The 72089-nt window shown below is 41.1% G+C and overlaps 1 protein-coding gene across 1 annotated transcript; it reads right to left on the bottom strand.

The window, feature by feature from the left end:
* Positions 1-47786: 47786 nt before the first annotated feature.
* Positions 47787-52638, bottom strand: LOC120528492 (gastrula zinc finger protein XlCGF49.1-like). Its single transcript, XM_039752671.1, has 2 exons — positions 52622-52638; positions 47787-49079 (listed from the first exon to the last, which is right to left on the bottom strand). The coding sequence occupies exon 2, from the start codon at positions 49006-49008 to the stop codon at positions 48361-48363; it is 648 nt and encodes a 215-aa protein (XP_039608605.1). The 5' UTR covers positions 49009-49079; positions 52622-52638; the 3' UTR covers positions 47787-48360.
* Between the last annotated feature and the right edge of the window lie 19451 nt (positions 52639-72089).

Raw genomic sequence — 72089 nt, 5'->3', positions numbered from 1 at the left:
ATATAAAATCCTTTTACAATCCCTTCCTTTCAAAGATCCAAGAGGACACTGGGAAAATGACCTCTCAATTAATATATCAGAAAAGGAGTGGAAAGTAGCAATGCAGAGAATTCACTCAAGCTCCATATGCAAAGCATACAATTATACAACTCAAAATTATATATCGAGCACATCTGTCTCACTAAAACTCTCCAAAATGTTTCCAGGGCATGATCCAACCTGCGAACGTTGCAACCAAGCCCCAGCCTCACTAGGTCACATGTTCTGGGCCTGCTCCAAATTAACATTATTCTGGACAAAAATTTTAATTACCTCTCAGACAGTCTTGGACTCACAATCCCTCCTAACCCATTAACAGCTGTGTTTGGGGTTCTTCCAGAGGGTCTTAAAGTGGAGAAAGACAAACAAACTGTGATTGCATTCACTACACTGTTGGCACGCAGACTTATTCTGATAAACTGGAAGAACCCAAACTCTCCTCTTTAAGTCAGTGGGAAACTGATGTGTTATATTATTTAAAATTGGAAAAATCAAATACTCAGTTAGAGGATCTGTGCAGACTTTTTCAAAACATGGCAGGATCTAATCAGTAATATTTTGAAATGATTTTATAAAGCACAGAGAATTTGTTGATTTAGGTATTTTTAAAAGCCTTAAATTTTACACCGTTTGGCTTGCTCTCTCTCTCAAGGGTGGGGATCGATCTGTTCTTAGCATAATTCTTTTTTTTGTAAAACTTGATTGCTATGTATTGATTGTAATAAAATTAATAAATAAATAAATAAATAAATAAAAAAAAAAAGAAAAGTCCCACAAACAGCCCCACCTCAAGGGGATTTTTCCTGATTACTTCCAATTTTGCCCCCATGGCGTTCACAGCATCCAGTGTGTCCAGAATTTGCCCTGTGATGGTTCAGCTTTACTAATTGGTTTCGTCAGTCCTTGTGCTTTGTTTGAATGCCCCAGAAGACCACAGAAGGTACAACACACAGGCTACTCCTGACTTTTCCAGCAGCTTGCTGCACACATCAAAAGATCTGAGTCCGCTCAGGAAGTCCAGACTGCTTCGACCCTTCTTGTACAGCACCACTGTGAGGTCAGACCAGTCCAGTTTGTTGCTTATCTGGACCAGGTACTTGTGCTCTGCACCACATGCACGTCCTTCCTTTGAACAGCGAGTGGTCTCAGAGTATCTTTGGCCTGCCAGAAGACCACCACCAACTCTTTGTTGTGCTGATATTCGATCAGCAGGTTGTTCTCCCTGCACCACAAGCCAAAGTCCTTCACAAGCCTCCTGTACTTCGACTCGTCTCCATTATTAATGCAGCCAATGATGTAGGAGTATTCCAAGAATTTCTGCTGGTGGCAAATTCTGGGATTGTACTGGAAGTCTGTTGTGTAGAGAGTGAACAAAAAGAGTGGCAGAACATTTGCAAAAGGTGCTCCAGTATTACACACCACCAGTTCAGAGACACAGCCCTTGAACCTCACAAACACTCGTCTGTTGTTCACGTAGTCCAGGAGACTGAGGGGGGTATCATGATGCATAGCCTTGAGCCTATTCAGTATTCGATAAGGCTGAATGGTGAAAAAGACCATGGAGATACCCAAGAACATGATCCTGACTGTGGTGCCAGCTTTGTCCAAGTGAGAGTATGACTGAGGAGCAGACAGATGACAACATCCTCAACACTGATATTTGTGTCTGATTGGCACACTGCAGACCATCCAGATGTGCTGAAACGAGAGGCCATAGCTGTTTTAGGACCAGCCACTCAAAGGTCTTCATGAAGTATGAAGTAAGAGCAACTGGTCTGAAGGAATGCATTTTCTTTTGCACTGGGACCACACAGGAAATTTTCCACAGCTAGGGAAATTTCTGGAAATTCAGGGAAAGTGAGAGAAAGTGTTAAGTGCTACAGAAATGTCTCTCTTACTTCGATCCTGTCACCAGTCTGCAGTGTGGTGTATTGACATGGTGGTCTCATTAATTGGAAAAATGAAGGATTCACAGGTCTTAGAATAAACACATACAACCTCAAATCAGAACAAAACAGTTGGGAAGGTATGGGAAATGCATATAAATATGGTCCAGACAGACAGCATTTACATGCACACATTGTGTTGGCTCTTCTTCTCAGGTAAAGTCTGATAGTGTGACTCCTGTGGAGCTTTGGAAAAGATACTGGTTTTGATGGAGTTGTGGAGAGTGAGCACTGATGGTGTCACCTCTGGTTCCAAATGAATGATGTGATGCAAAACTGTTGTCATGGGTGTGTGTACAGGCAGTGTGTGAGGAACATGAAAGTTTATGGAGACACATGGAAGGAGACATGGAAAATTGGGGTAACAGCATTAGCATAGTGAGTGATCAAGGAAGCAGATATTAGAATAACCTTTAGAAACCATTATTCATTGTTTTTAGACTCATTTTCCTTTCTACCTGTGGCAATAAAACTGTATAATTCTTCCACATTCTGTAGGTGATCCTTCCCATCATCACAAGCTGCTATCTCATTTATTTATAGTATAAACAATAGTCACTTTTCCATACCACTTGCACTAATAATCTGTAGTTCTATTATATCTGTTATAGTTGTTTGTTGCTTTGCACAAATTAGTTATAGTTATAGTTTAGTTGATACTTTGTTTAGAGTTATTTTGTTATTCCGTTTGTTTAGTTATTCTGTTTGCACTATTATTACTGATCTTTTTAACTCTTTATTACTTTATCTTTATTTCTCTTGTTGCACTGAGCATGTATATGACAAAAGAATTTCCCTCGGGATAAATAAAGTTCTTATCTAATCGAATCTAATCTAATACAACACTGACCACCCCTACCAAAGAAAATAAAAAGCATATTAAACAGTTTATTTTATTTTACAATTGTGAAATTGCATGCAAAACAAATTTTAGAATGAAAATCAGTTTGTAAAACAAAACTCTGCCTTTTCATTCCTTACTAGTGAGCAGTCAGCAGGGGTTTAGATGGGGATTTTAGTTTCCATTAATATGTAGCAATTCAATGAGGGAGCAACAAAAGCAGACAAGCATAAAATCAGTAAACCAGTGGGGAGGCCATTAGGTCAGGATGGCTCTCCCTTAGTCACTTGTCCTTACTCAACTGTTACGCCTGTCATGTCACCAGTGTCTTCATTGGACCGTTCAGTGTTGAGTGACATGTTGTGTTCTGCCCAATTTCTTTGAACTGAAGATGCACCCCAGTGGTCTGGACTTGATGTCTTTAGTACTTTAGTACATTAGGTGGCACTAAACTATGGAGGAATATTTCGGACAAAATTAAATACATAAATAAATGCATAAATAAATAAAAGTACTGTGAACTGTGACCATAAATAACTAAATGTGTCATGACATGAGAGCATAAATATGTCATGAAATGAGAGCATAAATAAATTAATGTGCCACGAAATATGTTTTTTGTTATTTATTTATTTCATTTTGTCCTTAACATTCCTGCAAACCGTCATGAAATACAACTTGAAATAAAACCGTCGCTTTCACTCGTCAAAGTTGAGAGGGTGGGCTCTAACACGCCCTCTAGTTACTGATTGGTGAATCGATAGCACAAGAATTAATTAGAAAAATGTTTACTACTGCCGATGAAATGGATTCTGCCGAAGATATTACGTATTTCAGAGAGAGAATTGAAGATTTATCGGAGGAAATTACAATGTTGGCGGCCCTTTTAGACTCCGATATAGATGAAACTGTTTTTGAAATTATCGAAGAACAGGTGGAACGGTATGGAGGAATATTTCGGACAAAATTAAATAAATAAATAAATGCATAAATAAATAAATGTATCATGAAATGAAGCCTTAATAAATAAATGTATCATGAAATGAGAGCATAAATAAATAAATGTGTCACGAAATATGTTTTTCTTTGCTTATTTATTTATTTCATTTTGTCCGTAACATTCCTGCAAACCGTCATGAAATACGACTTGAAATAAAACTGTCACTTTCACTCGTCAAAGTTGAGAAGGTGGGCTCTAACACGCCCTCTAGTTACTGATTGGTGAATCGATAGCACAAGAATTAATTAGAAAAATGCTTACTACTGCTGATGAAATGGATTCTGCCGAAGATATTACGTATTTCAGAGAGAGAATTGAAGATTTATCGGAAGAAATTACAATGTTGGCGGTCCTTTTAGACTCCGATATAGATGAAACTATTTTTGAAATTATCGAAGAACAGGTGGAACGGACTCGACTACACTCCAGTTCAGGTGACGCAGTACCCTGCTCTGGACGTTCATCCTTTGACAGTGCAGCTGAGTCAATAGAACACCTTCTGTTATGCGGTTTAAAAGTACGACAGATTACAGATCTATATGGTGTATCGGAGAAGACGATCACAAGGCGAATGAGCCAGTTTCAATCAATCAATCAACATTTATTTATATAGCACATTTTCATACAAAAAAATGTAGCTCAAAGTGCTTTACAAAATGAATAGAAAAATAAAAGACACAATAAGAAAACAAAATAAGTCAACATTAGTTAACATAGAATAACAGTAAGGTGGTCTGATGGTCAGGGTGGACAGAAAAAACAAAAAAAAAAAAAACTCCAAAAGTTGGAGAAAAAAAATAAAATCTGTAGGGATTCCAGACCACGAGACCGCCCAGTCCCCTCTGGGCAATCTACCTAACATAAGTCAAACAGTCCTCTTTGTATTTAGGGTTTTCATGGAAGGACCTGATGATGATGGTCACGTAGACTTCTGGCTTTCAGTCCATCAATGTTGGTGCATCAGGATGCTTTGAATAGGTGGTGGTGGCGCAGGCTGCCACCACAAAGAAACCAGAAAAAGAAACAGAAGAGAGAGAAGGTGTCAGTACGGATTTTGGAGCCACTGTGAATAGTTATTATGATGAATTGAACATACAGAGTATCAGTATTAAGTTAAACTGAAGTTAGGAGAAGGCCATGTTACAGTAAAGTGTTTTCAGCAGTGTTTTAAAGTGCTCTACTGTATCAGCCTGGTGAATTCCTATTGGCAGGCTATTCCAGATTTTAGGTGCATAACAGCAGAAGGGCCGCCTCACCACTTCTTTTAAGTTTAGCTTTTGGAATTCTAAGGAGACACTCATTTGAAGATCTAAGGTTATGATTTGGAATATAACGTGTCAGGCATTCCGATATATAAGATGGAGCAGATTATTTAAGGCTTTATAAACCATAAGCAGAATTTTAAAGTCAATCCTGAATGACACAGGCAACCAGTGTAGTGACATCAAAACTGGAGAAATGTGTTCGGATTTTCTTTTCCCAGTTAGGATTCTAGCAGCTGCATTCTGCACTCGTTGCAAACGATTTATATCTTTTTTGGGTAGTCCTGAGAGGAGTGCGTTACAGTAATCTAGTCGACTGAAAACAAACGCGTGAACTAATTTCTCAGCATCTTTCAGTGATATAAGAGGTCTAACTTTTGCTATGTTTCTTAAGTGAAAAAATGTTGTCCTAATGATCTGATTAATATGCGATTTAAAATTCAGCTTACAGTCAACAGTTACCCCTAAATTTTTTACTTCCATCTTAACTTTTAATTCTAATGCATCAAGTTTATTTCTGATAACCTCATTGAATCCATTATTGCCAATTACTAAAATTTCAGTTTTTTCTTTATTTAGTTTGAGAAAATTACTATTCATCCATTCTGAGATACAAGTCAGACATTGTGTTAGTGAATCGAGAGAGTCGGAGTCATCAGGTGCTATTGATAAGTACAGCTGTGTGTCATCAGCATAGCTGTGGTAGCTCACGTTGTGCCCTGAGATAATCTGACCTAACGGAAGCATGTAGATTGAGAATAACAGCGGACCAGGATAGAGCCTTGTGAACCACCATATTGGATATCAGGGGTCTTTGAGTTGTAATTACCACAACTCACAAAGAATTTTCTACCAGCCAGGTAGGATTCAAACCAATTTAAGACCCTGCCAGAGAGGCCCACCCATTGACTAAGGCGATTTCTAAGAATGTTGTGATCAATGGTGTCAAATGCAGCACTCAGATCTAAGAGGATGAGAACAGATAAATGGCCTCTGTCTGCATTCACCCGCAAGTCATTTACTACTTTAACGAGTGCAGTTTCTGTGCTGTGATTTGTTCTGAAACCCGACTGAAATTTATCAAGAATAGCAGGTTTATTGAGGTGGTCATTTAATTGCAAAATGACTGCCTTCTCCAGAATTTTACTTCAGAAAGGCAGGTTAGAGATGGGTCTAAAATTTTATTAGTATTAGTTATTAGTTGGAGCTGCTTCTCCGATACACCATATAGATCTGTAATCTGTCGTACTTTTAAACGGCATAACAGAAGGTGTTCTATTGACTCAGCTGCACTGTCAAAGGATGAACGTCCAGAGCAGGGTACTGCGTCACCTGAACTGGAGTGTAGTCGAGTCCATTCCACCTGTTCTTCGATAATTTCAAAAATAGTTTCATCTATATCGGAGTCTAAAAGGACCGCCAACATTGTAATTTCTTCCGATAAATCTTCAATTCTCTCTCTGAAATACGTAATATCTTCGGCAGAATCCATTTCATCGGCAGTAGTAAGCATTTTTCTAATTAATTCTTGTGCTATCGATTCACCAATCAGTAACTAGAGGGCGTGTTAGAGCCCACCTTCTCAACTTTGACGAGTGAAAGTGACAGTTTTATTTCAAGTCGTATTTCATGACGGTTTGCAGGAATGTTACGGACAAAATGAAATAAATAAATAAATAAGCAACAAAAACATATTTCGTGACACATTTATTTATTTATGCTCTCATTTCACAGTACTTTTATTTATTTACACATTTATTTATTTATGTATGTATTTATTTAATTTTGTCCGAAATATTCCTCCATATTTTCCGACGCGCTTGCATTTCAATCCGACTGCTCGTCTCTCTGTGGCTCTGTGTACCTGGACTGTACCACTACACTCGCTGTCTTCGGAGCATTTGCCCGCCTTCCTCCTTTCAAATAATGGTATGATCCTAGTCGGTCTTTGCTTGTGATTGGCGGCATGGTGTGCCCATCAAAGTAAAGTCCCGCTCCTGCCTTCATCGATTCTTTGCGGTTGAAAATTCGGCTCTTCTCGTTCACTACAAAGAATCGGCTCTTAGCGGCGGCTCGTACGCGAACGACACATCACGACACGCGGTCATTTAAACGAATACCACAGAGCCGATAGTCCACATGGTGAGTGTGATTTTACTGCCATATTCAGTTGTAATAAATGAGTTTGTTTTAATAGATTGCTTCTTCTTCAGTTTAAATTCGCCCTCACAGGTTGATAACACTGGCCTAGACTATACATAGCAAAAGTTAGACCTCTTATATCTTTGAAAGATGCTGAGAAATTAGTTCACGCGTTTGTTTTCAGTAGACTAGATTACTGTAACGCACTCCTTTCAGGACTACCCAAAAAAGACATAAATCAGTCACCATTAGTGCAGAATGCAGCTGCTAGAATCCTAACTAGGAAAAGAAAATCCCAACACATTTCTTCAGTTTTGATGTCACTACACTGGTTACCTGTGTCATTCAGGATTGACTTTAAAATTCTGCTTATGGTTTATAAAGCTTTAAATAATCTCGCCCCATCTTATATATCAGAATGTCTGACACCTTATATTCCAAATCGTAACCTCAGAACTTCAAATGAGTGTCTCCTTATAATTCCAAAAGCTAAACGTAAAAGAAGTGGTGAGGCAGGCGGCCTTCTGCTGTTATGCACCTAAAATCTGGAATAGCCTGCCAATAGGAATTCACCAGGCTGATACAGTAGAGCACTTTAAAACACTGCTGAAAACACATTACTTTAACATGGCCTTTTTATAACTTCAATTTAACTTCATTTAACTTAATACTGATACTCTGTATGTTCAATTCATCATAACAACTATTCATGGTGGCTCTAAAATCAGTACTGACCCCTACTCTCTCTTCTGTTTCTTTTTCCAGTTTCTTTGTGATGGAGGCCTGCGCCACCTCCACCTACTCAAAACATCATGATGCTCCAACAATGATGGATGGATTAAAAGGCAGAAGTCTACGTGACCATCATCATCATCATCAAGCCCTTCCGTGAGAATCCTAAATCCAAAGAAGACTGTTTCATTTATGTCAGGTAGAATGCCCAGAGGGGACTGAGGGGTCTCGTGGTCTGGAATCCCTACAGATTTTATTTTTTTCTCCAGCCGTCTGGAGTTTTTTTTTTTTGTTTGTTTTTTCTGTCCCCCCTGGCCTTTGGACCTTACTCTTATTCGATGTTAATTAATGTTGATTTATTTTGTTTTATTATTGTGTCTTTCATTTTTCAATTCTTTATTATGTAAAGCACTCTGAGCTACTGTTTGTATGAAAATGTGCTATAGAAATAAATGTTGTTGTTGTTGTTATTATGCATGATTGTATTATACCAAGAGAATCCTTAAATTATGAATAAGATTGAAGTATTTGGTTGGGTTCAATGAGCTGTTCAATAAAAAATTGTTCTAACACTGAATAATTATGTAATGAAAGAAATATATTACTTTTCTTTTACATTATTCAAGATCCACTTTAAGAAAGCTTTGATTAGGCCCTAGGTATTTTAGTGCATTTCCTTAAACTAATTCAAAATATTGTAGAAAGTGTCATGTTTGCAGTATGTACATTTGACGACAGTGTGTTCTGGTTTGCTGTAAAGTGTTTGGGGTTAGTGGTTGAGTTTCTGGCGACATTAGTGGTTCAGAAATAAACGCCTTTCTGAGACAAACTGCACCTGTACACTCTCGTATTGTATGCGACATTTTGGTGACAAGGACAGCTGCATTTTCACTTCCACCACCTTCTCCCTTCCCTTCCCTGCCTGGAGATCCTCCAGTGCTTTGGTCCTGTTGGATGGCGTCTTTTGAAACTTACCTCCTGGCTATTGATTTGTAAAATGTAAGGGATGTGCACAAGAAAGATTTGCTCCTACACTGCCTGGTAACGGAGGGACAGCACATGTTTAAGACTTTGAGGATCTCGGCCACATACTCCGCTACATGCTGTGACTCTCCTGGTGACGCACTTCTCCTGCTCTGAAAGTGTTATCCTCCGCCGAATCCTATTTCGTAAACGGCAACTGCAGGCAGGCGAATCGGTTCAGCAATACATGGCCAACTTAAGGGGCTTAGCCTGTTTATGCAGGTTCGGAGACATGCAAGATGAATTGATTAGGGATCAATTGGCTGAGCACACTAACAATCCAAAAGTCCGTGACAAGCTCTTGCTAGAATCTGATGATTTAAGTCTATCACGGCAATCCACATTGCATTTCAGATCGAGATCTCCTGCTCTATCATTTCTCTTTCACATCTCCTTCTTCCTCAGCAGTGACAGGAGACGAGGCTCAAGCGCTGCAGTGCACAGAAGACTCGGACAACTGCAACGAGAATCCCAGCGTGCAGCTTACACGACAGCTTCCTTCAAGACCCCAACGTTTTTGCAGAAATTGTGTCTCAAAATCACAACCTACGAGAGCGCAGAGCTGCCCTGCCAGGTGTCAGATATGCCAGCGATGCAATAAAGCCAATCACTTAATGAAAGTTTGCCATTCCGCTCCAACATCATCAAAGCCTGTGACAATTCATAATGTGACATCTAGGCTTACATCTTTTAAAACCTGCACAGTAGAACTAGAGAACATTTGTCTTCCTCTTTATAGATACTGGGGCAACAGTGTCTCTAAAGACTAAGAAGCAGTTTTTCCCAGATCTCCAGCTATCTGCTCATCACCACTCTCTGTGGCTATGCCAGCTCTAAGATTGGCATTGTGGGTTCAGTTGAGCTGTCGGTACGTTATGGTTCTAAGTTTCTTCCTCAATTCACATTCCACGTCTCTCGCCGTGGTGCCAACCTCTTGAATCTGTGTCGATCTAAGGGCAGTAAACAAGGCAGTCATTCCTGTCAAATACCCTCTGCCAACATCAGAGGAGCTAACTGCATAATTTGAAGGATCTCCTTTCTTTACGAAGTTAGATCTCCGTCAAGGATATCTGCAGGTGCTACTCCACCGCAGCAGTCGAGACCTGACAGCCTTTGGCACTCATGTTGGGGTTTTTCGATATACTAGAATGCTATTTGGTCTCAGTTCAGGCCCGAGCTGTTTTCAGAAGATAATGTCAACCATCTTGGCAGGAATTCCAGGGGTTGTCATTTATCTTGATGATATAGTTGTGGATGGTCTCATAACCTCTACCCATGATGAGTGTAAAAAGGACTTGTGTGTCTTTAAGGCGCTGAAGTATGGTCACGTGAAAACCGGGGAGTGTGCAGCCATGTGCGTTTGTGAGATGTAGGCCTACCTCGTGAAAGCCGGAACTACTGGAGCCGCTAGAGAAAGTTTACGTTTGTGCGTTTGTTGACCAAATGTAAGTTCTTAATTACATATTTAAAAGTTAAGTGTTCAAAGTTAGAGAGAAAACTGTTCTGAATTAGTAGTTAGGTTAATATTTTACGTTTATTATCATTACCGTAGATCCCATTAATACTATTCAGTAATGTAGAGGATGTACTTTGTTTAATATAGATTCAGCCTGTGAATTGTTGGGATATTGCATTGTGTATTAATATGGATATAAACCTGTTAAGTTACCACATTGAAATTGTAATTGCAATTGCAAACACCTTACGTTGAAAGAGTGAAGCTATAGTGCCACCTATTGGACATTCGTGTATAGCATAGTGAGATAACGTATATACTGTATGTAATAAATGTCTTATTTTGTTGTTTGCCTGTTAGAAGCACACATACACCTACCTACCTACCTACCTGTACAGTTGTTCTACTTCATGTGAATTTCTGGCATTTCAACATTAAAGCGATGTTCCTGAAATGGTTGGATTAGTTCCTGTGTTCTATCTGACACACCAAAGCGACTACAGCGTATTGCAAGTCTGCCTTCCTAAAATATTCTTCACAGTAATGACCGTCTCAAAAGAGTGTTTTCAGCACTGGCCCGGCATGATCTCACTCTTAATGGTGATAAATGTGTATTTTCTGCACCTTCAATTGAATTTGTGGGTTTCCGACTATCATCAGATGGTTTAGCCCCACTCCAGGCTAACACGGAGGCAATTCAGAGAATTCCAGAGCCCACATCAGTAGCACAGGTTGCTTCATTTTGGGTGTGACTGCATACTAACTACATTTTCTGCCACAATACTCCTCCACTACTGCACCCTTACGTCAGCTTTTGATAAAGATGCTCCCTGGGCATGGACTCCAGCCTGTACAGAGGCGTTTCAGTTACTAAAGGCTCACCACCTGTGCTGGCACACTTTGACCTCAATAGTCCCACCTTAGTCACTTGTGATGCATCTGGAGCTGCTCTTGGGGCTGTACGGTCTCAGATTCAGGAGGGGGCTGAGAAAATTGTGACATTTGCTTCTAGAGCTCTTAGCCCAGGTGAACAGAAATACTCAGTCAGTGAGCGAGAGGCACTGGCATGTATCTGGGCTTGTGAAAGGTGGCACATGAATCTGTATGGCCGTGCGTTTACACTTAGAACTGATCACCAAGCTCTCACTGCACTGCTTTCTATAACTGGTTCTGGCCACAGGCCACTAAGACTGCACCGCAGGTCAGAGCGTCTCCAGCAGTACAATTTTAAACTCCAATACACTCCCGGGCATCACAATGTGGTGGCTGACCTACCATCTCAGTTCCCAGCTCCTCCAGCCATGACTCCCTGCCCTGATTCTGCTGAGCCTGAACTTGTGCAGCTTCTTCACACACCTCTAGAGGCCACGGTATCACTCCAGGAGCTGCAGCAGGCCTCAGAGCAAGACCCTGTGCTCACTCAGCTTCGTACTCATCTTATCAAGCAGGGGTGGCCTACTCAAGCACCGGCTGAGGTGACACCATTCCATCGTGTTAAGGATGAACTCACTTGCTGGAATGAAAGCTGTGTTGCTCGTGGTCTCTGCACAGTAGTTCCAAGGTCTTTCCAAGCATGTGTCCTGGCACATGAGGGCCATTTGGGTATTCTCCGTGTTAAGCAATGATGTCGCAACCTTGTGTGGTCGCCAGGGATTGATGCTGATATTGAAGCTCTGGTCAAGGAATGCAGTAAAATGCAGCCAGTTCAATGGCCTGTTAAGCCTTGGGAACACATACAGGTAGTCATATGTAGCGAGTTAGGTGGCGTTCCACATCATCAGCGTTTTCTTATTGTGGCCTACGACCTTCATTCTAAGTTGCCAGACGTAGCCTCAGTTGGATCAGTTACAACCAGAGCTCGGATCGAGTTTTTGGAGTCCATTTTTGCTCGCTGGGTGTTGCCAGTGGCTGTTTCAACAGATAATGGTCCACAATTTACTTCCATATATATGGGGGTATAGACTGTTTAAATAAAACTTTATAAAATGGCATCAGAGCACATTTGGCAGATGGATGCACATTTCACTCTGGACTTCTCCAGACACGTCTTCACTACAGAGCTACACAACACTCAACTACAGTCAGTTCACCTGCAGCTCTTATGATGGGTCATGAACTTCAGCTTCCATTGGATCGTCTGTGTGCCCAACCAGCTTTACCCACTGCAATGCATACACACAACAGGGTGTCCAAGAGCCAGAATAAAAAAAGGTCACACTGGGTGAAAATGCCAGACATAACTGTATCAGACTGGGTCAGGGTCTGGAGGCCACAGCAAGAACATAAGTTGAAGTCTATTTGGTCTTCTCCTTTCAAAGTAATAAGCCAACTAGGACCTGCCACAGTTTGTCTGGTTGTTGGTTCCCGATGGCATGCAAGCCGCCTCTGCAGGGTACCTGCACCCCCCGTGCCAAGCTGTGACTCTTCAGGATTTACAGCCGAGTGGCTCGATTCAACTGCAGGATCATCAGTCCCTAAGCAGACTGAGGACCCTGAGGTGTTGCAACCTGTGACTGAAACCATCTCCAGACCTGAACGCGTCAGAACTCGGCCAGCCAGGTTCAAAGATTTCCTTACTGATTTTAACAGTTAAGCAGACTTTAGAATGACCTTTGGGTTTAGGAAGAAGCACACAAAAGAGAAAAAGAAAAGATTAAACCTTATGTTTCTCTAGGAGTCGCTGTATTTGGTGCAGGAGGGGAAATGTTATGTTTGCAATAAGTACATTTGACGAGAGTGTGTTCTGGTTTGGTATAAAGTGTTTGGAGTGAGAGGGTGATTTTCTGGTGGGATTAGGGATTCAGAAATAAACGTCATTCTGACACAAACTGTACCTGTACGCTCTCGTATTGTATGTGACGGAAATCATCTGCATTTGTAAATGTGTTTAAAACCAAAGGTAATAAAACTATTAAAATAACCCGACTAAGTGTAAAGAGACAACCTCTAGATAAGATCATCAGTCGGGATTCAATGAAGAACTGGCTGTTATATTTATTACACACACACACACACACACACAGACGGAGTGTCAGCAGTGACATGTCGCTCATCACTCAGACATGCAAGCAAGAATTCAACTGTACATGACAATCAATACCATAATATGTGATAAAGTCTCACTACTGCTGTGTGGTCTTTAAGAATACTGTAGGTGGGAGAAACATAAATCACCTCACATATTCAAATCTGCAAACATTTTATTAGAAACAATCTTTTACATTTTTTTTTTCACTTAAATGAAGACAATATTAAAGTGTTTCAGGAGAGCAGACACGTACTTCTTTGACTGCGGTCTTAAATCTTTCTTTCAGTAACTTTTTATGTCCTCTATAAGAAAGTAATGTTGTGTTAAACGGTAGCCAATGAAAACTTGAATGTTGGTGTCTTTACCACAGAAGCAGATTCACCATCAGATATTCCGTCTTCATCTTCTGTGACTTTGTTTGGCTGATTTCTTTTTCCTATGAAGAGAATTGATGACAATTATTTCTGTATTAAAGTGTCAAGTAATTTTCCAAAGACTGAATTAAAACAAATGTGATTGAAAACAGAAACAAATCAATCAATCAATCAATCAATCAATAAATGAATAAATACATAAATAAAGCTATAGAAGGTTTTCAATCACTAAACAAAGTCTTTGCTGTTGCTACCACAGTTACAATTTTTACAAATCTTTTGGTTAAAATGAAATTAAAATAAAAGTCTAACCAGTTTCTATTACTTTTGTTCCAGATTTGACTCTCTTCAGCTCTTCTCTTATTCACAGTATCATATATTGATCTCTTACTATCGTCATAAAGAGATGTCCTTAGATATGTAACAATAAATCAGATAACCCCCCATAACATCCATACACTGCTTGTCAAGATTGTTTTAAACGTGGGAGACCCTTAAGTTGGCCCACAGTAGTCCTCTACCCTCGAGGGTCTTCATAACCCGTCATATTTGACCAACACACACAGATTGCTCTCCTCAGAGTAACAGAATTCAGTCACCCAACATGTCCCTCTAAATCCGTTTGACCTTATAAGTCCCATCCTGTCACTCTGCCTTCAACATGAACTTCAACTGTAATGTCAGCCATCAAACATCCAAACTAACAACTCTCTCTCCATGACACTGTAACAGAGTGTGCCAGTAATCCCACCTCACACCGAGACCCCTCAAGTCCTGTCTGCTCAGCAGGGTCTCCTTTTCTTGCTGATCTGCAGCTCGGAGTTTGCACTGCTGGCTTCTCGAGAGTTGATGGCTCAATGACAGAGTCCCCTGACCGTCGGTACTCGATGTTCCTGTAAAAAGACAATCAAACCACGAGGGAGAATCCTTAAGGAGTCGTTCCATGTTCTTATTCAGTGATCAGCTCCTTAGCCTGCTTGAGGTGGTCCTGAGTGGTCCAGGAGATGTTATGTGACATGAAACCACAGGCCACTGGCGTAGAGAAACAGAATATGTGAGAGCTGCAGGTTCACACTGGCATAGTGAGAAATGCTGGCAGAGAGGCTTTACAGTTTGAAACACAAAGGAAAGTTTGGACTAAAAACAACAACCACATCTTTATGAACAGAAGGCCCAGTGAAGAAATATTCAGAGATGTAGTCCTGAAAATCAAAGAGTGAACAAGTTTAATAAACTGTACTCATGTTCACAGAGTTGTGAGGATTTAACTCAGGCAACACCTCAATAATGTGATTTATTGTGAGAATAAGACAAACTAAATACGTGTGTAAGTGAAATGATATCAAATATCTACAGTAACAGATAAGCCAAGTGGGGTCTGAAAGGAGTGAAATGGTTGGAAGCCAATAAACCTTCACTTCTAATCACGTGTCTACAGTCCAGAGCTGCAGGTCACAAGTTAAGTCGAAATATCAAAACTTCATATCCACTCAAGTTCAGGTTTACACGACTGATCTTAAAAACACAATACATCGTGTAAAATACAAGGCTTCACCCTTTAATTAAAGTGAATAAAATATCTTTTAGGTCACCAACAATGCAACTATGTGCCGTTATCCAAAAAAACAAAACAGTCACTTTAGATATTTAAATAAACTTTTAGGAACATAATTTTAAACACTGACTCATGTTTAGTAAAGCGTTGTCCAATATGTTAAATGATAAATTCTCGACTTTCACAGTAAATGTAATTTAGTTTCTTTGTCACAATAATTCAAATCTCCCCGTTCAGCAGGTCTGATCATTAAAGTCAGGCTCTCAGCATTAAGGCACTGTGATGGTTTGTTAGTAGAATTCACCTGCAGAAATAATGAAACACTCGTGAAAATGTCTGTCTGTCTGTCTGTTAAAATGAATTCCTAGTTTCTTCAAATCTCTGAGGTTCTCCCCAAGTTTCAGTTGTGCTTCTGCCTCCTAGTAATACGAGTTATATTTAAAAATCATTCACAAGAGCAGCAGACAAACTCCCTCCGCTGTGCTACTGCATGTCCAGCACGACGGGCTCACCGTGTCCTTCTTTATGGTGTGTGTGTCACCAAGGAAGAGCTCATCCTCCAGAGCCACCAGTCATGTCTTCATTTCGATAAATGGCTCTTAAAGCAAAGAAAGATGAGGTGTGTCATTTACTACAAAAAAGGAGAGGAAAAGAAACGCGCTCTTTGTTTATCTGGTGACGTCAATCAAGTACATTTTCTGTACATCCCAGTACAACCACAGTAACCATCGACCTACCAGTAAGACCTCCATTTGTATGTGAGTTCAGTACTCTGATGGGGAGGAAAGAAGAGGATTTGGTTTTCTAGTGTTTCTTGGTTCAGAAGTTAAACTCTGTATTCTGTAACAAAGTTACCCCTCAGAATTAATGATTTAGCAAATACGCCAAGAGCTGAAAAAGAACGAGAAATAAACAAATGATATGCACTGTAAAATAAACCACTAGGACTGTGTCGAATAATTACAACTGTGTAGAATAATAAATAGCCTTACCTTTTACTTTGTCACTGAACTTGGCTTCAACGTGCAGGTCTGTCATTTTGAGCGCAGATACAGTGGTGTGAAAAACTATTTGCTCCCTTCCTGATTTCTTATTCTTTTGCATGTTTGTCACACAAAATGTTTCTGATCATCAAACACATTTAACCATTAGTCAAATATAACACAAGTAAACACAAAATGCAGTTTTAAATGATGGTTTTATTATTTAGGAGAAAAAAACCCAAACCTACATGGCCCTGTGTGAAAAAGTAATTGCCCCCTGAACCTAATAACTGGTTGGGCCACCCTTAGCAGCAATAACTGCAATCAAGCGTTTGCGATAACTTGCAATGAGTCTCTTACTGCGCTCTGGAGGAATTTTGGCCCACTCATCTTTGCAGAATTGTTGTAATTCAGCTTTATTTGAGGGTTTTCTAGCATCAACCGCCTTTTTAAGGTCATGCCATAGCATCTCAATTGGATTCAGGTCAGGACTTTGACTAGGCCACTCCAAAGTCTTCATTTTGTTTTTCTTCAGCCATTCAGAGGTGGATTTGCTGGTGTGTTTTGGGTCATTGTCCTGTTGCAGCACCCAAGATCACTTCAGCTTGAGTTGACGAACAGATGGCCGGACATTCTCCTTCAGGATTTTTTGGTAGACAGTAGAATTCATGGTTCCATCTATCACAGCAAGCCTTCCAGGTCCTGAAGCAGCAAAACAACCCCAGACCATCACACTACCACCACCATATTTTACTGTTGGTATGATGTTCTTTTTCTGAAATGCTGTGTTCCTTTTACGCCAGATGTAACGGGACATTTGCCTTCCAAAAAGTTCAACTTTTGTCTCATCAGTCTACAAGGTATTTTCCCAAAAGTCTTGGCAATCATTGAGATGTTTCTTAGCCAAATTGAGACGAGCCCTAATGTTCTTTTTACTTAACAGTGGTTTGCGTCTTGGAAATCTGCCATGCAGGCCGTTTTTGCCCAGTCTCTTTCTTATGGTGGAGTCGTGAACACGGACCTTAATTGAGGCAAGTGAGGCCTGCAGTTCTTTAGACGTTGTCCTGGGGTCTTTTGTGACCTCTCAGATGAGTCGTCTCTGCGCTTTTGGAGTAATTTTGGTCGGCCGGCCACTCCTGGGAAGGTTCACCACTGTTCCATGTTTTTGCCATTTGTGGATAATGGCTCTCACTGTGGTTCACTGGAGTCCCAAAGCTTTAGAAATGGCTTTATAACCTTTACCAGACTGATAGATCTCAATGACTTCTGTTCTCATTTTTTCCTGAATTTCTTTGGATCTTGGCATGATGTCTAGCTTTTGAGGTGCTTTTGGTCTACTTCTCTGTGTCAGGCAGCTCCTAGTTAAGTGATTTCTTGATTGAAACAGGTGTGGCAGTAATCAGGCCTAGGGGTGGCTACGGAAATTGAACTCAGGTGTGATACACCACAGTTAGGTGATTTTTGAAGAAGGGGGCAATTACTTTTTCACACAGGGCCATGTAGGTTTGGATTTTTTTTCTCCCTAAATAATAAAAACCATCATTTAAAAACTGCATTTTGTGTTTACTTGTGTTATATTTGACTAATGGTTAAATGTGTTTGATGATCAGAAACATTTTGTGTGACAAACATGCAAAAGAATAAGAAATCAGGAAGGGGGCAAATAGTTTGTCACACCACTGTATACTGCAGCGTCGGCGCCGAGCACCGCAATGGACGGAGTCTCTGCTCTTCACGGGGATCTCTGAAGGGCTGCTTGGCTTTTACTGCACGAAACACCTGCGGGCGGAAGGGTATTAGTGCCACGGAGAAGATAAAAAGAAAAAGAAAAACAAATAAATACGGACAGAGTGAAGAAAAGAAACAAGTGTATGTCGAGATTAGAGTCAACATGTCCACTATTCTGAACAGCGATTGCCACACAGAATCCATTCACTTTATGATATTCCTGCTATCTGAATATTTAGAATGCTAAGATAAATACTTGATATCATTTAATGATGAAATGCGTTAAGGTGTGTATTAAACATGGGCAGGAGGGTCACGGTGGTGTGGCGGTAGTGCTGCTCCCTCGGAGGTCTCCAGGTGTACGATCAGCGTAGAGACCCTTAATGGCGGGTGTGACGAGGCACCACAAAGCTGGGCGTATGACTGGGTATCACACTGGTTTAACTGGAGTATGTTGTAAATGTTGGGTTCGTGAGCTGGTGGTCGGAGACACGAACACAGAATTCAATGGATGTTCTTCTCAGTGAGATTTCTTTATTGCAGGAGTGCTGTCTCTATCTGACGTACCAAACCCCCAGTTCTTATCTTTCCTTTTTCTTTCTCCATATAACTAATCACCACACCATAAACGTCTTTGTGAAAGTAAAACTCGCTAAAAACTTTAGACACGGAGTGTTCTGGAATTTGGGAAATCCTCGTTATTCATGTTTAATTATGCCATCCATTCAGTGCTGCGCCCACCCCAGCAAGCATCGCGCGCGAGGCAGGAACAATGGGGCGCCAGCTCTTCGCAGGGTGAACACGAGCAACAAATTTACACCAGGGGGCTATTCAGCAGAACAAACCCCACATCCTACATGACTTTGAAAGGAAACTGAAGCACGCCGAGCAAACCCACCAGAAAAGCTCATAAAACTCAAGGTAGGGCACACCCATTGTTGCGAGACAGCAGAGCAATCTGCACGCCACCGTGCCCCCACATATTTAATACACACTTTAATCCATTTCATCATATAAATGATATCAAGTATTCATCTTAGCACTCTAAATGTTCAGAGATCAGGAATATCATGAAGTGAATGTGTTCTGTGTGCTGATCGCTACCTGCGCCTCCTCTCAGTGCAGAGGAAATCGAAGCTCGTAGCGATTAACAACTGGCTCGGTGAACACTTCATACAAAACATCTGTAGTGCCGTGCGAGGAAAGAAAACACGCCAGACAACGTCTTCATAAAACAGGCGAAAACTACTGACTGTTAACTGAACGGCCTGAAATTTTATAGAACGGTCACCTCTACACTCATTGTTAAGGGGTATGCTGCCACCTAGTGGCGGACACTATATAAACAGACTGTGAGTCCTGTTGGCAGTTGACTGTAACGCACAGTTAGAATAAAGCAGACAGAGTTCGCTTGTGGAAAACGACTCAACGTGGTCTCTACACACAAACATGGTGTCAGAATTGTGAACCGTAACCGCGCCGATTTTACGACAAATCAACCACATATCCAGCTGAAAAGCTACGAACTGAGAGATCTTTACAGCGGAATTTCAGGACTTTATGTTATCCATCGGACTGCATGAGAAACCCGCAGATGTACAAGCAGCCACCCTCAGACGAGTAATGGGTAGTGAGTACCAACATGTCTACTGACACAATTTGCACTTGACGGAGGAACAGCAAAAGGACTCCACCACCATCTTGACTGCCCTGGAGAGGCATTTCAAGCCGACAAAGAATGTCATATTCGAGCGCTTTGTCTTCGGATCCCTTTATGCAAGAGGAAGGTGAGACATTAGACGTATTTTTATCTAAACAAAGCCAGAAAGCTGTAACGTGTGATTATGGACAGCTGAAAGACAAACTGATAAGGGGCAGGCTGCTGTTAGGTATTGCTGATGAAAGCACACGACACTGCTTGCTAAGAGAACGGGAACTTACTTTGGCATCCTTTATCAACATCTGCCGAGCTGAGGAGCAAACAGATTTGCGAATGAAGGCGCTAACGCAGGCTAAAGTGGATGACATAATTAACACCGTGGACATTCGAAAGCCACCACAACAAGGTACACTCAAGTCCACCAAGTCATGACTTCCGAGTAACCCCGGGAGCGCTGACAAGTTCAAGTACTGTGGCAGCACACACAACCAGGGGAGAGCCACGTGCCCAGCTTTTTAAGGTTTGCCGACTGTGCGGGACTCTCAACCACTTCACAATGGTGTGCCTTAAAGTGAAACGAGACAATCGTCAGCTGCATATGGTAGTCACCCAAAGCCGAGCTTGAATAGGAGGAGGACGACGACGTTGACTGACACATATACACCGCCAGTACGACGGGGTCACCCAGCTCCAGAGGGAAAAAGAGGTTTGCCAACCTACAGCTCCATGGCACCTGACAATGTTGCCAGCTGGACTCAGGAGTAACGTGCAATGTCACGAGTCTAATGGATAAACGTAAGCTAGCACCCAGTGTTAAGCTAATTCTTAGCCAGACGAGACTGAAACTGTATTCAGGGGAGGTGATGAAGTCAGTGGGCCTTTGCCGTACCTAATGTCTGATAAAGGGACATAGTCACAAGCTAGAAATTGAAATAGTTGAAGCAAATCAAAATCCGCTGCTATCAGGTTCAACATTTGAGTGTTTGAGACTGATGAACATCACAATACCGGAAGAACTTCATAATTTAGAAGGCCATATCACAGAGACGCTGACCGAACAAGAACTTACCACCAGATACCAGGACGTTTTCAGGAATTCCATCGAATCTCTCCCTGGGGAAGTACACTTTGACCTGGTTCGGACTGTCACACCAGTACAATGCTCACCGCACAATGTTCCAGTTGCCCTCAGGACAGATGTCAAAGCCCAAATGGACAAAAACATATGTGATGGCCATCCAGCCCCAGTGACTGACCCCACGGAATGGATAAGCAACATGGTCATAGTAAAAATAGATGGGAAAATCTGAATCTGCATTGATCCAAAGGCATTGAACAAAGCTCTAAAAAGGTCCCATTATATAATGCGACACTCAAAGATGTCCTTTATAAGCTGCCCAAGTGGACGCCTTCCTACAAATTAAATTAGACAACCATAGCAGCCTCCTTACAACATTCTGGACACCATAGGGGTGAATGCGTTGGCTCAAGCTACCCTTTGGCGTGTCAGTAGCTCCTGAGGTGTACCAAAGTAAACAACATGAGTTATTAACTGGCCTGCGTGTTGTCGAGTCGATTGCAGATAATATACTTATAGTGGATTGTGGAGACTCTCTGGAGGAAGCCACTCGCGACCACAACGCCAATATAATTACACTAATGGACCGCTGCAGGAAAGTGAATCTGAGACTGAACATCAACAAGCTGCAGTTTAAACTGAACGAAGTTCGTTTTCATGGACACATACTCTCAGCTGAGAGATGCAAGCCAGAACCAGAGAAGGTAAGGGCTATAAAAGACATGCTTGCTCCCACAGATTCAAAGGGTGTACAAAGGTTCATCAGATTCGTTACATACCTGTCAAAATTCATGCCACACATCTCAGAGGTGTGCAAGCCTTTGCGCAGGCTCCTGGATAAAGACACGCAGTGGCACTGCAGGCTGTTGAAGCACCAGAGGGCTGTGGATGAAGTCAAGCATCTTATCGATGAGGCGCCAGTACTAAGATATTACAATGTTAACAAGCCCATAACAGTACAGAGTGACTCCAGTCAGAATGGCCTCGGCTGCTGCCTACTACAGGAAGGACAGCCTGTAGCATTTGCTTCCAGAACTCTCACCATAACCGAGCAGAATTACGCTCAGATCGAGAAGGAATCTGTAAGCATTGTGTTTGCCTGTCACCGCTTTCATAGCTGTCTGTATGGTGTGAGGAGATCACTGTTGAAACTGACCACAAACTGCTAGTCTCAATCTTTAAGAAACATCTGCTTAGCACCCCAAAATTACGTCAAATTATGCTACACTCACTCCAAAACTACACTCTGGAAGTAACCTCTAAACCGGGCCTGATTATGTATGTGAGCGACACACTGAGCAGAAACACGATACGCTCTCACGGAACACACACATCACATGTCCAGCATTCAGTGTGCAGCATGTACAATGAACAGAACGATATGAGGACATAAACCAGGCTGACTATTTGAATGTCACGCGCCAGCGTCTGTCACATATCAAAGAGTCCACCAAGAGCGACGAACACCTCCAAATCCTCAAGTCAGTAGTGCTGAACGGATGGCCTGACACAAAAGTGGAAACACCCGTGGCCATTAGGGAGTATTGGACTTACCATGACGAAATCAGTCTACAGGACGGGGTACTTTATAAAGGCCAGCATGTAATTATTACAAAGTAACTACATACAGAGATGCTATGGCGCATACATTGGAGCCACACAGGTGGAGAAGCCTGCCTTAGACAGGCACGTGAGACACTGTTTTGGCCAAATATGCACAGGGAGATTAAAGACTATGTAGGACAGTGCACCATGTGCAACGAATACACACATGAACAGCTGAAAAAGACCATGATATCACATCCACTCCCCACACGTCCATGGCAAATTCTGAGTATTGACATATTTAACTACACAGGAAAGGACTTTCTGATGATCGTTGATAACTACTCAGACTTCTGGGAAGTTGAACTTTTGCCTGACCTATCAGCAGACACCAACATTAAGAGATGTAAGGCTCAATTGGCCAGATACAGCCAGCCCGACCAAGTCATTACTGACACAGGTCTGCAAATTGCTTGCACTTGTTCTCAAAATTCGCTCCGGAGTAGGGTGTCAAGCACGTTACTTTGTTCCCAAAGTACCCTAAAGCTAATGGCAAAGCAGAATCAGCAGTGAAAATTGTTAAAACCCTTTGCAGACATCCGAAACATCCAGGTAACGACCCATGGAAAGTGATTTTGTTCTGGAGGAACACGCCGACTATGGGCAGGGACACCAGCTTCGCACAGAGGCTGATGGCCCGCAGGCTGTGAAAACACCCCACCCGGTGACTGACACACTGCTGTAACCATGTGTAGTTACGGATGTCCCTGATAAGCTGCATTTTAAAAGGCAAGTCGCAAAACAATCATTTGATAAAACGGCCAGAGACCTTCCCGAGCTGAACATGTGACAAAGCATAAGACTGAAGCCTCTTCCAGGAGGCAGAACTGGCATATGGAGACGGGGAGCTTGCCTCCAACAGGTAGCACCACGCTCCTATCTGGTAGATGTGGACGGAGCTCTGTACCGGCGAAACCGAGTGGACCTCAGGCCTGCCGAGTCTACGCTCTCAGAAAAGTTTCAGGCTAACACAGAGCCCAGCGAGGCACAGCGCCAAGATGTGCCAACCGAGACCAAAGCGGAGGACCAGCCAGAGCATCCACCTGAAACTGACAGCGCACCCATCTCAGACAGGGAAGAAGATGCAAACTGAGAATGCATCTGACATCTCGAACTACACACGCAGCAGTAGACGGATTCAGCCACTGAAAACACTCGACCTCTGAATATTTACTTGATGTGGTTATGTTTGTTCACTTTCTTGAAATGTTCGAGTTAAAAAAAAGAGCAACAGTTTTTCTGTGTAAATAAATAATAACTAACACCAGAATAAATGTGCTGGACTAGAAAGTGGGAAGAAGGGGGTGTTAAGGGGTTATGCTGCCACCTATTGGCAGACACTATATAAACAGATTGGGAGTCCTGTTGGCAGTTGACTGTAATACAGTTAGAATAAAGCAGACGGAGTTCACTTGTGGAAAACAGCTCTGCGTGGTCTAAACACAAAACGTGTGCCCACCTCAGACTGTCTGGCTGTGCAGTGTGGAGGCGGCCAAGATGAGGGTCGGCAGAAAGGAGTTTGTGTTGCAGAGTCTCAGGAGTGATGGATGAGCCGAGGAGACAGAAGGAGGTGGGCTGAGATTGTGCGACGAGAGACCCTGCATTTGTAACCTCTGTTTAAATGGATTTATTTATTATGGATTTTATACCCACCTTTCACTGGTTTTAACAATTTATTTCTGAATTTTTTTTTTGAGAAAAATGCACATGTTCATCTTCATTGCACATGTTCACATGACACTTTTGATTTTACTTTTGACTGTTTTTCAATAAAAGAACTCGAGCACTTTCCACCATCCCCTGATTTCAATGAGATTTGTCCGCTCATAACTATCGATAGTGTTGGTTCAACAGACTCCTATGTGGGAAGAGGGAGTCTGGAGGGGCCGGCGTTGTCACATATTACATACTGAAGTCCACATCAGAGTCCATGTTAGTCCTCTTTATTAGTCAAATTGCCCATTCCATAATAAGTTCTCGTTTCCTGCTTATCAGAGTTGTGTGAATGTTGTTTGTGAGAAGAATTGACTGACTGATGTTAATCCACTGAAATAATGAATATTTGTTTATTTATCAGATTATTCAGTAAAGACCCCACCTGTTACACTCTTTTAAGGTAACTGAAGACCACTCAGTCTAAGAAACAGAATCATAGGATTCATTAATAAACACAAGGATTTTAGAAATATGAAAACTTTTTAAAAATTAATAAGAGACAGGACACAAGACAGACAGACATACAGACAGACACGTAACACACAACAGGCGTTCGCCACTCTCGACTCCTTCACAGTTTTTTAGATTTTCTTGGTTATTCAAGTTGTTTTATCTCAGGATTTGTGAGACTTAATCAAGTCTGTTGAACAGGCTTGTCTACTCCTGCACCCTATGATTAACACACACAGATCCTAGTCACACAATTGGGTATAAGTGATGCCCTGATGCCAGCCCCGCTGTAATAGCCCACCTCAGACTCATTCCACTTAAGTACATAAGAGTGACCCCTCCAGCCTGTCACTTCTCAGTGTCCCACACTGGGACTCGCTGTCACCAGCACTAACAAACGTACAGATGTTTCTGAGACACATGAAGGCTCGTATAACATTTGGTTTTATGCCAGTTCCCAACCAAGGGGGTCTTACTTCTGCTGCTCTTCCTCTTCTGTAGCCAGCAGACACACCACATGCAATTCAGATCGGGTCATCTACCTCAACCTAAGCATATTCAGGCCTGGCCAGTACTTGGATTGGAGACCATCTAGGAAAAGCTTGGATGTCTGCTGGAAGAGGTGGTAGTGAGGCCAATAGGGGGCTTACCCGGTGGTCTGAATGTGGATTCCAATGCCCCTGTTCAGTGATGAGGACACTGTGCTGTATAAATGGTGCTGTCCTTCAGATGAGGCGTAAAACTGAAGTCCTGACTCTCTGTGGTTATTAAAGATCCCTGTGTAACCTCCATGAAGATGTCTTGGCTAAACTGCCCTCCATGGCCTTGTCATTGTGTCCCCCCAAATCGTCCCCTCTCTCTCATTAGCTGTTTCTCTCACCACTTCACTATCTAATAGCTCATGTGTGGTGAGCATACTGGCACAAAAATGGCTGACGTCACATCATCAGGTGGATGCTGCACATTAGTGGTGGTTGAAGTTGCTCCCCTCTCACTTTGTAGAAGAGCTTTGAGTAGTGAGAAAAGCACAATATAAATGTAAAGAATTATTATTATTATTCAAGTGCAACCTCTCAGTATTGATAACACCCTGGGCAAGAAAGCAGCAACTTCCAACATCTGTTGCCTTGATATTTGCTTCAGTCACTCAAGAAAAAAAGTCAAAGTATAGAAATGTCAAAGGAATATGGCATTTAATAATCTGGGATGAAATATGAGTGATCAACGTGGACCTCAGCGTTATCATCTGCAGTGCACCACCTATTGGATTGTACTTCATGTATTAATAAAATGCTGATCTTTGTGATGACATTACAGTTTCAGAACATGCTAACCGATAAATAACAGACTTATTCAGTGCATGGTCACAGATTTGAAATCAGAAACACATGAACTTTGAAGTCTGAATGCCACGGCTGTCCTCAACAGTCCACTCAGGAGTGACTGACAGTTCTTCCCACCAATCAGCTTTCTTCTTTTGTTTTCAGTTGCTACCTGCCTTTACTATGCTGACCTTTATGATTTTGTCCACGTCACCTCTGCAGCTGAGCGTATTTCATCGATGTCACCTCTTCATTTTGTTGTTTCCACTTTTTATATTTTTCTGCCTTCTTGCATTTCATGGTCAATGTGCCTTTTTTAAAGAAGTCCTTCTAAGAGTCAAGCTATACTCACACATTTGAGAACATCAATAAAATGAAATTTAAAAAGAGTGTGGCCAAAAAATGAAACATAAACTTACAAAATACAGAAAGTCCAAGCAGAGTGAACCAACGCTGAGTAGTGAGGGGGTCAAACTTGACCTTCAGTGGTGGGGGTACAGAAGGGGCCACTTCTGCTTTTTGGAGTTTTCTGTCAAGTAAATGAAGCCGAAGCTTTGTGTAGCTGACACTCTCTCAGAGCAGAGCTTTCTAATCGTCCATCGTGCTGTTGGAGTTTATTGAGCACCTGTGGCCTCCAGCTTGTAGTCTTAACATGAAGAAACGTTGCCTTGGGTATCGATATGAAGAAGGTGCTGAACTCAAACTGAAACCTGAACCAACACATTCAGAGTATAGAGCGTCCTTCACACACCACGTGTGTGAGTGAAATGATATCAAATATCTACAGTAACAGATAAGCCAAGTGGGGTCTGAAAGGAGTGAAATGGTTGGAAGCCAATAAACCTTCACTTCTAATCACGTGTCTACAGTCCAGAGCTGCAGGTCACAAGTTAAGTCGAAATATCAAACCTTCATATCCACTCAAGTTCAGGTTTACACGACTGATCTTAAAAACACAATACATCTTGTAAAATGAAAGGCTTCACCCTTTAATTAAAGTGAATAAAATATCTTTTAGGCCACCAACAATTTAATTATGTACCGTTATCCAAAAAAAACAAAACAGTCACTTCAGATATTTAAATAAAGTTTTAGGAACATCATTTTAAACACTGACTCATGTTTAGTAAAGCGTTTTTCAATATATTAAATGTTAAATTCTCGACTTTCACAGTAAATGTAATTTAGTTTCTTTGTCACAATAATTCAAATCTCCCCGTTCAGCAGGTCTGATCATTAAAGTCAGGCTCTCAGCATTAAGGTACTGCGATGGTTTGTTAGTAGAATTCACCTGCAGAAATAATGAAACACTCGTGACAATGTCTGTCTGTCTGTCTGTCTCTCTGAGGTTCTCCCCAAGTTTCAGTTGTGCCTCTGCCTCCTAGTAATACGAGTTATATTTAAAAATCATTCACAAGAGCAGCAGACAAACTCCCTCCGCTGTGCTACTGCATGTCCAGCACGACGGGCTCACCGTGTCCTTCTTTATGGTGTGTGTGTCACCAAGGAAGAGCTCATCCTCCAGGCATCAGCGTGAGGAGGTGCCTTGTCTCCCGTTACGTGAGCTCGTCTGCCTCCCCTCACTTACACTGGCACGTGTTACACTGGGGGCAAATGCAATGGAGAATCCTGACAATGTACACCTTCAGAAGTGCAATAAATCGACTGTACACTGAAGCATTCCACTGTAAACGTAAAATAAAAAGGAGAACATTTTCAGAAAAAACGCTGAGTTTTGTTAATTATAAACAATGCACCCTAACTAACACAGTGGAACTTCGGGTCACATGTAAATATTATAAATAATATGTAAATATTTTTTTAAAGATTTTTAAGCACAACAATAGTTAATTATAACACAGAATGCACAGTGTAATAGTAAACTAAATGTAAAAACATTAAATAACACTGAGAAAACCTTGAACAGAGAAAACTAACATCGCAAGAGTTCACACTACAGCCTTATGAACCGCTCGCTGTAAACACTTTTTTTTTAATAAGTTTTAAGCACAGGGAAAGTAATAAAAATTTGAAAAATCCTTAATCCATACAGTACCAAAACAACCAAGAAAACTAATCTTGCATGAGTCGAGTGAGGAGGAAGCTGGGTGGAGAGGAGGTTACAGTTTTGAGGGACAGTCCCCTCTGCGTGATGCATGTCTGACCGAGAACAGTGTACAGTACAGGGAGAGACTGAACACGTGCGGAAATCATCGGCGCGTATGAACTGGAAGGGAAACTGGCTTGTTCGTCACCCGAGTGTGTGGTTGTATACAGATGCAAAAGTTTGGCAAACTTTTTGGTCGTAACCCGATTTGTACGTGTTCAAAGACGTTCGTGAACCGAGTTTCCACTGTATATGTGTTGTTACTCTTTTATTTATTCTCAGCAAACATTACATAGGGTGGCATGGTGGCGCAGTGGTAGCGCTGCTGCCTCGCAGTTAGGGGACCTGGGTTTGCTTCCCGGGTCCTCCCTGCATGGAGTTTGCATGTTCTCCCGTGTCTGCGTGGGTTTCCTCCGGGCGCTCCGGTTTTCTCCCACAATCCAAAGACATGCAGGTTAGATGGATTGGCGATTCTTAATTGGCCCGTGTGTGTGTTTGGTGTGTGGGTGTGTTTGTGTGTGTCCTGTGGTGGGTTGGCACCCTGCCCAGGATTGGTTCCTGCCTTGTGCCCTGTGTTGGCTGGGATTGGCTCCAGCAGACCCCCGTGACCCTATTCAGATTCAGCGGGTTAGAAAATGGATGGATGGAAACGTTACATATCTACATGGAAAATGAATACGGATAATATGTTTACAATAATTCTGATTAAAATACACTGTCAAAATAGATTAATGAACAAACTGAGACAGGTTGGCCTTTTATCACAAAGCATGTGCGCTGTCATTTAGGACACAATGCATTGTTAACATGACGCACTCTCTACTGACGCGATGTCACGAAAACAAAGGAACAGCACAGTCCATGAAACTCACATCCTCCTTGATTTCTGACCTCATGATTAGTTGTCAATATCATATAAATAAAGTCATTTTAAGAAGATGACAAGTCTGCTATAGTCAGTATAATAAACGTTGTTTGCAAATACAAGATATAAAACAGAATCTCAATGAAGCGAGACTCGTGAGTTTTAATGCATAATATGTGACACTGAGAAATAATAATTTATATTAACAGGAACAAGTCAAAACTACGACTTCCTAAAACGGACACTGTAAACGATAGGCATTTCAATATCGATTTAAGAGCTAGCACTTACAGAACTGATCAGTAAAGTTAGAAAACCCATGGGAATGACAGGATTGTCGCACCTGTGCCATCCTTGTGTCTTCTGGAACGGTAGGCCAAACCGTGTGCAGCCTTTGCAATACCTAGAAAGGAGCTTTTGGAAGAAAAGAATGTTTAGTTAATGGATGGATGTAAATCCTTTCGGATCTTTATCTAATCCCTCTCTCTGCCACGTCTTTATCTCCTTTACCGTTGCTACAGTTTGTAGAGATAAAACTGCATCCTCGGGTGACTCTTGTTCCTCCTCCTATTATCTATATACATAATTCACTAAGGGCATGCAAGACACTGAGCGTAAACAAGACAGAGAGCCTCTCCCGTCAACTCTAACTCTCCTCCCGCGTCATGGGATACGCACGTCAGAGCCCCGGCCACCAACTGTAGCCCTTCTCCTGCTTCCACTGTCGCTCTCAAGGCATGTGCACTGCCTGCTCATGTGCCCGCACGCAATAACTCACCAAACACAGTTGCTTTCGTCTGTGCTACAGTCCACATGAGAGAGACACACACACAGGCGCGCGAGAGAGAGACACACACACACAGGCGCGCGGCAGCAATCAAGGCAGCATACGAGCCTGTAATGGTGGTGGTCAGTGCAAGGGCGGTGTGTTGTTCTGATGTGACCTTCACTCCCTTTTTCGTAACTGAGATGCAAAGGCACAGACGGGCCAGTCTTGTCCAAACAAGTTCAGATATATTTTGCATTTATTTGTGCTTGTAACTGTCCACTGAACACTGAACCGGCCACTATCAACCCCCTGTCGTCCCAGAGTCTCATTCCATTGTCCTCTCACATTATTTCAGCCTGGACCTTCCTTCAATGGACATGAATCCATTCTGCAGCATTTGGCTTATACATGTCATCTAACTGTTTCTCCGCCGTCCTGCACCACCTCTTTTAAATCTTGCAGGTCCCAGTTTCCTTGCACCATCAAGGTGGGACGGTTTTAATCTGAGTCCGGCTGTTGTACATTATATTGCTGAATGGACACTTGTATTAATGGTGCTTGAAATTCCATCCTTTCATATTCATGTTTGACCCTGAGAGGTCAGAATCGGGACTTATGAGGCATCTCTTTCCCTGGGCCGTGTCTTTGTGCCACAGTACTTGCTTGCACCGATCGTAACTGAGGTCGGTGGTGATCTCTACCTTCTCCCTCATGAAGTCCTCCAGCTGCCCCAAGGGGGTGGTGATGGACTATTATCCTCAAAGGGAGTTTAAATGCTTGCTGTCTCTAAATCAAGGTATAATCTGTTCTTCTTTTTTTTATTTATATTATTTTTATTTACTTATTCTTCCTTCTTTTGTCCGGACTTTTGGGACGGCTCTTGCATTATCCAGAACAACTTTTCTTTTTCCGCTATAAGTTTCATTTGGCTTTGCCATCCCTCATTGCACTGCTGCATCGCTTTCAGGGCTCTATCTTTAATTATCAATTCCCATCTATCAAACATTTCTATTTTATATGGCCCTTGACTACAGCACCATCTTGTATTTCTATATACAATCTTCCTAACTTCTTCACACCAGGAAGTGCTGCCGGAAGAACGTCATCAGGCACCAGGAGCACATCTGGACAGAAATAAAAAGGGCCGCCCCCCTACAATCAGTGAGCTAGAGTTGGGAGCGGGAGCAGGACGAAGCTCCCATAAGGAGAGGAAAGGCGGTGTCACGCACGCGCGCAAACTTTTTGTGCAGAAAGGGACACAGAAAGACCCAACGAGCCGCGTATCACACCGGGCCAGAGGATCGAGGCGAGGCACTAACCTTTGTTTCTTTTGTTCCCATGGAAAGACAGATTCAACGCCACCATAAAATCCTGGACGCCTGGAAAGCAACGCTAGCCACTTCCACATTCCATCCCTTCCTGGTTCCGTAACAATGACGTCATTCCTCCCACACACCACCGCGGTTCCCTTCCAGCATGTCATTCAATTTCCGGTCCCTCCTTATTTAAGTTCCCCCCTGCAACTGTGACTGTGTGATGTGATGACCACCTGTCAGAGCATAACGATTGTGTACAAGTTCTTTTTTTTTTTTTTTTTTGTGAACCAATCAGAATTGATGTCTGAATGCTGGCGACTAGCCTTACAGTTTTACTCTCAGGTGGAGCGTTACAGCCTGATACCAAAACTTTATTAAAAATATTTTCAGATGTTTTTAAGATTCGAACCGGACACGGAGACAAAAGTGAAAGAAAAAGAAGAGAGAGAAGGAAGAGATGGAGGTAAAGGGGGAAGGGGGGTTTTTGTACAGAATAAACAATAAATGAACCAGAATCCGCTTCTAGACCTGCAGAAAGAGAGGGGAGGGGGGAGAAAAAAAAAACCACAAGACAAAAACATTGCTGCATCAGCTACATGAAGATATATAAAAGTAAAAACGTTTGCTGACAATCACAGAGTAATTATTACTAAGGCATTTAGGGCCACCACAACCTTAGGTCGTGTGCTGAAGATGTCCAAGTCATACTTATGAAATCACCATGTGAGCACCTGTGTGCGTACGCACGCTTGTATGTGTAAGGTTTCTCTATAGGAGCCTCCAATAGTGAGTGTGAAGGGCCACAGACCTGCCCCCAAAAACGTGCGGAAGATGGAGGGAGTTCCAAGCCCAGAGATCCAGAGGTCACCCCAGAGCGGAGACCCCAGGAGGCCGTCACCAGAGAAGCCCCAACCCCCCCTCGAGAGGCGCAGAGGATCACCCCGGGGGGCCACAACCAGCAGCCGGCAGAGTCCTGGGAGATATCAACGGCAAGCCCTCAGGCCCGCCCGCAGCCACTCACCCCCGAGTCGGCCGGGCCTGGAACCCAGCAGCCCGGGACCCAAGGGCGACCCACCCCGCCGAGGACCCAACAGAGCCCAGGAAACCAGATCTCACCAGGTAGCCACCGGGAGCGACCAGACAGATGCTTAAGGCAGGGAGAGGGTAGGCAAAGATGTTGTAGTATTGCCAGATGTCCCAGGAGAGGGGAGGAGTCCAAAAGCCCACCTGACATATACAGTCACACACAAACACAGTCAAACACTCCCTCCCTCATGCTCTCACATACACATACAACCCAAGACTTACAAGGATGTACGCCAGACACCCATTCACACTCCCCACACACACCCTACCTAACTCTGGTCCTGGTGCTGCCGTACCTGAGGTACAGCCATTCCTGGACATCAGAGTTAGCCCCGTTCCGCAGGGGTAATAGTGAGCAGGCGCCCCCGTCCAACGCAGAGCAAAGCCACCCACCACTCCAGACCACAGGCAGACGGCCAGCTCCCACTCCTAGCCTCCAGCCCCGGGCAGCTAACTGAGAACAGAGGTGTAATAAGACCTCTAGTCTCCCTCCGCCTGCTCTAATGTAGTGTTGGTGTGTGTTGATAAGGTGCATTTTGTGGTTGGGGGCGTGGGCAGTGCCGGCACCATGTGGCCTACACCAGCTGATGCCAACACACAGCCCCACTTCCCCCCCAAAACTCTCCGTGACTAGTTGCAGTTTAAAATTGGAAGTGGACACCGGCACTTGGAGTGAGGCTGAAATTTCCCCCCACCGGATGCCGTTGAGTGTGCCCACTCCCAAGGCCCTAAGTGTGCATTTGTGTGGAATGTTGTTTGTGGAAGTGTTTAATGTGCAAATAAAACTGGGGGGTAGTTTGGACAGTATATGCTAACAATACATAAGCTTTGATTTTGTATAGATAGTTTTAGTATTATAAATCTACCATCTGGATCTGAGACTGTGTCCAATACTGTGAAATTGGTATTTTTGTATATTAAAATAGCTACACCTCTTTGTCTAGAGTTATAGGCGGCAGAGAACAGTCTGGGAAACTCAGATGTTTTAAGTTCATCTGCAACTGTGGCAGACCTATGAGTCTCTTGTCATAAGACAACATCAGCCTGCAGTCTTTTAAGCTGATCAAAAATCTTTAATCTCTTCTCTCTAGAGCCAGTTCTGTGAACATTCCAACTGACAAACCTTAGTGTACCCATAGTTGTGTGTGTGATTAGCTAATGTATGGTGCCTTCATGTGAGTTAGTTAAGTAAATAAATGTATAATTTAATCTGAAAAAATAAAGCAATAATAAGTAAATAAAAAAATATATGTATAATAATGCTAATAACAATAATAATATTATTAATGCTGATGATAATAATAATATTAATGCTGATAATGATAATAATAATAATAATAATAATAATAATAATAATGCTGATGATAATAATAATACTAATGCTGATAATAATAATAATAATTCTGATAATAATACTAGTGCTGATAATAATCAGACAATAATAATAATAATAATAATAATAATAATAATCAGACAGAACCAAAAGTGTTTGTAGTTGTATGATGAAATGTAATAATTATAATCTAGTGTTTGTATCTTGTGCGTTGTGTGTGTGCTGGACGAGTGTAGGAAAGTTGTGTGATTGTGTCATGCGGATGTAAAGTTCCAGAAGCAGGTAAAAGAAGGAAAGGAAAGAGTGATAAAGGTTAAGAAAAGAAAAAAAAAAGTAAAAAGAAAAGGTGTTAGAGGTGTGGGGTGGCGAGAGAACAGGTGATCCCATCATCTAAACACGGATATAGCAGCTTTTTTTTTATATCCTGACATGCTCATACCCAGTGAATCCCGATAAGAATAATAAACTTGTGACCTGATGTTGGGCTAATAAAGCCAGTCTGTCACTCCTCGCTCCTTGTACAGCCTGTTGTTGACGTAGAGCTTGTCCACAGAAATGACAGCGCGGCTCCCTTCTTGGATGATTTTTTTTTACGCAGTGGGAACAGAACTCTGCGGCGATCCAAAATTTCTCTAGGAAATTGATCCTTCACGCAGAAATTTTTCCCTTTGAGCTCTTTCCCGTGGCTCTTAACAAAATCCTTTTGTTTAAAATGCTCAAATTTGGCCACAATGGGACGAGATCTTCTGCTGTCTGCTCATTTGGCTACAAGGCGATGTACCAGGTGAAAGGTGATGTTTTTTACCGTTTCTTCGGGTATCTTCATGTGGGTCTGGAGAAAATACTTGATTGTTTCTTCGTAATCCTCCGGTTGTCCTCCCGTCTGCTCCGGCAGGCCTGCGAACACCAGATTGTCTCTCATGCTGCGGGCCTGGGGCCTCATGTATAAACGGTGTGTATGCACAGAAATGTTGCGTAAGAACTTTTCCACGTTCAAATTGCGATGTATAAAACCTACACTTGGCGTAAAGCCACGCACTTTTCCACGGTACCTCATACCTTGTCGTATGCAAGTTCTCCGCTCGGTTTTACAAACTGGCGGCACCCAGCGTCAAAGCAGTGCTACTGTTCTTGTGTGATTACTCATTATTTTCATGACGCGGCTTTATAAATACACAGAAACTAACCGCATATTGTTTATTAGTGTAATGCATTGGATTGTAATTAACTCGTAACAATATAATGCTCCAGGGAACAGCCATAGTATTCCAAATACCATAACTGCTTTAGCGTTGTTACTCTCACTTCTCCTTCTTCTTCTTCTTCTTCTTCTTTCAGCTCCTCCCGTTAGGAGTTGCCACAGCGGATCATCTTTTTCCATATTACTCTCACTGCACCACTCGGAGTATTTATATCACTGTATCTGAGTGTGAATCACAGCAGCAGCTGATCGGAAAGAGAATTATCGATATACAGCTTTAAGGACACGCTGTCTCAGCCACTGCAAAACGTTTCAAAGCCTTTCCTGTACAGACCTCGCGGTTCAGAAACAGTTTAATCCCAAGAACTTTAAACGCACTCAATCAATTGCTCCTTGTAGAACTGTTAGGACTTATAAGTACAATCACCTCACTGTAAACTTGCACTACAGTTATAATATCGCACAACCTGAGCCACTTTATAAAGCGCGTATTTACATATGATGACGATATCATTTTTAAGGTGAAATGCAGCAAAATATGTTTGTTAAATTATACACATAAAACTTGAACTTCATTAAAATAATCTATATTCTTCACTGGGAGTGTCGTGAAGGATAGAATAATTAAACATGTACTACGAAGATATTTCAATGTTCTTTAAACGTTTTGAAGAATCGGCGCTAAGCTTACAGATGGCTTAACTTCTATTAAAGAGCTGATTGTATGGCGATTGGTTACTTGGGGAAAGAAAAGCACTGACGGCAGTGACGGCTACGCCAACATATATTGAATATAAAACAGAAAGAGAAAATAACAACACAGCTAAAAACACAGCGACAAATTTCGACAAAAGATAAATACTTGTCATGAGCACGAGGCTCATGAAACACATGTTTAATAATGTGCTTTAGCTCCTATCATCATGAAAATGACATCACGTATACATCTCAGTATTTGAGTTATTCAGAGAGCTGTAATATCACAAATGTAATGGACTCTGTGTCCAGTTGGAGGAAGAGAGCCGGTTTAAGAAGCAAGTAGTGATTCACACACATAGATCACATACGAGTAGAAGATCAAATACAAAACAAAGCAGGGCGTTATAAATGAGGCCCTTGAAGATCCAAAACCGTCTCCTTCAGGGTCTTGTTGTCCTGGGAGATCCATGTCAATCCCTCTGTCAGGGAAGACACCGTCTCCCGCAGAGACGCGTTTTCAGCAGCAAGCTGCTCCACCTGATCCTGGCTGAATTCCAGAGATTGTCGGAGGTTCTGGAACTCCTGGGGCCTCATGTAAAACACTGTGTGTAGAACTCGCACTATAACATGGCGTAAGCACAAAAGCCGAAATGTGCTTACGCACAGAAAAATCCAGATGCAGGAATCTGTGCGTACTCCAACTTCCACGTTCTTCTGTTACATAAATCCCGATCAGCGTGAAATCTAACGCTCGTGCACGCGCTTTATGTAACGCCCCCAAATCCTCCCAGAATTACGCCTATTTGAATATGCAAATCAATATAAATCGCCCTTAAGCGCAGCCTTCTGTGAAAAGACAATGGGAAAAGCACGGGGAAAATATAAGAATTTCAGCGAATACCAAGTGGAGGCAAAGGAAAAACATACTATTTGTTCAAATAAACCATGGAATAATCAACAAAATGAAGTTGATCGAGTGACATAGCGTGTTGGAGAAACTTGAAAGCTCACATTCACAAAATCACACAGTGCCGGAAATAAAAAAGAAGTCACATATCAAAGTTGCCGTGAAAAGAAGAGTTGTAGCCCACCGTCTGAGTGTCGTATGAAAGTTTATTAGGGTACAGAGAAAAAAGGAACACAGTGGGGAAAAAGCACGAAATGTCAACTTCAATCTCGACATTTCCACTTTAATCACGTAGTTTATTTTGTCATTTAGTAGAACATTATAAACTTCATCTTAAAATCGTTTAATTAACCAGTTTCTCAAATCACATCGTAATTAAAGTAGCACGTTAAATGCTTTGTTTTGTATTTGATCTTCTACTCGTATGTGCTCTATGTGTGTGAATCACTACTTGCTTCTTAAACCGGCTCTCTTCCTCCAACTGGACACAGAGTCCATTACATTTGTGATATTACAGCTCTCTGAATAACTAAAATACTGAGATGTATACGTGATGTCATTTTCATGATGATAGGACTTAAAGCACATTATTAAACATGGGTTTCACTTCGATGAAATAATTTATTGTCGAAATTTGTCGCTGCGTTTTTAGCTGTGTTGTTATTTTCTCTTTCTGTTTTATATTCAATATATGTTGGCGTAGCCGTCACTGCAGTCCTTGCTTTTCTTTCCCCAAGTAACCGATCGCCACACAATCAGCTCTGTAATAGACGTTAAGCCATCTGTAAGCTTAGCTGATTCTTCAAAACGTTTAAAGAACATTGAAATATCTTCGTAGTACATGTTTAATTATTCTATCCTTAACGACACTCCCAGTGAAGAATATAGATTATTTAAATGAAGTTAAAGTTTTATCTGTATAATTTAACAAATATATTTTGCTGCATTTCATCTTAAAAATGATCTCGTCATCATATGTAAATACGTGCTTTATAAAGTGGCTCAGGTTGTGCGATATTATAACTGTAGTGCAAGTTTACAGTGAGGTGATTGTACTTATAAGTCCTAACAGTTCTACAAGGAGCAATTGATTGAGTGCATTTAAAGTTCTTGGGATTAAACTGTTTTGAACCGCGAGGTCCGTACAGGAAAGGCTTTAAAACGTTTTGCAGTGGCTGAGACAGCGTGTCCTTAAAGCTGTATACTGATAATTCTCTTTCCGATCAGCTGCTGCTGTGATTCACACTCAGATACAGTGATATAAATACTCTGAGTGGTGCAGTGAGAGTAATATGGAAAAAGATGATCCGCTGTGGCAACTCCTAACGGGAGGAGCTGAAAGAAGAAGAAGAAGAAGGAGAAGAAGGAGAAGTGAGAGTAACAACGCTAAAGCAGTTATGGTATTTGGAATACTATGGCTGTTCCCTGGACCATTATATTGTTACGAGTTAATTACAATCAGATGCATTACACTAATAAACAATATGTGGTTAGTTTCTGTGTATTTATAAAGCCGCGTCATGAAAATAATGTGTAATCACACAAGAACAGTACCATTGCTTTGACGCTGGGTGCCGCCAGTTTGCAAAACTGAGCGGAGAACTTGCGTACGACAAGACATGAGGTACCGTGGAAAAGTGCTTGGCTTTACGCCAAGTGTAGGTTTTATACATCGCGATTTGAACGTGGAAAAGTTCTTACGCAACATTTCTGTGTGTACGCACCGTTTATACATGAGGCCCCTGGTGTAGAACCTCGAGCAGGTGGAGTCGTCCCTCAAATCCCAAAAGCCTTTTATCTATAGAATCTAATAATTCTAATATATCCTTGCCGGGAGATGAGGTCGCCTCGGGGGGAATCCTGAGAACGGCTTCTCTTGGTAGCAGGTGTTTCCGTGTTAGCTGCTGCTTTCTTAGGCCCCATGACAACAGACTCAAAAACTTGATCAATATAATTTTGTAAACTTTCCAAATTTTCTTCACTTACCTCCAGGTTGAGTGAGTTATACTTACCGGATTAATTGCGTTGTCAGTAAATAAATTTGGCGTAAATATGTCTTAATTGTTTAGATTGTTTGCTAAAGAGCTGCCATCTGCGTCAAACGCTGCAGAGAATCCGTGATCTTCCTAGCCAGCACTTCTCTCTCCCAGCATGCTTCTCTCTAACTCCAGTCCAGCCTCTAACTCCAGTCCAGATTGTGTACAAGTTCAGTATTGGTTTGCTTATTTCTTTACAGTATAAGGAGACGGAAACCCCAAAACCTTATCTGTCTTTGTTTGTTTATTACAGCAGCCACGGACATTGAGTGTAAAGCCCGGATGGAAAAGGCGTGATTGGTGCAGGGGCACTGTGTGCTGTGTATGGGACTGTGATTAATAAACATGTGTTTTATATAAAGATGTGGTTTCCGACTGGTGGTGTCCGGGAAAGTCCCACAATTAATAAATCCTTATTTATTAATCCATAAATTACATGTTTCTTAGAGGCTTAAGTAAGAATTCAGAAACGGTCACAACTGGTTCATAATATCACGAGATGTTCTGTTAGTATCAAGAGGTCAGCATTTTCTCATAAAAGAATGCAAGTTAGTCCCTTATTCTGTGCATAAGCTTAATTCTTTTTCTACATAAATGAAGAACAAATCATATCGCTCTCTGCAGCATGATTCATACAAAATACAGTCCCTGGTATTGTGAGTTAACTACTTATAATCATCTCTTCCTCAAAGGACACCATTAGTTTTGTTAAAGAGGCCTCCTGTCTGCCTGTCCTTCTTACTTGCTTTGTTTTTGAGTTTCTGCGAGTCGAATTGTGAGACGAGGTCATCATGAGCTCTCGGAGGAAGCAAGCAGGCAAACTTTGTATTGAACATTGCAGGAGCCGAGCTTTATCTAAGACTAAACAAACTGCATGTAAGGCCTTTGCCTGTGTGAGTGAAGGGTAAGTTCTTAAGCTAGCATATAAAGTATATAAATAATTAAATGGCATTTAGAAGAGAAACATTAGAGTTCATTAATAGCTTAGGCAATAAAATTAAACACAATGTATTATGATATTAGCTAGTTTTGAACACTTTAGGCACTTAAGAGTTGATTATTGAAAGCTAGGGGTCTTTTTCCTGAACATGTGCCGTGACGTAAGCAGTAGCCTGGCCTCAGTCAGACCACCGGGCAGCTGTGTGCCACGACTTAACAGTACTGCTGCCTGCGTTCATGGGCTTCTATATTAGTAAGCATGTATATATTTTACAGCAGCATTTGCAATATGTCTTTATACAGCTTAGTGATATTATTATTATTATTATTATTATTATTATTATTATTATTATTATTATTATCTAAGATACAGTAGCACATATGAGTGAACTTAAAGAAGCAATTTTTAAAGGTTTGTCTTTTTTATTCTTTCTTTCAAGCATGAAGCACTGTGTCACAGTTGTTTGCAGCTTGGCTCTTATCAGTGAAGCCGTGTGCTACCGCTCACTGGCACAGCCGCTTACTATGTTACCCTTATAGGACGCTAGTGCAACAAGTAATCATTTATTGAAGTAATCAGTTATTGAATTATTAATTAGGAAGTCCAGTCCAGTAAGATTTTATCTATGGGTCCCCCTCATCTCAATTTAATTGTTCCTCAACTTCATTGTTAAGTTGGGAGTTGATTAACAACTGAAAGGCCAGTGACCTTAGCAGCCCAGGATTAGGCCTTAAAAACAGAGGAAGGAGTAATCAGGTGATGTTTATCGCTGGATGGCAAATATATCCTGCCAGCAAAAATATTGTTACGAAAAGAAGACAGTTATGGGGATGTCTCCAGGGGCAACAATATTGTTATGAGAAGGTTTGTACACCTGGGGCCTCATGTATAAACGGTGCGTACACACAGAAATGTTGCGTAAGAACTTTTCCACGTTCAAATCACGATGTATAAAACCTACACTTGGCGTAAAGCCACACACTTTTCCACGGTACCTCATACCTTGTCGTACGCAAGTTCTCCGCTCGGTTTTGCAGACTGGAGGCACCCAGCGTCAAAGCAGTGCTACTGTTCCTGTGTGGTTATCCTTTCTTATCCTGATGCGGCTTTATAAATACACTGAAATTAACCGCATATTGTTTATTAGTGTAACGCATCTGATTGTAATTAACTTGTAACAATATAATGGTCCAGGGAACAGCCATAGTATTCCAAATACGAGAACTGCTTTAGCGTTGTTACTCTCACTGCACCTTCTTCTTCTTTCAGCTGCTCCCTTTAAGAGTTGCCACAGCGGATCATCTTATTACTCTCACTGCAGCACTCAGAGTATTTATATCCCTGTATCTGAGTATGAATCACAGCAGCAGCTGATCGGAAAGAGAATTATCGGTATTATTATTGTTCTATTTGTTTTATTTTCATTTTACTCTTTATTCACACGTAAATACTGTATACATTGAATTTAAATAATGTTAGCAAGTTATGATGGTTGCATAATTGTTTTTTCCTTGGGATAACAGCGGGAACACTAAACTAGCACGCTCTAAACATCAGCGCCCTCGCTACGCTACCACAGCCATGATGCTAGTAATTACAATAATAGGCAAGCATTTACCTTGGCTAACTTGATCTGTAAAAATGGTAAATATGTTAATAAACCAACACAGGCCAGCCTGTATATTAAGGATATTCCATATTGTTCATAAATGGTAAGACTATAGCAAACGTACCAACTTAGCAATCGGGAAACGACTCCCCGGTTGCACTTCCTGTTGTGGCTGAGCGTGCATCTGACGTCAGTGGCTGAGAGTGCATGGTCTGCAGCCAGACCCTTTTGGAGGCCCCAGGTGATTGTTATGGGGAAAGGTGCTGAGTGGGGGAAACATCATGAGAAACTCCATACAGTAGATGCTGGGAACCTAGTCTGGGAGGGAGGCATTTTGAGATAAGAACTGGAATATATTTGGGGCGCTCTGGACACTCGGGGCTCACTTCATGAACTGAGACAGCCTTTATATTCTCCGGAATTCTTTTCTATGCTGTGCAATAAAGTCTTAAATTCTGATTGCCTTTCTGAAGACTCTGCTTGATTTTTCTAAGATTTCTCCATAACAGATTGGCGACCACGAAGGGACTAGAAAAGGCTGAAGCTGATCCAGAGGCTGGGACGGGGCTCTGAGAAACGGACACAAATGGTAGAGACTTAAAAGGGTAAGTAAATTTCGCTATAAATTGTTTGTGTTAGTTTCATGGAGATCCTGCCCCTCCAACGGAGAATCTGCAAAAGAAGCTTTTCTAGATAACAAACTGAACAGTGTGGAGAGGGATGAAGGGCAGCCAGAATTGAGTTAAGAAAAGCTGGCATTACTGTCACTGTGTGAATGTGTGACCGTGAATCTGAAAAGTCGGAAACTCGAGTTATCCGTGGGCTGTATTTGGGCCGGGTTGTAAAGTAAAAGTCTGTGTATGCTCTCATCTGTAACTTGGGTCATTCGCTTTGTGCAAGGCTTAGGACAGAAGGGCAGGAGGCTGCCAAAGGAGTTGCTGTGCTTGAGCCAGCAGGAGGCTGCAAGGAGTTGTGCGAAGAAACGAGTCAGTTTAGAAGCAGGTCAAGGCCCCTGGTACACTGGGCTTTGTCCTCCCTTCTTGCCGCGTTCAACATAAAGTTTACGGGTGAGGGGGCTGACAAGGTTGGAGTCCTACGGATACCACCTTGGATTAGAGACAAGGGTCTGCATTGGTAGGTGAAATTCCTGTGGTTGCCACACTTGGCTCGCCATAGTGTGAAGTCAAGGAGTTGGGACCGGGCAGCAGGTGGAGTAAGTGTGCTAGTGTGAGAGATAGAGAGGGAAGCAAAAAATATATATAATAATATATATCTTCTAAAAACAGACCAATATATAAAATTTAGTGAAGGGAAAGCTCAGGGAAGTATAGGTAAGAATAGGGCTAGTTTAGTTATATATTTATATTAAATAGGTTAGGTTAGGAATAGAATAGGGGTTATGGAGTTTGTGAGGAAGCTGTAACAACTGATTAAACACAGATACTGAGCAGGTGTAAATGCAGCTTTGCATGTAGGCTTGAGTATATGTGTAGCATAGGTGTGAGTAGAGCATAACTTTGTGTAAGCAAGTACCAGTGCAGGGCTTTAGGGTAACACCAGTAAACTAAATAACATCTAGATAAAAAAACAGGCACATGCACATATGTATACATATTGAAACTGCCCCATCCCTGAATAAGGAGTGAGTGAGTGAGTGACTGCAAGAGCTCCGTTATCTCTCAGTGATAGTAAGATAAGCCACAGAATCGGAGACAAGTGTGAATATGAAAAAGCTCCAGAATCGAGTAACAAGAAACATAGTAAAGTAATTAAACACATAACGGGTTTGTAATCAAGCACTTTTTCATATAAGCATGTAAGAAATTTTCTCATGACAGTGTCACTGTTAGGAGGTACAGTAATTAGAGAAATGAAAGCCAAAGTAGTTCAAATAAGTATAAATTGCAAAGATTGTATATATACATATGTGTATGTGTGTGCAGTCGTGTGGGGAGGTTTGGGAACCCCTCTTAATTCTTCGGATTTGTGTTCATCATTGGATGAGCTTTCAAAGTATCAACTTCCTTTTAATATATGACATGCCTTAGGAAACCATTAAGTTTATTGGATTAACAGAAAATATGCATCATAACAAAATTAGACAGGTGCAAAAATGTGGGCACGCCAACAGAGATATTACATCAATACTTAGTTGAGCCTTCTTTGGCAAATACAACACCCTCTAGACACTGTCCTCCTATAGCCTTTGACGATTGCCTGGATTCTGGATGGAGGTATTTTGGACCATTCTTCCATACAAAATCTCTCCAGTTCAGTTCAATTTGATGGCTGCCAAGCATGAACAGCCTGCTTCAAATCATCCATTAGATTTTCAACAGTTGAAACTGACAGTTTAAACCTCTGAGATCGCTTTTTGTAGCCTTCCCCTAAACCAGGAGACTGAACAATCTTTGTTTTCAGATCTTTTGAGAGTTGCTTTGAGGATCCCATGCTGTCTGTCGCTCTTCAGAGGAGAGTCAAAGGGAAGCACAACTTGCAATTGATGACATTTTCTCATGATTGGACACACCTGTCTACGAAGTTCAAGGCTTAACAAACTAATCCAACCAATTTGGTGTTGCAAGTAATCAGAATTGAGCAGTGACAGGCATTCAGATCAGCAAAGTTACAAGGGGACCGACATTTGTGCATAGCCAGTTTTTCACATTTGATTTAATTTCATACAACTAAATACTGCTTCACTAAAAATCTTTATTCGGAAAAAACCCCAGTACTCAGATGTTCCTTGAAAATGAAACACATACCACTGTTATCTTTTTTGTTGAAAGTCGAGTAAATTATTATGCCGTCAGAACAACTTTGTTTCTTACCAGAATCAATTTTTTTATGATTGTGAAGAGAATTGTTAAACGAGAATGGCATTCCACATTCAGTACAGCTGTAAGGGCCGATTTATACTTCGCGCTCAGAACGTGTACGCGCCCGCATCATGGCTGCCACGCGTTCACAGCGTTCATTTCAGCAGGTCCTCAGAAATTAACACGACGCATGCGCGAGTTGCAGTACCAGCAAAAAGTCGGAACGTGACGTCAGAGTCTCTGTTTACTATCTACATGTGACAGAAAACCTCTATGCAGATCCTATGGGGATCGATGTGTTTGCTCCGCTGTTTGATGAATGATTCAATGTGGTGAAGCAAAATGCCAACATACAGAGGCATTCGTGGTGCTTTTATATTGAAGCATCGCATATTCCCGATCATAATGACACGATGCATTTTAAAAGTCTCACATAACATCTTTGTGCCGTCTTTTTTTTTTTTTTTGCAACTTAACAACAGCAACATAATGTATAGCGTTATATTTGAACCACTGAGAAAAAAATAAAGGACACGGTGAAAACGTGTATTTTGTGATTAAAGTGGAAATTTCGCCTTTAATCTTGAATTGTCCACTTTAACCTCGTAGTTTAGAATTAGAACAATCTAGACGAGAACAGGCCATTCAGCCCAACAAAGCTCGCCAGTCCTATCCACTTGCTTCCTCCAAGAAAACATCAAGTCGAGTTTTGAAAGTCCCTAACGTCTTACTGTCTACCACACTACTTGGTAGCTTATTCCAAGTGTCTATCGTTCTTTGTGTAAAGAAAAACTTCCTAATGTTTGTGCAAAATTTACCCTTAACAAGTTTCCAACTGTGTCCCGTGTTCTTGATGAACTCATTTTAAAATACAAGTCTCGATCCACTGTACTAATTCCCTTCATAATTTTAAACACTTCAATCATGTCACCTCTTAATCTTCTTTTGCTTAAACTGTAAAGGCTCAGCTCTTTTAATCTTTCCTCATAACTCAACCCCTGTAGACCTGGAACCAGCCTAGTCGCTCTTCTCTGGACCTTTTCTAGTGCTGCTATGTCCTTTTTGTAGCCTGGAGACCAAAACTGCACACAGTACTCAAGATGAGGCCTCACCAGTGCATTATAAAGGTTGAGCATAACCTCCTTGGACTTGTACTCCACAGATCGGCTATATAACCTAACATTCTGTTAGCCTTCTTAATGGCTTCTGAACACTGTTTGGAAGTTGATAGCTTAGAGTCCACTATGACTCCTAAATCCTTCTCATAAGGTGTACTCTCGATTTTTCGACCGCCCATTGTGTATTCAAACCTAATATTTTTACTTCCTATGTGTAATACTTTACATTTACTGACATTAAATTTCATCTGCCACAAATCTGCCCAAGCCTGTATGCTATCCAAGTCCTTCTGTAATGATATAACGGATTCCAAATTATCTGCTAATCCACCTATCTTGGTATCATCTGCAAACTTAACCAGCTTGTTACTTATATTCCTATCTAAATCATTTATATATATTAAAAATAGCAGCGCCCTAGCACTGACCCCTGTGGAACACCACTCTTAACATCGGCCAGTTCTGATGAGGTTCCTCGCACCATCACCCTCTGCTTCCTGTGTCTGAGCCAATTCTGCACCCATCTAAAAACATCACCCTGAACTCCCACTTCTTTTAACTTGATGCCCAACCTCTCATGTGGCACCTTATCAAATGCTTTCTGAAAGTCCAGATAAATAATATCATAAGCTCCACTTTGATCGTATCCTTTTGTTGCCTCCTCATAGAATTCCAACATGTTAGTAAAACACGACCTCCCTCTTCTGAACCCATGCTGACTGTTCAGAATAACTCCTGTCCTTGCCATGTGTTGCTCAATCTTATCCTTAATAATTCCTTCCATTAATTTTCCTGTGATGCTTGTTAAGCTTACTGGCCTATAGTTGCTTGGATCTGCCCTGTCACCCTTTTTATATAATGGGATGATATTTGCCATTTTCCAGTCCTTTGGAATCTCTCCAGTGCACAGTGACTTCCTAAAAATATGTGTCAAGGGTTTATATATGTACTCACTAGCCTCCTTAAGAACACGAGGATAAATATTATCTGGGCCTGGTGATTTGTTTGATTTCATCTTATTTAATCTGAGCAGCACTTCTCCCTCTACAATTTCCAAATCCCTCAGTACCTCCTTAGTAGTTGTGTTACCTCTGAGGTTATCCACTTGCTCACTTGTAAACACCTCAGAAAATGTAAGTTTAGGGCATCTGCTATTTCATTGTCTGTATCTTTTAATTCCCTTTACTATTCCTGATGAACTTGACCTCCTCCTTAACTGTTCTTTTACTACTAAAATACTGAAAGAATCTCTTGGGGTCTTCTTTGCCTTATCTGCTATATTCCTCTCCAACTGTCTTTTAGCCTCTCTGATATCCTTCTTAATGGTTGCCCTCATTTCTCATACGCTCACGGTTCTCTTTGCAGTCATTAGTCTTATATGCCTTATACAGCAGTTTTTCCTTTGCAACTTCTTTTTAAATCTTTATTAATCCATGTGGAGTTTTTTAGTTTCCTATTACTTCCAAATTTAGGTATGTATCTGTCCTGCATTACATGTAAAACATTTTTAAACCTGTTCCACTGCTCCTCGACTGTCTCCACATTTAAAAGCTTATCCCAGTCTATCCTACTTAGACTTTGTGCATCTGCTCAAAATTAGCCCTACTAAATTTCAACTTAACAATTTTAGTCTTTGCATCTGTACTCTTACAAAATACTGAGAATTGTATTACATTATGGTCACGTGACCCTAGTGGTTCAATCACCTCCACACCCTCAAGTATATCCTGATTATTACAGAATACTAAATCCAGACAGGCTTCACCCCGTGTTGGTGCTTTAACATGCTGTGTTAACAAACAGTCGCTGGTTACTTCTAAAAACTCCTGCTCTTGTGCTTCTCCATCTGTAAGGTTATCCCAGTTAATATTTGGATAATTAAAGTCCCCCATGACTATAATATCCCCTGTAAACTTGCCTTTTGATATTACTAAAAAGATGTGTGTTGAAATTACTGTCTGAATTGGGTGGTCTATAACACACTCCTAAAATAAGACCTCTTTCCCTAATATTTTCCAGATGAAGCCACACGTCCTCACTAAGATGGGGCTCATCATCCAACTGAAGATGACTTACATTTAATCCCTGTTTGGCATAAACAGCAACCCCACCTCCTTTTCTGTTCTGTCTATCCTTCCTAATAATGTGTATCCCTCTATGTTACACTCATCCCCATCTTTGTTATTTAGCCAGGTTTCCGTTATTGCTATAATATCATAATTATGCTCTGCTACATACAACTCCAACTCACTTACCTTATTTTTGATACTTCTAGCATTAAGGCAAGCTATTTTTAACGTGTTAATCCTTCTATCTTTACGTAGTTTACTTTATCATTAAAGCAGACCGTCGTAAACGTCATCCCAGTTTTTAATCGCTACGAGCTTCTTGGACCTGACAGCTGCGGCAAGCAGCAAAAGATCACCACACAGAACAAATTAAATGTCTGATATTCCAACTCTCTGCACATTTAGAATCTTTAGATTTATACTTGATATCAGTTTCATGATGGAATGCATTAAAGTGTGCATGTTACACTTTACATATAATTTAGTTTAAATAATGAATACTGTTAATAATTACACACATGGGGGTGACACGGCGGTTGGAGCGGTAGCACTGCTGTCTCGCAGGGAGTTATGTTGCTGGTATTTCCTGCTTGTATTCCACACTGTGCTCCGGTTTCCTTCCAAAGATATGTAGATTTGGTGCCGCTAAAATGACGCCAGTTTATGTGTGCGCTTATATTCATCTTGCGATGAGCTGAGACCTCGTCCAGGGATTGTTTCTCTGTCGTGCCCAATGCTTGCTGGAATGGACACATCCCTGGATTTATGGATTTAATCAACACACATCCTTTTCAGAGATATTGCGGTAAGGTGTCATTGGAATTTAATAGGTGTTCTAGGCAATTCACAACACAGAGAAGCCAAACATGTTCTCACCGTGATAATATCTCGCACTGCCACCTGGTGGATTCCTCCAGATTTATGTAAAGTACGCGCACAAGTGTAAACACTACAATGCTTGTGTAGCAGGAGCGTCCTCTGCAGCATGCGTCGCGTGAAGTATAATTCCGGCCTAAGGCTTCTCTCCAGTATGACTTCTTCTTTGATTATAAAGGTGACTGAGGTGTGAGAATTGTTTGTCACATTCCAAGCAAAGGTAAGGTTTCTCTCCTGTGTGCCGTCTGATGGTGCTTTGTTGGTGCTTTTATGCACTTTTATGGTGCTTTGTTGTGAGAACTGCTTATCAAATTCAGGACATCAATAAGGTTTATCTCCAGTGTGAGTTCAGATGTGGCACAGAAGTGTGGTTAAAAATATAAGAATCGTTTCTCACATTCAGAACAGCAATGAGATTTTTCTTCAGTATTGATTTTGGCTTGTCTGTAAAGACCTTTCTGGCTTGTATAACATTTGCCACATTCAGAACACACATACTGCATTTTCTCTTTAGTGGGAGTTTGTGCGTTTACTTGAAAAGAGCTAATGTTTAAAACCCTTTTCCACATTGAGAACAGCAATATGGCTTCGCTCCAGTATCAATTTTTATGTGCCTTTGAAAACTGCGTTTGTCAGAAAATTGTTTGGCACACTCTGAACAGCAATGAGGTTATTCTCTTGTGTGAATTCTTCTGTGGGTCTGAAGATTGCCTTTGCATGAGAATGACTTACCACACTCTGAACAGCAATGAGGTTTTTCTCCTGTGTGGATTCTTCTGTGGATCTGAAGATTGCTTTTGCTTGTGAATGACTTACCACATTCATTACAACAATGAGGTTTTTCTCCTGTGTGGCTTCTTCTGTGGATCTGAAGATTGCTTTTGCATGAGAATGACTTACCACATTCTGAACAGCAATGAGGACTTTTTCCTGTGTGGATACTTCTGTGACTCTGAAGATGCCTTATACGTGAGAAAGACTTATCACATTCTGAACAGCAGTGAGGTTTTTCTGCTATGTGGATTCTTCTGTGCCTCTGCAGACTGCTACTCGTTGAGAACGACTTACCACATTCATGACAACAATATGGTCTTTCTCCAGTGTGAATCTTCATATGCTTATTAAGATCACCTGTGTGTGTGAATTGTTTGCCACATTCCAAACAACATTTTTTTCCAGTGTGAATTTGAACTTTTTTCTCCACTTGCTGTCGATCAGTTGTGATGGCTTCTGTCTGTGTTAATCCAGAAGCAGGGAGAGAATTGCACTGCAAAAAGGCTGGTGTCAGGTTCTCTGGTCCTCTTGCTGATGTCTTCATAACTTTCTCTTTGTACTGAAGAGAGAGCTGACCAAATGAAGGCGGTGAGAAGCTGCCATTCTTCTGGAAATCTGAAATAACACAAACATTTTAACTATATTTTCCCCTGACACTTTTATCCAAGGCAACTCACAACATCTGAGCCACAATTAGTTACATTTCTCTTATTCTTCCAACTGGAGGACAGACAGGTCACATGGTGTCAATAACTGAATCTGAACCTGCAATTTCAGGGTTTGATGTCCAAATTCCTAAGCACTACCCGCCTTTTAAAATAAATGAAATAGTACAAGTAAACAAAGTTGTCAGGCGGCCTTCTGCTGTTATGCACCTAAAATCTGGAATAGCCTGCCAATAGGAATTCACCCGGCTGATACAGTGGAGCACTTTAAAACACTGCTGAAAACACATTACTTTAACATGGCCTTCTCATAACTTCACTTTAATTTAATCCTGATACTCTGTATGTTCAATTCATAATAATAACTATTCATTGTGGCTCTAAAATCCGTACTGACCCCTACTCTCTCTTCTGTGTCTTTTTCCGGTTTCTTTGTGGTGGTGGCCTGTGCCACCTCCACCTACTCAAAGCTTCATGATCCACCAACAATGATGGATGGATCAAAAGCCAGAAGTCTACATGACCATCATCATCAAGTCCTTCCGTGAGAACCCTAAATCCAAAGAGGACTGTTTCATTTATGTTAGGTAGAATGTCCAGAGGGGACTGGGCGGTCTCATGGTCTGGAATCCCTACAGATTTTTTTTTGTTTTTCTCCAGCCGTCTGGAGTTTTTTTGTTTTTTCTGTCCCCCCTGGCCATTGGACCTTACTCTTATTCGATGTTAATTAATGTTGACTTATTTTGTTTTCTTATTGTGTCTTTTATTTTTCTGTTCTTAATTATGTAAAGCACTCTGAGCTACCGTTGGTATGAAAATGTGCTATATAAATAAATGTTGTTGTTGTAAAGTGGTGGCACACTGGTTGGCAATCCTTCCTCAAATTGAGGTGCCATTTATGGTCTGGCCACTCCATGTGTGGTTTTTACATGTTCTGCTGCTATCTGTTCAATTTCTCCACCTTTCTCTCATATGTGAAAGACAGGCCTGATCTGATCAATTGGCCACAAATCAAATCAGCCAATTTTCACTCCAAATGACTTGACCGATGATCAGCAAATTAGCTGATCTTAACATCTGATCTTGATTAATAAAAAACCATGCAAGACAAAGCTCAAACATTACCAAAATACAAAAACACATCCTCGACAGTCCGTTTTATTGCCATCCTACAAGACATAACTAATTTGTGATTTGTAATAAATGTGCAAAATGAAGTCAGTCATGGGGGATTCTCTGCTAACTCTTTCAACAATACAAACCTTATTCAGCATCTGAGAAGTCAACACAAAGGGACTGGTGTGAAGAACGAGCTGTTTAAAGACCAAGGTGACCAGCAAGCTTAGTCTAACTCAGTCGCCTACTCTCTATCGGCCTCCAATAATGGCAGCACTTAGAAAACTCAACCTTATAATACTGACAGCGAGAACGACAGAGACTTACTGTGACACAAAAACAGTAGAATTTGTAAGCCTGGACAACCAGCCACTTTCCGTTCTGGAAGATGTCACATTTTAGATCATTTATATCCAAGATTTCATCTCCCAGTGAGTGTTTGTTAGCTGATTTATTTATAAAATGAATTAACCAGGCATTAGATGTTTTGAATTAAAATTCCTTTGATTAGCCTTTCAGTAAATGTGAAGGTAGATGGGAGGAAAGGAATGCTGAGTTTTACTGAGCTGGTACATAAATATAAATTGTTAATAGACGACGAATAGTTCAAAATTGTATTCAGCCCTCTTATTTGATTGTTGGGAAGAATAGTACAAGCCTAGTTTTTAGACCTAAATAAAATAATACTAAGTATGCAAAATAAGCATTGAGTGTGAATAATCACTATTCACTATACAGTTACGAATTCTGTAACAGATACTATGATCATAATGATTTTTTTCCCCAAATTAAACAATGGCATAAGGACATGAATTTCCCAGATGATTGCAAATGTCAGACACATAAACTGCTTAGTGTCGGTGTCTCGACCACACAGACGCACTCGGAGCGACAGACGACAGTCAAGAGGTCCAAAGAAACTCCCCGCCAATAGAACTGCAGAATGCACAAAGAAATTGTCAATAAAGATAAAAACGATATTTGAGTCAGCGGCATCACAGGTGAATCTTTATCTCTGTGAACCTCATACCACAAGAGATGCTGGGCCACTGGCTTTCTGGTGGACCAATAAAAGTCGTCGTCCTACCTGTGCCCTCCTTATACGAGTGGGGACAGCGAGAGTCTGTTCAGTACAGCAGCACACGTCGTGGAGGACAGGAGGACCAGACTGTCCTCAGAACATGCAGAGATGCTTATATTCTTACATAAGAATCTGAAGCATTCACCAAGACTGTCTCGTTTTCTTCTTGTCATAGTAGACGGCTACAAATACCTAATTGAACATTTAATTGAATTAGAAATGTGGAGTAGGATTAAGACATGCCTTTAGTTTTTCTTAGCGTGTTTTTGTTCTATTATGTGTGCATTATGGGTAAATGTTCTGTGTGTATGCTGTAAGCAGAAGCACTTTATTATGGAATGTGAAATTTACACATGGCTAAACATACATTTATTAAATAACAAAAAAAAAAAGAAAATGTATTATTATTGATATCAGCAGATTGTAATGGAATGGAATGGGTGATCAATATCAGCTCTAAAGGCTCCGATCAAAGCCTTCCTACCCAATAATGTGCTGAATTTGAGATTTCTCTTGTTAATTGTAATGTATGTGATGAGATTTACATCCTCTAGAACTTAATCTGGCCTAAAAATAAACATACAAATATATCTGCCTGTGTCAGGGGGTCACAGTGTTTAGCACAGCTGCTTTATTGTTCAGGTGTCCTGGGGTCAAGCCCGGCCCACAATTGTTCTACTTGGGGGCTCTGAATGGCGTTTCTGGTTATTCTGGTTCTTCCCCTCATCCCCAAGAACATGCAGGTGAAGTGGAGTGGTGACTCCAAATTGTAAGAATGTGATTGTGGGAGACAGAAGGGCCCAAGATCATCTCCAAGTGAAGACTTCACACCACTGCCAACCTGTCCAGGACATGCTGCCCCACTAAGCTCAGGGTGAGAGCAGAACAAAAAATGCTAAAAGAAGACCCCGAGCCCCCCTGAATGTCATCATGGCTCGTACAGGTAGCTCTTGTCACTGTTAACGTCAAAGTGCACAAGATTACCATTAGAAAGATGAGGCACATATTAGGTGAGCACTGGCTTGAGTAAATTCACTATGATTTAGAGCACAGGGCTGAGAATTTTATTGTTATTTCTTTCTTTTTGCGGACATTTCTACCTTATTTGCCACACAAATTAAAAAATATACAAGTCTTTGACAAAATATGACTTTTGATATTATCATTAAACATAATGCACTGTTGGACTAACATACATCACAGCTTCAGTCAGAGTTTCATGATGTTCAAGTCATGCACTCAACACTTTAGATTATAAATTCTCTCTTTCTTTTATATTTAATTACATTACTCACTTATTCCAACACTCCCAGGTGACTCTTCTCCTTCTCTCCCATTTCCCTCGGTGATTTTCTCTTCAGACTCTGATAACTCTGATTTCAGCTCTGTAGAATTCTCCTGCGTAGCCAGTCGTCCCGTATTAGTGGACCGGGGCTGTAAAATGGATGGAGATTCTTCACAGGAATCTTGCTTGAAAATATCCTCAGTTTCTTGCTTTTGAAGTTCAAGACAAACAGAGAAATCATTCAAATCCTCAGCTTTAATGGCAGCAGTCACCTCCCTGCACTCCTCTTCTTCTTTAAAAACTGAAATTCTTTCTTCGTGATCCTCCAGCTTCACACACACTTCCTCTGGTGTGAGCTGCTCACACTCCTCCTCTTTAATGTCCACTGTTCTTTCATCCACGCCATCTTCTTTGGCAGAGGCCATGCTCTGTGGGAAACTCTTCTCTGTCTTTAAGTGTCTGCTCTTCTCTTCTCAGGTTCACTTCTCACATGGACAGCCCTGAGCTGGAGGCCATTAGACACCTCAGTGTATGGACAAGTGAAATGGGAAAGCCCTGTGAAAATACAAATGGGAGAATTAACTTTTTAAAGTCAGTAAAAATAATGAGCACAGTTCAGTGTTACAGTGCCCTCTATGAAGTCTGGGTAAAAGACAAATTTTTCTTGATTTCCTCCTCTGCATCACAGTTTAAAATTACAAATCAAACAATTCAGATGTGACCAAAGTGCACTGCAGACCTTCATTAAAGGGGATTTGCATACATTTCAGTGCCACCATGTAGATATGACAACACTTTAGCTACACGGCACCATCATGTTTGGACACAGCAATGGCAGGTCTATTAAAGACGTCATACTTAGGGATTCGTTGGCTATAGACTGACATGAACGTCAAACAGGAGGACTGGGTCTTCACATCACTGACACATTCACATGTTTCAGTGCAGGAAGTGTTGTAAAGACAAAGAGACCATCAGAAATTGTGAAACAATTCATTCATTCGTTCTCAGATAAGTGGACATGGAGCTCCTTAGAAACTACTTGGTGATAATGGTGGAGAATCAGAGAGATGGCAGAGAATATTAACATTGAAACAAAGACCACCACTGCATACAGTCCCTGGGGTAATGACTACCTGAGAGACACAATCAGACTCTCATAGAAATTATACACAAAGTGATAAAGAATACTGGATGTGACTGGTTAGTGCCAGATTAGCGCCACGGGGCACTAATGGTAGAGAATACCATGCACAATATTTATTTGTACAGCTCATATCAGCTGGTGTTTGGCTGAAATCCAAATCTTCCTTGTTTTCTCGTGGACAGACCACCCGCCCTAGAAGGCACCACTAGGAGTGTGTCAGAGGAGCACATATTCCAGCGCTGCACACTCCAAGAAGAGCATTTACTGAAGCAGAGTGTTCAGAGCGAATACGGAGAGCACTCCAGAGACAGGTTAATTCTGAAAATGATAAATCTGAGACAAAGTGGACGACAAAAGAGTGGACTGTGCAGAATGGAAGGGACCTGCAGATGTCATTGGACAGGATGGAGTTGTGAAATGTGTCAGATGTGGAGGTGCTCTTGGAAGGGCCCACCATTCTAGACTACGTCAAGTCAACGGTAAAGGTGACAATCGACATACCACCAGCAGTGAGAGAGATGAAGAGAGAGATTTATCTAACACTACATCAGATAATGAAGACACTGGAGATGAGAAGGAGACTCTAAACTCTTCAGTCCCAGTAGAAGATGTCGATGTTGAAGTTGAGCAAACTCACAGGTTAAGACGGAGTCATTGTGTTTGTCTAAAAAAGGGGCAAACTGTGAGAAATGTGGGAAGAGATGGTGGCATACAGATAAAGTATTAGATTGGGCTGGCAAAGTAGAAAGAGATAAGCAGCTGGGAAAGAAATGGAGCATCTGAGGAGGTGGAAAACCACAAGACGGATATGCCCTTTAAAAAGAGACTTCAGCAGGAATCGTAACTAAAGACCACCTAGTGGCACGAGTGTCTGAGGGTCTAGATAGGAGTGGGCTCAACAAGGATTCACCATCATGGTCATCAGAATCTGCTCACCAAGGTCTCTGAGGCAGCACTGACACTTTAAACAATGAGGAGAGACACTTGAGCTCCAGACTATAGTAGTCGAGGCGCGGCTCTGCTGAGCTCTGCAGCTTTCAGATGTTTTTTTATTTTTATGGCTTCATATGGTTGGATAAAAAAAAAAACCCTGATAGGTTCACCACTACCCTGGCTTGAGTCCTGTTCTTCATTTAACACGGCCATCACTAGTAAGCTAAAGTATCAAAGTGTACAGAGATATTGAAAGTAGTTGTAAAGGATAAAAGATATAAAATAACACAACACCGTTTCAAATATCACTAAAATGTACTCGTAATGCCATGCCAGCTGTAGATTTTACTGTATCCCTCCAGCAGCACTAGCTTGTGTAATGTTTGTATTTTTTATTTCCCATTAAACAAATCAAAGTCTCCCTGTTACAGTAAAACCGCAGGGCATCTTTCCTGATAAGAAAATACAAAAAATGAAATCATTTAAATTATTTCTAAAAGGTCTCATCATGAGACAAACTTGTGGTAATGAAACCTGAACGCGCTCTGTAAAGTTACTTCATTCGCCTCCACTTAAATAAAGTTTGCCAATGACGGCTTTAGGTGAAAAAGGAAAAAACACAAAGAACACGCAGAGCTCGAGAAAAATCAGGAGTAGCATCCACTTGCAGAGCCACAGCATCATTCATACTGCAGTAGTAGACCCGCAGTTACAGACCTGGAAGTGACGACACCGTTATTTCAGGACTGACTTCGTAAAATTACTCTTGGAAGGTTTCGGCAGGTCTCAGCAAAGCCTGTAAAGTAACGTCGGGTGAAGGACCCGTTCAGAAATTAAGTGATAAAAATGAGAAGGACAAACAGTACATCAAACCAAATAAAATGCATCATTGTGAAGTTCAGAGGGTTTCTGCCATCACGTCGTGTCATACATCAAACTAAACAATACGGATCATTTCTGTGAAATATTAATATTAACATTTACTTTGTATTCAGGTCTGTGGGAACCATTTAACATGTCGACAAAATTAAAATCAACAAGATCTGTGTTAACTGAAAATAGTTTTTGTTTACATTCATGAAACTAAATATACAATAAAATTAAATTGTTTGCACCACGTTAGGGTTCAGTAATAAAAGTGATTACTTTTATTAAAATGCACTATGCATGTCTGTAATATTGTTCTAAACCAATTTAGAATGAACATTTAAGCCAATCTAATATTTTTAAACATGAATGTGAAGAAAACGGCAATACATATTCTACACTGAATTATGCTTTATATTAATTGTCTTATATAGAATTGCTCTAATGTTTGTCACTTATTATTATAAATGATGGGCCATCAAAAGAAAAAAAATTTCTAATAAGAACACAATTTATTTATATAGCACCCTTCCTATGCACAAAATTCAGAAAGAACAACAGGACTGATATAACATTGGCTACAAATAATATCTACACTAAATAAAGATAAATACAGGATATACAAAACATACAAACAGAATAAAAGACAATGATCCAGACTAAAATACCTCTAGAAGTCGAGTTTGGAATCAACTGGAGATGTGATAAAAGGTTATATTATTATAAAATTAAGATAATTATTATATTATAAACCAATAACGGCATACTGCACGATAATGTGCAGTGAGTACACTTGACTTGAGCTTTCCTAGTTTTCATCCTCTTTCTCTGTTGAGCATTCGTTTGCTCAGAGGTTGATGTGCTTGCTGCTTCCTGAGCAGCTCTTCTTTTCTCCACCCTAGTGGTCCGCTGCTTCTCTTCTATCGTCTGCGTCTTTTTGCGTTAAAACTGATTAAGTTAGTTTATGTGTTGCAATTACTTAGTACGTTTTCTTTAATTTTTCACTTAAGCTGGCACTTAAGTCTTCAATCTGCCTCAAGAATGATTAGCAAAGGTGGTAGGGAATGAGAACGGCGCCCATACGCATGCACCGCAATGGCCACTCTGCTACGCGCTGCCGAGAGTTGATTCTACAATAAAATAACATAAAAATAAAAAGAGTAATAAAAATCATCCCCCCTGAAAGTAGATAGTAGACGTCACATAGTATACGTGTACCAAATTTCAAGTCAATGGGTGAAACGGTTTGCAAGCTACAAGTGATTTAAAATCCTGAACAGACAAACGAACAGCCGCGGTAGCGTTTATATAAGAAGATTAAGGCATGAGGGTTTCCCTGGACATGACATAAGAGGCATGGGGTCTGACAATGGGTCCAAGGATTTCATCCCGATACCTAATGGCAGTCAAGGTGCCGTTGTCTAGTCTGTAGAGGTCTGTGTGTCCCTCCATGGATATGCCTCCTCAGACCATCACTGACCCACCACCAAACTAGTCATGCTGAACAATGTTACAGGCAGCATAACGTTCTCCATGGCTTCACCAGACCCTTTTTACGTCTGTCACATGTGCTCTCATCTGTGAAAAACACAGGGTGCCTGCCGATGGTGGACCTGCCAATCCTGGTATTCTATGGTAAATGCCAATCAAGGTCCATGGGGCCCATTAGAGGACATCAGGCCCTCAGGTCACACTCACGAAGTCGGTTTCTGATTGTTTGGTCAGAGATATTCACACCAGTGGCCTGCCTGCTGGAGGTCATTTTGTAGGCACTGCCAGTGCTCATCCTGTTCCTCCGGTCCTACTGATGGGTTAAGGACCTTCTACGAGGGGCCCTGTCCAGCTCTCCTAGAGTAACTTCCTGTCTTTCTGTCCCATACAATCTCCTCCATGCCCTCGAGACTGTACTGGGAGACACAGCAAACCTTCTGGAGAAGTTGGACTACCTGTGCCAGCTCTGTAGGGTCCAGGTATGGCCTCAGGGTACCAGTAGCGACACTGACCATAGACAAATGTAAAACGAGTGACAAAACAGATGAGGAGGGAAAAATGTCAGTGGCCTCCCTGCACCTGTTAAAGCATTCATTCCTGTTTTGGGGGTCATCTCATTGTTGCCCCCCACCCCCGTGCACCAAAGCAGCTGAAACTGATGAACAAGCCCCTCTGCTACTTCACTGACCAGATCAACAGACCACAAGTGTCATTGACTTCATGTGATGCTCGGATTAAAAGGATTCCTTTAATTTTTTTGAGAGGTTTATTTTTTATTATAATATTGTGTTTTTATAACTCACTACACAAATTACTTCAATACAATCAATGATAGTTCTGGAGAGCCTCACACTTTAGTCCAGGCATGTCAAACACGCGGCCCGCATGACAGATCCTAGTTAGCACTGAACTTGTACAAAATGATTACTATCGTTTGTGACTGAATCATTCTCCATCTTGATTCGTATTGACTTTTCTTACTTCTGCCTTCTGACAAAAGCACGTTTTCTCATTGCATTACGGTACCGGAAACGTCATCTGCTAGTATAGCTAGGGGCGGCCTTAGGCATGTACAAACTGTGCACCTGCACAGGGCCGCCAAATCCCAAGGGCCGCCACATCAATATCTATATATATAAAATTCTTTTCACGTTGGAAATGGAAATTAAGCATGACCACACGATATGTAAATTACGTATTACGTAGTGCGCCCTGCGTCGCCCTCTCCCAGCCTTCCTCTGGACTCCACCGCTGAGAGACGGACAAAACTGCCACATTGTAACTTTTTTTTTTAATTCCCAGTACTTGATAGTAGAAGACATGAAGAAAACAGCTTTGTTTCTTTCCACTTTTTAACTGCGCCGAACTGTAAACCACCTTCACCGGCAACGGGTCGTAAGAACAAAGTGGACGCTGGTAGGCGCAGTTTAAATTTGAATCACGTGGGATGTGTTGTTCAGACGGCAATGTGAAATGAACACCTTTAAGTCATTCACCTGAACCATTGTTGTCTCTTATTTCTGACTCAAATCCACATTCAACTCACTTTCTACAGAACATTAGGAAACCTGGCTAAATAACAAAGATGGGGATGAGTGTAACATAGAGGGATACACATTAATAGGAAGGATAGACAGAACAGAAAAGGAGGTGGGGTTGCTGTTTTTGCCAAACAGGATTTAAATGTAAGTCATTTTTAGTTAGATGATGAGCCCCATCTTAGTGAGGACATGTGGCTTCGCCTGGAAAATATTAGGGAAAGAGGTCTCATTTTAGGAGTGTGTTATAGACCAGCCAATTCAGACAGTAATTTCAACACACATCTTTTTAGTAATATCAAAAAGGCAAGTTTACAGGGGGATATTATAGTCATGGGGGACTTTAATTATCCAAATATTAACTGGGATAACCTTACAGATGGAGGAGCACAAGAGCAGGAGTTCTTAGAAGTAATCAGTGACTGTTTGTTAACACAGCATGTTAAAGAGCCAACACGGGGTGAAGCCTATCTGGATTTAGTATTCTGTAATAATCAGGATAGAATTGAGGGTCTCGAGGTGATTGGACCACTAGGGTCACATGACCAGAATGTCATACAATTCTCAGTATTTTGTAAGAGTACAGATGCAAAGACTAAAATTGTTAAGATGAACTTTGGTAGGCTAATTTTGAGCAGATGCAACAAAGTCTAAGTAGGATAGACTGGGATAAGCTTTTAAATGTGGAGACAGTCGAGGAGCAGTGGAACAGGTTTAAAAATGTAATGCAGGACAGATACAGACCTAAATGTGGAATTAATAGGAAACTAAAAAAAACTCCACGATGGATTAATAAAGATTTAAAAAAGAAGTTGCAAAGGTAAAAATTGCTGTATAAGGCATATAAGACTAATGACTGCAAAGTGAATCGTAGCGCGTATGAGAAAATGAGGGCAACCATTAAGAAGGATATCAGAGAGGCTAAAAGACAGTTGGAGAGGAATATAGCAGATAAGGCGAAAGAAGACCCCAAGAGATTCTTTTAGTATTTTAGTAGTAAAACAACAGTCAAGGAGGAGGTCAAGTTCATCAGGAATAGTAAAGGGGAATTAAAAGATACAGACAATGAAATAGCAGATGTCCTAAACTTACATTTTTCTGACGTGTTCACAAGTGGATAACCTCAGAGCAGTAACAGGGATTACTAAGGAGGTACTGAGGGATTCGGAAATTGTAGAGGGAGAAGAGCTGCTCAGATTAAATAAGATGAAATCAAACAAATCACCAGGCCCAGATAATATTTATCCTTTTTATATAAAAAGGGTGACAGGGCAGATCCAAGCAACTATAGGCCAGTAAGCTTAACAAGCATCACAGGAAAATTAATAGAAGGAATTATTAAGGATAAGATTGAGCAACACATGGCAAGGACAGGAGTTATTCTGAACAGTCAGCATGGGGTCAGAAGAGGGAGGTCGTGTTTTACTAACATGTTGTAATTCTATGAGGTTGCAACAAAAGAATACGATCAAAGTGGAGCAGATGATATTATTTATCTGGACTTTCAGAAAGCATTTGATAAGGTGCCACATGAGAGGTTGGGCATCAAGTTAAAAGAAGTGGGAGTTCAGGGTGATGTTTGTAGATGGGTGCAGAATTGGCTCAAACACAGGAAGCAGAGGTGATGGTGCGAGGAACCTCATCAGAACTGGCCGATGTTAAGAGTGGTGACCAGCAGGGGGCAGTGCTAGGGCTGCTGCTATTTTTAATATATATAAATGATTTAGATAGGAATATAAGTAACAAGCTGGTTAAGTTTGCAGATGATACCAAGATAGGTGGATTAGCAGATAATTTGGAATCCGTTATATCATTACAGAAGGACTTGGATAGCATACAGGCTTGGGCAGATTTGTGGAAGATGAAATTTAATGTCAGGTAATGTAAAGTATTACACACAGGAAGTAAACATATTAGGTTTGAATACACAATGGGCCGTCGGAAAAATCGAGACTACACCTTATGAGAAGGATTTAGGAGTCATAGTGAACTCTAAGCTATCGACTTCCCGACAGTGTTCAGAAGCCATTAAGAAGGCTAACAGACTGCCAGGTTATCTAGTGCCTTGATGTGTGGAGTACAAGTCACAGGAGGTTCTGCTCAACCTTTATAATGCACTGGCGAGGCCTCATCTGGAGTCCTGTGTGCAGTTTTGGTCTCCAGGCTACAAAAAGGACATAGCAGCACTAGAAAAGGTCCAGAGAAGAACGACTAGGCGGATTCCAGGGCTACAGGGATTGAATTATGAGGAAAGATTAAAAGAGCTGAGCCTTTACAGTTTAAGCAAAAGAAGATTAAGAGGTGACATGATTGAAGTGTTTAAAATTATGAAAGGAATTAGTACTGTGGATCAAGACTTGTATTTTAAAATGAGTTCATCAAGAACACGGGGACACAGTTGGAAACTTGTTAAGGGTAGTTTTTCTTTACACAAAGAACGATAGACACTTGGAATAAGCGACCAGGTAGTGTGGTAGACAGTAAGACGTTAGGGACTTTCAAAACTCGACTTGATGTTTTCTTGGAGAAAACAAGTGGATAGGACTGGCGAGCTTTGTTGGGCTGAATGGCCTGTTCTCATCTAGAGTGTTCTAATGTTCTAAATACAATTAGTGTTTTCCAATGACATCGTTTGGCAGCACGGCTCCTACAGAACAGTCTGGGTTTATGCCGACATTTAAAATACTGGGGCAAATCCCCCAAAAAAATTTATTGGGGAACTTGAGGAACCATAAACATCGACAAAAACAGTCAGGTCACACAGAGAAAGTGAGACAGAAGCAGATCGAGAGAGAAGGCTCGCTGATCAACGTATACGACAATCACAATTGAGGGCCTCACAAACACCCGAACAACGTGCTGAACAGAATCGAATTTGACGGATGCAGTATTCACAGGCTACCACGTCACACAGGCGTCAGGGTCTGTATATGGAGGGATTCAATTATAACATTGAAAAAGATTATTGCCTGCTTCCAAAAGTTACAATAGGAGAAATGGACATCGTCTGTGAGTACTGCCAAGCAAAGAAGTTTAAATTTGAATCACGTGGGATGTGTTGTTCAGACGGCAAGGTGAAATTAACACCTTTAAGCCATCCACTTGAACCGTTGTCTCTTATTTCAGGCGCAAATCCACATTCAACTCATTTTCTACAGAACATTAGGAAAAACAATTTGTGTTTTCAGATAGCATCCTTTGGCACCACGGCTGCTACCGAAGAGTCTGGCTTTATGCCGACATTTAAAATACGGGGGCAATACTTTCACAGAATTGGGTCACTAAAGCTGTTGCCTGACGAGAGCCACAAACTCCTCCAAATGTACTTTTTTGGGAATGAAGATGAAGAAGCAACATTACGTTGTGATACAATTCCTAGTACCAAGAAAGAAGTTGTTAGACATCCAAAAAATTATGCATGAACATAATGTGTTAGTGAAAATGTTCAAGACTGCTCTTGAAAGAATGCCGACAGATCAATACAAATTAATCATTAGAGCAGATAAAACTCCAGTTAATGAACATGAGCGAAGATTTAACACACCTACCATGAATGAAGTGGCAATTGTATTGGTCGGAGAACATGTCGGCACCAGAGACATTGTCCTTCAAAGACGTCAAGAAGGCTTGCAGTGTATTTCAGGAATGCACAGGTCATATGATGCCCTGCAATATCCCATAATTTTTATCTAAAGGAGAAGATGGGTATGACTTTAATTTAAAGCAAATTAATGTCAAGACTGGAGCTCTCGCAAATAAAAAAATTTCAGCCATGGACTATTATGCATACCACATAATGATTCGAGCAGGTCAACTGAATGATATTTTACTTTGCAGACAGCTGTTCCATCAGTATATTGTCAACATGTAATCGGAACGATTCTTACCCATCCGGATGAATCAGAAGAAGCTGTGTTTTGATGATTATATTCACTTAAGAGATGCTATATCTAACGATGGAGCTGCAAATAACATCGGAAGAATGGTGATTTTACTGGCAACATATACAGGTAGTCCGAGGCACATGCATGAATATATACAGGACGCTATGTCATATGTTTGTGCATATGGACGCCCAGACCTGTTCATCACTTTCACCTGCAATCCAACATGGTCTGAGATTAAAAAAGAACTATTCAGTGGTCAGTCACCAGCTGATCAACATGATTTGACAGCCCGAGTATTTAAGTTAAAGTTGCTTAAGTTGATAGATGTGATTACAAAAAGCCACTTATACGGAGAGACAAACTGTTGGATGTACTCAATTGAGTGGCAAAAAAGAGGTCTTCCACATGATCACATCTTGGTATGGTAAAAGGAAAGAATACGCTCTACACATGTTGATAGAGTTATTTCGGCTGAGCTTCCGAATCCTCAGGATGATCCAGTATTATTTGAGATCATATCGAAGCACATGATCCATGGGCCCTGTGGTGCCATCAACATAAGGTCTCCATGCATGAAGAACAACAAGTGCACTAAACGGTAATTCAGGAAAATGATTCAGGAAACAGAAACTACCGACGATGGTATCCTCGATACAGAGACGGAAACCAGGTGATGGAGGGTACACTACAATTATTAAAATAAAGGTGGATAATCAATATCAAGATGTAGAAGTCGACAATGTTAGGTAGAATGCCCAGAGGGGACTGGGCAGTCTAATGGTCTGGAATCCCTACAGATTTTATTTTTTTCTCCAGCCGTCTGGAGGAGTTTTTTTTTTGTTTCTTCTGTCCCCCCGGCCATTAGACCTTACTCTTATTCGATGTTAATTAATGTTGATTTATTTTGTTTTCTTATTGTGTCTTTTATTTTTCTATTCTTTATTATGTAAAGCACTTTGAGCTACTGTTTGTACGAAAATGTGCTATATAAATAAATGTTGTTGTTGTTGACAACAGATGGGTTGTGCCTTTCTCTCCTTTGCTCTCAAAAATGTTTCACGCGCACATAAATGTAGAGTTCTGTAACTCAGTGAAGTCGATTAAGTACATTTGAAAATATGTCAACAAAGGGAGCGACATGGCTGTCCTACAGGTTAATAATGACTCCTCCAATGCTGAAATAACACAGTACCAAGTGGGACGGTACATTAGTAGCAATGAAACAGTATGGCGTTTGCTTCATTTTCATATCTACGAACGTTATCCAACGGTTGTACACCTATGTGTACATTTGGAAAATGGACAACGTGTATATTTTAATGAAGACAATATGTATAGTGTAGCCTTGCAACCACCCAACACAACACTGACTGCTTTTTTTCAACTCTGTCAGGACGATCCATTTGCAAGAAAATTGTTGTATACTAATGTACTGTGATATTATACGCGGAATGCATCCTCAAAAACGTTTAATAGAAGGAAACAAGGTGTAATAGTTCCAGGGCATGACAGAATTCGAATGAGTGATACTAAAGGACGTGTATACACCGTTCACCCAAACAACTCAGAATGCTACTACCTGCGCCTCTTGCTCCACACGATCTATGGACCTACATCTTTTATTTCATTGAAAACTGTCGATGGACTTGGTTAACTAGAAGACGATAAACACTGGGACACCACGCTTCTTGAGGCATCTGTTACACGCTTTCCTCCTCAATTACAGGATCTATTTCCAATTATTCTTACAACTTGCACTCCATCAAATCCATCAAGTCTTTGGGAAAAGTACAGAGACAGCCTTAGTGAGGATATACTTCATCAACAACAGATGGCCAATCCCAATATAGATGTAAATTATATCCAGAATATTTATAATAAAGCTCTTATACTAACAGAGGACAAGTGTCTTTGTGTAAGCAGCAAAACATTACCACACTTGGGTTTACCAGCTCCAAACAGGGCAGCATCAGATGCAATAGATACGGATGTCTCAAGAGAAAAGTCTTACGATGTAAATGTTTTAAGACAACTTATAGCCACGAACAAACCCTTTTTAACACCAGACCAGTTAACTGCATTCAACCATGCAATGGGTTTGATTAAAAAAGGAAATGGTGGTGTTGTTTTCCTTGATGCTCCTGAAGAACCGGAAAAACTTTCTTAATAAACCTGCCAAGATACGAGCGAATGGTGACATAGCTCTGGCTGTAGCATCATCAGGAATCGCTTCCACATTATTAGATGGAGGCCGTACAGCGCATTCGGCATTCCAATTACCATTAAACCTCAGTCACGACAAAACTCCAATTTGCAACATAAGCAAGGGCTCTGGAAAGGCAAAAGTCTTGCAACATTCAAAGATAATCGTTTGAGATGAGTCCCCCATGGCACATAAAAGAGCTTATGAAGCCTTGAACCGAACAATGCAAGATTTCAGAGATCCTACCAAAATAATGGGAGGCACTGTCGTTTTACTCGGAGGAGATTTTCGTCAAACATTACCGGTTCTTACACGAGGGACACCAGCGGATGAATTCAACGCGTATTTAAAATTATCTGCAATTTGGAAACATGTGGAAACAAAAACCCTAACTACCAACATGAGGGTGCGTATTCTCAGTGATGACACGGCAGAAAATTTTGTGAAGCAGCTACTCAGTCTTGGAAATGGGAAATACCCTTCGGACTCTCTTTCAGGATTTATTTCATTTTCACCTGATTTCTGTGTGTTGTTACCGTCAGTACAAGAAATAATACGGAAAGTTTTTCCAAATCTTCCAACTAATTGTAAAGATGAATAATGGCTTTGCGAACGTGGAATTCTCGCTCCAAAAAACGATAATGTCAATAAAATTAACAACGCCATCTTCCAAGAGCTCCCAGGATCATGCATGACATAGAAATCTACCGATACTATTATGGACCCCAATCAATCAGTTAATTATCCAACTGAATTTTTAAATTCATTGGAGCCACCAGGTCTACCGCCTCATATATTAAATATGAAATTTCGTTCAATCATTATATTACTCCGGAATTTAGATCCTCCCAAACTGTGTAATGGCACAAGATTGTACGTCACAAAATTAATGCCAAATGTCACTGAGGCGACAATCTTGACAAATGCCGGTAGAGGACATAGTGTCTTCATACCACGTATCCCGCTCATCCCTGGGGACATGCCACTTGACTTCAAAAGGCTAGAATTTCCGGTCCACCTTGCATTTGCAATTACAATAAATAGAACACAAGGCCAATCACTTAAAGTTGTAGGAATCAATTTAGAAAACCAATGCTTCTTCCACGGTTAGTTATATGTAACGTGTTCTCAGGTGGGCACACCAAAAAATGTATACATCTATGCACCAAATGGAAAAACAAAGAATGTAGTTTACCCGAAAGCACTACAGTAGTACTCAATGTTTCTTTACTTCTTAAATGTTAATATTTTACTGTTTAATAATTTATATGTATATGCAATGTGCTTCTTATATATTACTTCATATTCGCATATGATGATGATGTTAATAATGTTGTTTAAATTGATTTAGATGTTATTGTAAATGCTCTTTAGTTATTGAAAAATAAAATTGGTAATTAACAAACTTATTTTATAAATACTGCATTTCATTTTGTTCCCTTCCACTCAGTGAGCGAATCCACTGGGTAATCAGCTAGTATATTGAATATAAAAGAGAAAGAGAAAATAACTCACAGCTGACGGCAATGTGGCCAAAAAACACTGTGTTTCTTGTTAATTAGCTCGCTGTATTTACTAATGCCGTTAGAGTCGGAGCAGTAAGCTATATGCAGTATTATAACGTTCTGCCGTAATAAATATATCATTGGGCCGCCACTTGGTTTTCAAGTTATGGACATGCGCATATAGAAGTGTGTCATGAGCATGAGGTTTGTATGCAGTGTCCGCAACGGACGTGGCCATCCGCCGTGCATAAGATACCATACTGACATTGGCGGGCGAAGGGGTCAGCGATTCTTTCTCCGCCCAGGGCCACCACAAGCCTAGAGCCGCCCCTGGCAGGCTACACTACTGGCTGGGCTGCTGAGACTGGCCACTGGGCAGAACTGACCATCATGAGTAGTAATAACTCGCATATTTTCACATTTTTTTGCTCTAGTTTTATGTAATTTTATGCTAGTATTGTAATGAACAGTTAGTGCAGACTACAGCTGAAGATCTGAAGTGGACACGAGAAGTTGTTGAGTTGTTTATTAATGTATTCTTGTGATTTTGAGTTTGTAAAATTAGTGCAGGCCAGGTGGCTTTTTGCATATCAGCTTATTTTAAATATAAACTTTGAAGTAAGCTTAGTAAAGTAAAATTAGATTTTTGGAGGATTCGTTTTCCAACTTGAATTACTGAGCAATGAATTCAGTGAGCGTTGCCGTGATTTCAAGTCACACAAACAGGACTTTGCGCTGTTCTCTTACAACGTTGAGAATGCGCCCGAGAATATCCAAATGGAGTTGATTGAACTGCAGTCAGATTCTATTCTGAAGACAAAATACAACGAAGTTGGTGTGCCAGGCTTGTATGCCTACCTGCCACTCTCGTATGTGCAGATCTGTAAGTTGGCATCGAGAGTACCGTTTATGTTCAGAAGCACTTACCTTTATGAGCAATTGTTTTCGTTAATGAAAGCTCCCAAAACCTCACATCGCTCAAGACTTACTGTCGAGTACCTTTCATCCGTCATAAAAGTTGCGGCTGCTCAAGATTTCAAGCCTGATATTAACAAACTGGTTACTAACAAGAGACGCCAAGTGTCGGGGCAAAAGAAATAGATCGCACACTGTAAGACTCCAATATAAGCAATGAATATAATATAACAATATAAGGACCTAGTTAAGAGGCTAAGACTCTAATTGTACGCTGTTGTACGGAGATTGTATGGAAATAAATCGCTTTTCTTTAACCTTTATACTTTAAGTGTTACATTTTTTAAAGTTTTCAGTATTGGAAAGAAAGCTACAGTAACTTTGTATAATAGTAAAATAGCATTTGTTACAGTGCGGCCCACTGACGCACGTATGGCTGTTGAAGCGGCCCACCAATGGTGCGAGTTTGACATGCCTGCTTTAGTCCTCCACAAATGCATTAGTTTACAAACATCACATTTTAATTTCTGTTTGAGAAGCATGAAAAATAATTGTGTTGAATCTCAACTTATGACATTTTTGCTACTGTGGTGAGTGGCTTGGGGTGGTACCAAGCCAGGATGCCCACGAGGACCAGAGGAGGGCTTACACTTCCTCCAGACCACATGGGGGCGACCGCCCTGGTGGCTTTGGGGACCACAGGAACACAGCTTAGAAGCTCAAACCTATAGGGGCCCGTGGTCACCACCAGGGGGCACCCGAATGCCTGAGGAGCCCTGGTATTACACACCTGCATAGTACATTTTAAAAAACTTAATCACTTTTATTACTAAACTCTAATGTGGTGTAAACATTGTAATTATATTGTATATTTCTAAAAACTATTTTCAATTAACACAGATCTTGATGATTTTAATTTTGTCGACATGTTAAATGGTTCCCACAGACCTGAACACAACACAAATGTTAATAGTAATAATAATACCACATTTGATTTATATAGTGCCTTTCCCATGCTCAAGTCACTTAGTGTATTTCACAGAAACGATCCATATTGTTAAGTTTGATGTATGACAGGACATTATGGCAGAAACCCTCAAACTTCACAATGATGCCTATTATTTGGTTTGATGTACCATGTTTGTCCTTCTCATTTTTATCGCTTAATTTCTGAACGGGTCCTTGACCCGACGTTACTTTCCGGGCTTTGCCGAGACCTGCCGAAACCTCCCAAAAGTAACTTTACAAAGTCAGTCCTGAAACGACGGAGACGTCACTTCTGGGTCTGTAACTGTGGGTCTACAACCATAGACATAGAATTACTAGACGCCACATGACCAGCAGTGATGTGTGCCGTGCTGGTTTGGTAACAGACGCTGTACCGGCATCATATGATCAAAGCTACCACTCACTCACATTAAAATACAAAGGAGGTTTGATGATTCCTTCTGAGGGTCCAGTCAAGGTGGTCAAAGTAGCTGAGCGTGTTATCTGACAGTCGACATTAGGACAGGCTGTCAGTGTATTTTTGATCAATCAGTTTGTTCGGGCTGAGATTGGTTCAAATGGTGGAGCACATGGAGGAAACACAGTTTGAAATTGACAACTATCATTATATACTCATGTCTTTAGTTGTGTCTGCCTTCAACAAACTAAGGCTGCACCACATTGACAGACTGAATACTCACAAATAACAGAGTGGCAACACACGGAAAAAGATATGGAGGACAGTTCTGTTTCAAGGATTTTAGATCCTATCCTGTATATATTTAAGTAACCACATTGTGTGTGTGTGTGTGTGTGTGTGTGTGCGTGTGCGTGAGAGAGAGAGGAATGAGTGAAATGTTTTCAGAAATTATTCTGCCAATCAATTTGTATACAATAAAATTGTTAATTTTTGTCACTGGGTGGATCATTTCACTGTTAAAAGAAAGACCAGACTTACTATTTTGACTTTCAGACATTGGTCAACTTTCCATCTCAATAATTAATAATAATAATAATAATACATTTTATTTAATAGGCTCCTTTCTTGGCACTCAAGGTCACCTTACAATAAGATTAAACAACATTAGTAAAATTAAAACAAGAGAATGATAAATCAAAAAGCAATAACTCGCAAACAAACAAAGATAACTGGCAGTAACAGTGCAAAATTCACAATTAGTATGCCAGTTTGAAAAGATACGTTTTGAGGGCAGTTCTAAAATGTGTAAGTGAATCGAGTTGACAAATATGAGAGGGAAGAGAATTCCCGAGTTGAGGAGCACCAGGAGAGACGCTCGAGCTCCCATAGCACCGAGCCTGACGTGTGGTACAGAAAGTCGAGCTGCAGATGAGGATCTGAGTGAGCGAGAGGAGTGTCAGTCTGGAGGAGATCAGTGAGGTTGTGGAGATCTTTAAATGTTCAGAGCGGGATTTAGTATTGTATTCTGTAGTGAACAGGGAGCCAGTGAAGTTGAGAGAGAATCCGTGTGATATGTTCGGTGAATTTAGAGCAGCAGGTTATTATCCTGGCCGCAGAATTTTGAAGACGTTGTAACCGATGGATAGGATTTTGTGGGATGTCAGATAGAATAGCATTAGAGTGATCTATACGTGAGGTGACTCGTGCATTAACTGATACTTCAGTACTGTGTTGGGTAAGAACAGGTCGAAATCTAGAAATGTTTCAGAGATGGAAGAAGGCAGTCAGAGAAAAGTTACTTATATGGGAGGAATTATTTAATAATAATAATAATAATAATAATAATAATATTACTTAACTACCATTATTAGTGTATAAATGGTTAAAAAAATCGCATTTAAAAGGTTCACCAAAATCTGTTGTATGTAAACGATACTGTTTTAAACGTTATTGTTTTTTCATCAGAAAACCCAGTTTCCACGTCTACAGTATTTGTTTAAATGGCACTTTTGCCACTCGCAATAAGGCTGACGTATCGTGTCGACTGGGCAACACAGCGAATGCGGCGTCTATCTATATACTGTATGTCTACAACTGCGATGACGTATGGGGCTCTGCAAGTGGATATTACTGTATTGAAAATCATAAATGAACGACGGGGCCGTGTGGGACTAAGCGGTTGAACAGGCGCGTGCCCGACAGACAGCACAGTTCGGAGCATGCGCGTAATCAAAAGGCGAAGCGGCGCCGAAAAGTGCACGAGCGCGAAGAGAATAGAAGCAATACCGATTTAACGGGCCTTCGCCAAGTCAGATGTAGCATTACATTTCACGGGACACCGAACAGAAAATAAATTAACGTACGACTACCAGAAATGTGCGCTACCACCGTCCATCCACAATAAACTCCTGAAGGTCCGATTTGCTGGCCTCGTCCACGAAGCGCTCAATCCCCAACAGTTAAAAGCGAACCACGCGGCGTCAGGCACCTCCTCAAATTTAAAGCCTCTCAGCATATCGCGATCTAACCTCACTGCCGGCATTCCCACCGTACGTGATCGCTGCGTTCTACTTTGTCTCACCTTCCGCACCTCTGCTTGATCTTATATGCGTGAAGAAGTCGGAGCACGAGGGCCTCATAAGAGCAAACTTGTGATGGGCTGCTCGATACTGACTCGTCGAGCTTTCAAAGCACCTTTTCGAGGTTTGTTTGAATTGTGCCCATCACGTGATTTTGAGGCACGCTTGCGTCATGACGTCAGTCAGCGGCCGATTTCCTCAGCCCCTCATCTGCAAAGCGGCTTTGGCTCAAAGCGTAAAAGCAGTTGGCCCTGCTGCATCTTTAAGGTGTGCAGACGCGAGTTTAAATCCTAGTTGGGCTTCACGTATGGTCTCTGACCAAAGTAAAAAAAGGACTTTTCAAAAAGAGTTATGTAGTACGGCAAGTTTAGAAATACGTTTAGCAGACATTATGAATGATTCATATGGGGCACCTCGTTCCTTGGTGTAAAATCGTGTCCACCTAAAACCTGTAACAAATTAATAAGCATATTTTGCGTAAGGCAGCACGTATTATAACAATCCAGCGTCACCCCATGTCGATCGTATTAGAGAGGCTAAGAAACGCCTCACCAAAGCCGACTTGTATAAGCGCACGACACTCCTAATTAAACGTTTTTACTATTCAGTGATTCCCAGATCTGTAGCTGATTTGTGTTATTGATTTACAAAAAGCAATGTGAGTAAAAGCGAGCTCAGTATAACTAATCACAACTGTCTTTAAAACAGAATCAGCGCCATCAGCAGTGTCTTCTGCAATTTTAGGAAAGCCTTGGGACTTCTGCGTTAATGAGATAAAACTGTTGAAAAGAAACTGCGAATTCACCCAGAGGTGGACATAAAGATCACTCAAGTACTGACAAGAAGGAGCAGCTGGATAAGCACATCTGGAGCCAAACTTGTGAAAAACATCTGACTTTGTCAGCAACATCCTTACCTTGTGAATTCGTCTTTTCAAAGGGGTGTAAATAAGTAGTCTTCCGAAGTGCAGCACAACAAAGTAAATTGTTGATGTAAATAGAATTCTTGACAGTCTAAGCTTTTGTCGTTTCTGTTTTCTTAAACCATCTTCAGTCCCACAATCCCCCGCAGTCACTGACACGTTTAACGTTCTCTGCTCCTCACCTGTCGTGTTACCCAAAGCATTAACACGGAGTTTCATTCAAGGCTTTACCGTCCGTCCTGTCACACACATAAAATAAGACACACATTTACACTACATACGTGTTCAATAATAATAATAATAATAATAATAATATGGCAGGAATGAGAAAAACCTCAAGATGGTAATATTTATGAGGAGAGCCTGCATGGCATCAGGGTGAGGAGGTGCCTTGCCTTCCGTGACCTCGTCTGCCGCCCCTCACTTACACTGGCACACGTTACACTGGGGGGCAAATGCCATGGAGAATACCGACAATGTACACCTACAGAAGTGGAAAGAATAGATAGATAGAGACTGTACACTGAAGCATTACAGTGTTAAACATAAAAATACAAAGGAGTATATTTCAGATAAACGATGAG

Source organism: Polypterus senegalus, chromosome 4 (genome assembly GCF_016835505.1).
Source record: "Polypterus senegalus isolate Bchr_013 chromosome 4, ASM1683550v1, whole genome shotgun sequence".
Taxonomy (NCBI): domain Eukaryota; kingdom Metazoa; phylum Chordata; class Cladistia; order Polypteriformes; family Polypteridae; genus Polypterus; species Polypterus senegalus.
This window is presented reverse-complemented; position numbering and strand designations above follow the sequence as displayed.

Excerpts from the sequence above, each read along its gene's own strand:
- LOC120528492 (XM_039752671.1), bottom strand. The coding sequence starts at position 49,008 with ATGAAGACATCAGCAAGAGGACCAGAGAACCTGACACCAGCCTTTTTG.